At 37.8% G+C, this 58,480-nt stretch overlaps 5 protein-coding genes across 18 annotated transcripts; 1 reads left to right on the forward strand and 4 right to left on the reverse strand.

Moving 5' to 3' along the window:
* Positions 1-2,416: 2,416 nt before the first annotated feature.
* On the reverse strand, positions 2,417-12,525 carry LOC147566403 (uncharacterized). 13 transcript variants are annotated; one of them, XM_086652901.1, is made up of 9 exons: positions 11,929-12,041; positions 11,720-11,816; positions 11,025-11,320; positions 8,924-9,046; positions 8,798-8,841; positions 5,145-8,102; positions 4,844-4,948; positions 4,561-4,735; positions 2,417-2,911 (listed from the first exon to the last, which is right to left on the reverse strand). In XM_086652901.1, the coding sequence occupies exons 3-9, from the start codon at positions 11,055-11,057 to the stop codon at positions 2,696-2,698; spliced, it is 3,654 nt and encodes a 1,217-aa protein (XP_086509027.1). In that variant the 5' UTR covers positions 11,058-11,320; positions 11,720-11,816; positions 11,929-12,041; the 3' UTR covers positions 2,417-2,695. The 13 variants fall into 13 exon arrangements, with proteins under 13 accessions (XP_086509027.1, XP_086509026.1, XP_086509024.1 ...); XM_086652900.1 differs by lacking the exons at positions 11,720-11,816; positions 11,929-12,041 and adding an exon at positions 12,264-12,456; XM_086652898.1 differs by lacking the exon at positions 11,025-11,320 and having other exon boundaries at positions 11,929-12,172.
* A 3,646-nt stretch (positions 12,526-16,171) lies between these two features.
* Positions 16,172-22,411, reverse strand: LOC147566404 (uncharacterized). Its single transcript, XM_086654477.1, has 5 exons — positions 21,376-22,411; positions 20,348-20,487; positions 20,041-20,200; positions 17,844-19,953; positions 16,172-17,492 (listed from the first exon to the last, which is right to left on the reverse strand). Exons 1-5 carry the CDS (start codon positions 22,409-22,411, stop codon positions 16,172-16,174), a joined length of 4,767 nt encoding a protein of 1,588 aa, XP_086510603.1.
* A 2,741-nt stretch (positions 22,412-25,152) lies between these two features.
* Positions 25,153-28,901, forward strand: LOC147566405 (uncharacterized). 2 transcript variants are annotated; one of them, XM_086652911.1, is made up of 4 exons: positions 25,153-25,317; positions 25,725-25,860; positions 26,710-26,840; positions 27,755-28,901. In XM_086652911.1, exons 2-4 carry the CDS (start codon positions 25,738-25,740, stop codon positions 28,458-28,460), a joined length of 960 nt encoding a protein of 319 aa, XP_086509037.1. In that variant the 5' UTR covers positions 25,153-25,317; positions 25,725-25,737; the 3' UTR covers positions 28,461-28,901. The 2 variants fall into 2 exon arrangements, with proteins under 2 accessions (XP_086509037.1, XP_086509036.1); XM_086652910.1 differs by lacking the exon at positions 25,153-25,317 and having other exon boundaries at positions 25,368-25,860.
* A 2,844-nt stretch (positions 28,902-31,745) lies between these two features.
* LOC147566406 (uncharacterized) lies at positions 31,746-34,598 on the reverse strand. Its single transcript, XM_086668378.1, has 4 exons — positions 34,080-34,598; positions 32,824-33,409; positions 31,964-32,425; positions 31,746-31,794 (listed from the first exon to the last, which is right to left on the reverse strand). Exons 1-3 carry the CDS (start codon positions 34,548-34,550, stop codon positions 32,103-32,105), a joined length of 1,380 nt encoding a protein of 459 aa, XP_086524504.1. The 5' UTR covers positions 34,551-34,598; the 3' UTR covers positions 31,746-31,794; positions 31,964-32,102.
* Positions 34,599-42,632: 8,034 nt separating this feature from the next.
* Positions 42,633-44,803, reverse strand: LOC147566407 (sugar transport protein MST6-like). The gene is made up of 3 exons (XM_086652896.1): positions 44,747-44,803; positions 43,541-44,661; positions 42,633-43,422 (listed from the first exon to the last, which is right to left on the reverse strand). Exons 2-3 carry the CDS (start codon positions 44,627-44,629, stop codon positions 42,967-42,969), a joined length of 1,545 nt encoding a protein of 514 aa, XP_086509022.1. The 5' UTR covers positions 44,630-44,661; positions 44,747-44,803; the 3' UTR covers positions 42,633-42,966.
* Between the last annotated feature and the right edge of the window lie 13,677 nt (positions 44,804-58,480).

The following is a 58,480-nucleotide window of genomic DNA, read 5'->3' on the forward strand; positions in this document are numbered from 1 at the left end:
GTATCTCTATGATTTCATACAAATACATATCTTTCACCAAGTTGCTATAAATAAGAATAACTACTTCCCATACAAAACAACAACACTACTACAATATAATGTTACTAGCTAGTATTAGATTAAAACAATTCATGTATCATCAATGTTACTAGCTACTATATAATATTTCGGCGGGGGACCTGCACATGTCTTTCATGTTTCAAATATTTTTTCGATGCATATGTTAGTTTGATTATTTCTCCAGGTTTTTCAAGAGTGTTGTCTTGATTTTATACGTCAATGTATGAAGAAAGTAACTCGATTCGCCGATTTTCATGGAGAACAAATTGCGTTTTATGAATGGTTTGGTATCCAGTAGTATCCAAACCGCTTATGATGGTTTGGTTAGTAACCGAACCAAACTCTGATCGGTTGACGGTTTGAAAAATCACTAACCAAACCATGAGTGGTTTGGTAACGGATGTCACCAAAATACCGGATACCGAACCAACGAACACCCCTAAGGGCATTCACAAACTTTTGGGAGTAAGGGGAAGGCTTATTCCACTAACCCCTTTCGACATTATTGTCCGAATGGAGTGGAGAAAAGCGAGTAACTTGGAATCATACAAAAACAAAAGTAGGTCGGTTAGTAGATTACTCGAAGTTAATCTAGGAGTATATTCAGTGTACATGTAACGCCCCAAGCCTTAGCAGTTGCCGATATTGTCCCCGCTTTAATCACCTCACACAGGTACGGGGTTTTGTTCTTGGCGAAGGCACCACAAGCCTACCCAAAAGGCCTCGGTGCTTACTAAGCTTGAGCTTACACATATAGCCCAGTCTCTGGACACTCTTGTGAGCAATGTGGGACTATTACAATCCCCCACCCTCAGCGAAGAGCCGTCCTCGGCTATGATACCACTTGTAACGCCCGAAGCCTTAGCAGTTGCCGATATTGTCCCCGCTTTAACCACCTCACACAGGTACGGGGTTTTGTTCTTGGCGAAGGCACCACAAGCCTACCCAAAAGGCCTCGGTACTTACTAAGCTTGAGCTTACACATATAGCCCAGTCTCTGAACACTCTTGTGAGCAATGTGGGACTATTACAGTACAGTAGATAGTTTCGGCTATCTTTCCAAACTAGGTAATCGAACTTCTCTGATTTAAGGTTCGTAATGTACAAACCGGATCTGTTTGAACGTGAACAACGTGAATGAACAGTAGAGGAGGATGAAGACTTTATAGTTACTTTTTCCCAAGAGAACCAATGTTTTATTATTAAGAAGAGAGAAAGAGAAGAAGATTAAGTACTCGTAGCCTCTTGATTTTCTGCTAGTTAGGAACACAAGAGTTTCAGTCATATGAATGCGGACTATATTTCTTATATTGTATAAGTTCTTCCAGGCACTTTTATTAACATTTCTCAAAGAGAAAGTATTTCAACAGTTAAATTTGATATCGCCCTATCAAAGAATGATGTACAGTTGTGGGATACTATTCAAAAAATTTTGGTGGAAGATCCAAAATATGGACCTAAAATATGGACCTTAACACAATAAGTCCACTATTAACACAAAATATGTCAGAAGTCCAAAAAAAATATATAAATTTTGAAATGCACCAAACAAGTCATTTTTGCGTACATCATTTTTTGAGATTCATCAAATAAATCATTTTTACATGACATCGTTATCTTATTGCATTAAACAAAACGAAAATAATCCTATACATTTTACTGTTCAACTTCACACCAATTTGATTTGTGTTGCGTACAAAACAAACCTATTCTTACATATATCTACACATTTACTGAACGACAACACATTAGTGATACAGTTGCGTATTTGTACGAGGAAAAACAATAATTCAACAAAAATGGGTTGTATCTAAAACAATCATGATATTCTGCTACACTTTCTCTCTAAATTTTGTCCGGCCACATTACCAGATAGGGATTCAGCCAGGAGACTGACTGGGGCCGAAGGTCTTTTCCCTATCTAAAATGCATCAAATGACATGTATATATATATATATATATATCCAAACAGAAGATGTAAGAATCCAACCCATATACTGTAAGCCATAGCTCTAACGCCGTGACCGTCATTTGCCGCCAAACAGAATTATATTTGAAATTACGAGCAACAAGAGCACGGTAAAAATCCATTATGTAAATTGTGAGCAACATCAGCACTCGTGCAAGGGTTGGGCATCCAGCTCAGCCGAATATTAGGTTTCAAATTGAGAACCACATGGGCACTTGACGTAAAAACTCGAATTGCAGGCCACAACAGCACTCAGGCTGGGCAAACTGCTCAGCCAAATAGAATTGTTGTTTCAAATTGCAAGGCACAACAACACTCAAGACAGAGGTAGGGCATCAGGCACAGTCTAATAGAGTTGATGTTTCAGGAATCTAGAAACCAAAAATGTAGCAGCTAAACAATCTAAAACCATATTTTAATAGCATTTTAAGCTGTTATTCTAGAACAGGTAAAGTTCCTCTTAACAGAGAAGAATAAGGTTTTTTGTTCATCAAAAAAAAGAGAAGGATAAGGTTTTCTGTTTCTTAACCAAAATTATCTAGACGAGAAATCTACAGAGATTTTGGTAGGGTTGGTATTAAGTATTAAGTATTAACTATATAACCAGCAAGACTACTCACTAAAGAAACATCTATACACAGGCAACAACATACCCTGGAGAGAAATCTACCATCTTTGTCGAGAGAGGAAGAACTCGTAGTCTGGTTGCCGATTCACGAATTTCACATTCCCCCTGTTAACAACAGTTCTTGCCATTACTGAAGCTGCGGTCTGGAGTGTGTCTAGACGCTCTCTCAAAGTTTCAGAACGGTTCAACCAGTGCGAAGTTTCGTCTTCTGTACTAACTGTTTTCAAGTGCTTAAGTTGGAACCAGCATTCCTCCTGCGTATACAGAACAAAAAAATCACGAGCTCTAAGAAACCGCAGTGGGAATATTGATAGGATGATAAAGGGTAAGTTAGTACGAGCAAAAACAAGAAACCTTTGTATTTCCTGAGACAAAAAGACCGTCAATGAAAGCAAAGAATTTAAATAAATGTAAATAAAATTAAAATTGGAACTCGAAGATTCTAAAATCGTACAAATCGATAATCGTCAGAGATTACAGTCAAAAGCAATGCTTTTCTGCTCTAACATTTTGCTATTAATGTATAAAAAAATACAACAATGATTTCTTGATAGTTATGAAAAAGCATGTGTTATCGTGTATAAGAACACTAATTTTAAGATCGATAGAGCTGCTAAAAGCTCCCACTAAAAGGTTATAAGTGCCAGGATCAAGTTTTTGACTCGGGTCAATATTCTACCAGCACCCTTTACTAGCGCCCTGGGTTTTGTTCATCCACGTCTTCCATTCTCCCTTCCAAAAGGTAAAAGCTAAATATAGGAGCTCGTTAGGGTCACAATATCCCTAACGGTAAATACGTGGGTGAGAAAAAGAGAGTTCTTTGATGGAGCTATCACAGAGAGTTATGTCTATCTATTTACCCAAAAAAATATTGGTTCACCTAACTAAAATTCAGACGTGTTCCAGTCTGAACCTTCTTTAAGAAGTTCTGATTGACTCCACCGTTTTACCTGTCGGTGGAGCCGATCTGAACATTGTTAAGGGGTGCCGGACTGGATGATCCGCACTTTCTTCATCTCTCTCGGATCTGATCTGGTCAGAAAACATTACAGTAGCTACTTCTGTTTCTCCAAGACTGGACTTGTCTTTTGGACTCGTGCCAGTCCGAAACTCTTCATAAACTGAACAGAGTGGAACCAGTCTGTTACTTCTCGAAACGGTTCCACATTCGAAAAACCTCCCAAATAGGCTACATAAATAAAAAAATCATCCAAAAAATAGGGCTTTTGAATTTGACCTAGAATCCGAAATGGAGGTTTTCTTAAGCCCTTTTCTTCGGTTTCTTTCTTCAACAAAGTAACTACCTAACAGAGCTTGAAGAAATCTAGGGATTTTGGTGAAGATTTTGGAGCATAAAATAAAGGAAGAAGATGATGAGGTTGAGTGCTATCAGCCGTTAGTCAAGAGGCGTTTGGTTGAGTAAGCCGGACAGCTTAGAGGAAATCTGATAAATCTAGAGGGCGCAGAGATAAGAAGGTTATAGCTATTTGACCGGGCGCTTTTAGCAACACCCTAAGATCATGTATGCTAGGTTGACGGAGTTCTTGTTCACACCAATGAACACATAAAATCTCATCCAACACCCCACTATTTTTGAGATCTGGAGAGCGCATTTCCATAAAATATTTATTAACAATTAGATGACTTCTCTTATCTCAATCGTCTGACTAAATGGATCCAAAATCAGCCCAAATGAGAGATCCAAACGAGGCAGACATTTTGAGTCGGACAGAAGTGAAGATTATGAAATCTGTCTTGAGTCAATTCATACCTCGAGTAAGATTTCAGATCTGACTTTGAAAAGAAACACACACTAGCTTAGTGTCAAGTAGTGTGTCAACCTATTATGGTCCTTTTAGGATATACCCATTTAGATGCAAAGCTTGTAAGTCATAATATATACCTGAGCCTTGTAACTTTGAAGACCGATAACAGGAGAAACTACACAAGAACCTTCGCCAGTTATATCGGATGGGGTAATTCTGTTAACCAAATGCCCAAGCGAATGATAAGTCAAGAATGCAGCACGAAAATTACCATCCGGTATCCTATAAATCGGATACCATGAAACAGAATACCTGAAAATTCAACGATGTCATAAATTAATGGGTAAACATGATACGCTCCATTCAGAAGATTTTTCAAGCATTAAACACAGAAAAGACTGGTCAGGGTATTTTATTAACCAGGACGAAGGATGCAGGTCACGCAGATCCAAGGAATCCAGCTTTGTCGAATCTCCATATGCTTGATTGCTTGAAGGTCCATCACCTCTAACCAGCTCTTCTATCCTGAATTTTTTAAAATCAGTGTAAGAATCCCCTATGTTCTTATCTTAGTAGTAGCTCAGACGACATATCAGCACCAACTTAGGGGTTCTCCCTTTCAATCAAGCTCGTGCTATTTTAGTACTTGAATCCAACTCCACCTCTATTCATGACTTCATGCAGGAGCGATATATAAAAGTATAAAATGAAAAAAACTTACTTTTCAAACAATGGACGCCTTTGTTGAGGTTGTTCCGATTCAAAATACTCAAAAATGAGTTCTGCGTCCATTTTTCCAATAACAAGAGAATTATTAGATACATCATCTTGAGCCGATAATGGTGAATATTCCGAAGTCGATACGTCCTCTTTAGTCCGAGGTACAATTGCTGGAAGAAATGAAAGATATCCAATACTTGAGGAATCTTTAGAATTCACTCCCTCCCCATTACTACTGCCGCTAGTATCCACAGAATGACTACTACAATTTTTGAACAACTGAACTGCTGACAGAAACGGAACAAAGTATGCTCGAAACTCGAAACTGTCAATACCCATTCTCGTAAAACTCTGATAATCATCTGCCTTAACTTCCAAACCATAACTCCCATGTTTTTCGTACCATCTCCAAAGACTTCCCAAAGAAACATCTGGTATCTCGTGTTTGCATAAAATAGTCTGATCCCTTGAGCAAAGCTTGCACCCAATCTGATGGGATTGACACAGAACAGGAGAAGCAGAGTCTAAAAGTCTCTCGAACTCTGCAAGTGGACAACCAGTCACCCTTTGAACACCTTCAGAAGTACGCTGTACTCTATAAGCATCAATAACAGCTTTTCCTATCTTACTTGAACCAGCTTCAGATACAGAACCATAATGGGTTTGAGATTTCTGATTTAAGTGGCAGTTAACTTCACCAAGTGTGATAGAGCTGTCTCCAGATCTACTTGTGTCATTACATCTAGTACTATCCATTTGGACCTCATCTTTGGAAGGGGAGTGATTCACAATTGAACAACTTGAGCCAATGAATTCATCTGTCGAATCTATTGAAGCTATTGAACAGTGAGACTTGGAAGTAGTCTCCCTCCCTTCAGTTGTATTCACCAACCTACTTTCAAATGGTTCGTCAACAGGTAATGTCAACAAATAATCCGATCTGCTCATACCATTTACTTCAGCACCTTTTCTCAAAATAGGAACCCACTTCTTCATGACACCACCAGAAGTATGCTCTTGCTTTCCATTTTGTGGATAAGAAACTTTAGCTTCTACTTTTAAATATCGACTAGCAGGAAGGTCCTGCCAGTCCTGCTCCTCGACTACATGTTTTGGTTCCAATGAGGCGGATGACTTTGACAATCTTTTACTTTGATTTGGTGCAGTCTGAAAATTCTTCACAAATCTAGCAGAACCACTTTCAAATGGCCTGATGTCATTGAAAGAAACTCGTGAATTCTGAACTGGCACTGATGGACTGGAATCGACAGATTCAGTTTCACCTATTTTTATTCTTTGACCACCAACCGCACAATGGGCACCTGAACCATTGCTGAAGCTTTTGTGGGTACTCACCTGATATGGTGGTACCCCAGATGCTTCCTTTTGTCGCATATTGCTCTTCTTGTGGCGAACAACATTGATTTTACCAGAGTGAGGCCCCTTTCTGTGAGATATGTTATCCTTTGGCCCTGTACTAGATTTTCTTTTCAACTTTTCAGTAACCTTGCCTTCCAACTTCTTGTTTTCATCATTCGAATTTAATGATAAGTCCAAATTATTAACATCCAGAACCCCTTTATGTGTGAGAATGAGAGTTTCATTAACAGGTTCCTGGATGACTTTGTTTCCATTATCTTTCTGCACCATCTTCCAGACGGGATGACCCTTCTCCTTTCCAGTCCGACCAAGAACATTTCTACCATTGCTGAATCTGACTCCGCCAATTGATCTTCCAGCCAATTCTCCAACTTGTTGAGCTCTCTTTCCAACAATAGAAGACAACCCACCATTTTTACGAAGCCTCTCAGCATTCTTATCATCATTAACATCTCTCGAGTAATCCCCATGTAGTAGATATCTCTTTCTATTTCCAGGACCAGTAGAAGAAGTATGATGAAGGTATTCAGATGACTGAGAGAGACTATCTTCTCTATTAGAAGATAGCTCATCAGTACAATCACCAGCACTAGTGCAATCATCAGTGTTCCAACCATCAGAAAGTGAATCCAACATAAGTGATCTGTGCATGTCAGTGAAGACTTCGACCGAGCTATTTTTACAATAGCTAGGTTGTCCCAGATAGGTATCGACAACTTCCCTGTTAAAGGTAGACAACACTTGATCGGTTGGACGAAGGCTATTTGTGGAACTAACAACAATATCATCACCAGTAACATGTTCCGAAGATAATACAATGTCTGGCTCATCAATTGAAATACTGTAAGACGTGTGTGTTCCATGAATAGCAGAATGTATAGCATCATACCCATTTTCTTTTACCTCATTTGTATCAAAACAAATTGTGTGAGATGGTGCAGTAGTTTCCTTACCATTTTCAATCAAATTAGTCAGGGTAATAGGTCCGCCCCCCATAGGTGGGACATTGTTATCATTGATCTTATATACAGAATTTACATGTACATCAACCTCATCTAAAATCTCTGGCCCGGGTGAGGTGTTAGAACAAGAATTTTTTTTTAATTGTTTAACTTTCCTTTTCCCCTTCTTTCTTGAGCTTCTTTTTGCAGGATTATCTGCTTTCACTGTGTCTTTAACACAATAACCTGAGCTTGTAGCATTAGAATCATCATGGAGCAAATAAGACGAACCATTAATAATAAAGGCTTTTTGTTTGGGATTGCCAGAGCTTTTTTTAGTTTTAGTTTTAGTTTTAGTTTTAGTTTGTCCAGTGAGCAAGCTCGTAGTTTTTGATATTCTGCAAGTCCTCGAGTCCTTGCTTTTAGTTCTGAGAGACCTTGAAGAACATGAACTGTTAGGAGCATGACTCGTTTCAGTGCCAACTTGGAACGAGACAGCAGGTTGAGGAGAAAACATACATAAACCATCCATTTTTACATTTGCTCCAGATACTTGATGGCTGCTGTTATCAGATATATATGGAGTGAAAGTCTGAAATGAATCACTCTGAAGTGCTATGGAAGTGAGAGAGAAAAATCTGTAGGATGAATACCATAACAACAACAACAACAAAAGTGAGCTGACAAGTAACAGCTAAGCAGAAATCCAATATTGACAAATAAAATTTCTTGTTAACAGCTACATCCCAATATTTGCTAGTAGACTCACAAAATTACCACCGGCAGTTAAAACAAAATAAATCTTTAATTCCCCATTGATATCAATGGATGCATTTGTAAGTTGGACTTGCATATTTCTTTGGGGAGGATGGGAAGTTTGGGAGAATCACCCATGAATAGGTGTGACATGAGATGCAGAATATGCCATCAGGTGATCCTGCTTATTCACTTTATTACAGGAATACGTTCGAAATGAAAATTTTCACCCATGAGGCCATGACTGACTAACTACTTACCAAGTGAATATATGCTTGGTCTGAAAATTTTGTATGGCAGAGAAAATAAGAAATTGCACTTAAACGAGAATGATTTATCACCATATTATTTTCTTCAAACATATCGCCATGGTTGTCAAGTAGGACTCAAGATAGAATTTTTATAGATTATGCACACCTCAAAGCAATGAAGTAGAAAACTGATAGGAACTTCTAGTAAACCAAGGCAAAGAAAAAGCATAACTAGAGTATAATGAATAAGGATTCTAGAGCTAAGAGTTTAGCTTAAACAGAAGCCAGCAAGTCAAACATATTTCTGTAAGCAATTATGATGTTACCTTTGATAGGAATTCCACCACATGACAGCAGATAGTTCATGATCCTGGAGAAAGATACATACACCCATAAGTTAACAACAAAGAATTATATAGACCAACGTTTAGGAGGTTTAGCTATTACGTGACCTTCAAAGAACTCTGGTCATTCAGTGCCAAGAATTTTCTTGATGTAGAACAAGATACTCCATCTGAAGTTTTCTTTACACCACTATTGTTTCTCCCAAGGGCATAATGCATTATAGGTTGTGCCTGTCGATGCCAATACTAACAAATGAGAATCAGACATTTATATCTCAAAACAAGGGTAATTATTAAAGCAAGTTTTTTGCATCCATCAGGAGCAACAAAAGAACCCAATACAACTATGATATCTAAGGAAAAGAAGAGAAGTAATCAGAGCGGCCCGCATGACTCCTAAGTGATAACAAAATAGAAAACACCAAAGTCACCCATCAGGTAAACCAGAAGTTTAGTTAACCCATGTAGAGTCTCAACACTATTATTCTCTAATACCCAAGAAATGGCCATTCAGAAATTCATGCAGTTAGATCTGAATTATGACAAGTAGATAAGCAGACACTACTAACTCGAGTTTGATACATAAAGCGCAGATTCGACAAAACGGTTGATAAGAACCTAAAAAATGATTTTACTATTGATTTATGGTCTGTCTAGAGCTAATGACTCTCTGTACTACGTCCAATCTAAAAGTCGTTCATACAAAAGTTCACTCAGTTAGAACTTACTTGAAGTTCCTCAAACAAAGATTAGTTAACATGCAAGAAACTGTTTTCTTTGTTAAAAAAAAAAGAAACATGCAAGAAACTGAAAGTTGGATACTTGATATGTAACAGCATGACTGTACAGCAAAATCAGTACCCATACAAACCAAATGTATGCTTCTCTTGAAGCATTCACCTCAGTGGAAAGCCTAGTGTCTCTTGGGTTAGATATAAACAAAGCAGATTTTCGTGGTTTGAGGGATAATACAGATAAACTTAGATACATAATACTATAATAGAAAACAAACAATTCAGGTGGCACAACATTGGTATGCACAGATTACAAATGTAACTTAGAAATGTAACATCTAGTCAAGCATATATTTAAGGATGAAACTGTGTAAAAGAGATACCACTCTATTGCGAAATATTAAGTGATTCACCAAACACCTATTATTTAGTGTTTTGGTATAGATACAATTTTACAAGTGCAGTTAAGGGTGCACGGCGACTGAAGGCACAATATGTCAGGCATATTCAGGGTGGGTTATTTTTATGGCGCGTGCATATTCAAGGTTCAGGAGGAATTTATCCTTTGCCTTTTCCTTCCATTCACTTGGAACTCTTACGTTCTACTCTTCTTTTGAGCGCATTTTCCTATTTCTACATCAGCTTCTTCCTCTTTCCCCCTCTCCCCTTGTCCCGTTTCGGAGATTTCTTTCAGTTTCTTGGTGGCAAGTCACGACTAAGTGAAGCAACAAACAAACAATGTAAAAAACAACAAAGTGCGTAAAGAGACAGGTAGGTAGATCACATTAGACACTTCAAATGACAAATGAAATAGAGAGAAAATATGAAGATCTAAACTATAGTTTTCTACAGGCATGCACGTATGAAGAACCATTATGGTTCCACTCTCACAATCTGTATTTGATTGTTCATAATGAGCCAATAAGTAACTAAAATTTTCAAGGCAGTCACAAGCATCCATTTTCCTTTCCCTTCAATATTTTATAGCCTTGTTACATTTTTTACTTGTTGGTAGCGATCACTTAAACTTACTTCCAAGATTTACTTTAGATTTTAGAACTATTTTTCGATAGCTTTGTAGCACGGTGCGCTTGAGGGGAAGCTGAAATTTTTTTTCTACGAAATTACAGTATTTAACCATAAACAAAAAAGTTACAGTACTAAGGTATCCTTTTACAAGTATTTTATTCATTGATTCATTTTCCCCATTTGTTTGCATATAGTAAGGCGTGCCTTTTTGTGCCTTAGGCTTTGTTAAGGACCCACTTAGTGCAGACGCTATACCAAAGTTGCTTGCTCCAAATGTTTGGAGGAGCAATATCCAAGTAGGCCCAAGGCGCACCCTGGGTCTTTTGCTTCATCTAGCCTTGACTACTTTGATAGACACTTCATCAAGAATTACATATGAACGAGCAAGAGATCTATTACAAACTAAAATAGCTTCTCAAGTACAAATAAATATAGAAGTAAAATACCTCCCCACAGGTTGCTACTGCACGAGATATCATTGTGACATGCTTCTCGTCTTGAGAGTTGCACCCCGTAATTGTGCAAGTAATATATGTAACTAAAGATTATAATACAGCAATGCAGCAAAATAGCCCTAAGCAACATAAAAATTTGATTGCTCAAAAGAAAATTCTCCTCAACGTTATACTCTAACCCTTGCGTACCGTGTACCTGATTCTCCATACCCTTTTTGGAAGGGTTCGCGATCCAGTACCCTAAATTTAGCGTACCAGATTCTTCAGTCTTAATTAATCCAATTTCTCTGTAAAAACGTATAAGCTCCACTACTAAGGTAGTTAACTACAAGATTTTTTTTATTCAACTAGTTAAAATTTGAAGTTTTATGGACATAGAATGTTTGAGCATAGGTGTATCTATTAGATATGCATCACTAAAAGTTTATATTCAGGAAAATAACCAAAAAAGTCCCGAAGAGGTATACCCCTAGTGTACCCGATTCCCACATGGTAGCGTATTGCGTACCACGGTACCAGTACCACATACCAAAGCGATCTGCTTAGCAGGTAAAATTGATCGTCCTCCGACTTTTTCTTATGTTTTACAGTAAGTGATTTTGTATTTGAATCATTGAATTTCAAGGGAATCTAAATAAGAAGAGAGATATTTAAGATAATCCAATAAACCAACAAATATAAATTACCTCGAAAATTTTCAATCGAGACAGAAATTCAAGATGAGGCACCATCTAAGTCTGAACAACCAGAATCTAAATATGCAACACTCCAATCAAAAACCAACTGAAAACATGAAGAACCCAACGAAACACAAACACCTTCCGATTTCAAATAGAAAACAATAAACGAAATATGAAGATTCACAAAACCAAAAAAAGAGCTCTGACTTGCTTACATGTCTAATTTAAAGACCCCTAGAGAGACAGAGAGAGAGAGAGGAGGGGAGAGTTTTCCGGGAAAACCTAAACGCACAAAATTATTTGTTCTCAAATAGAAACGAACAAAATTGGCTAAAGTTTAACAAAACTCAGCTAAATATGAGGAAGAAATGAAAATTCTTCTATGGCTATACTACTAAAACAAATGAAACAAATCTAATAGAACCTGAAAAAAGTGATTGAATCTGAAAGAGCATACCCTAAATTTAACTGATACTGATAATAATAGAATCAAACTTGATGCTAAATTTATCAAAATAGAAGGAAAAATCAATGGAAAGTGAAAATAGACCTTTGGTTATAGGATAGAGCTTTCTCTGTTTTACTTTCTTTTGGAGTAATGATTAGGTAGCTATATTTCTTCGATTACTGATTCCATCTACTGATCTTCCTTGTTTATCAATTCAATCTCTAGAGAGAGAGAGAGAGAGAGAGCTGTCTAGTGTCTAGTGAGGGTCGAGTAGATAGAGTATGGAACGTTGCACAGAGTGTGGAGAGTTGTGCGTAAATAGTTTTCCAACCCAAAGAAATGAAGTAATTCGTTGGTGGCCCTCAATTTTTGAAAAATGTTACTACGGCCCGCATATATTCCAGTCGAAGCCGACAAAAGTATGTGTCCGGACACGATTTAGAGAAATAGTATATTTTACGTTCTCTCTCTAAGTTTTGGTCGGATCTCTTTAAATTTTAACCGCATATAACTTTTTTATTGGTCAGCGCTTTGGGGAAAGCTAAATAGTTTCCGGGGTGTGAAATTTTAAAAGGAATATGTAGAATTTTAGAAATTTTCCGGGGAAATAAATTTTAAGGGGAAATAAAAAAAACACTCCACCTCACCTCACTCTCTCTCCACCTCACCTCTCTCTCTCTTCTCCCACAAGGTCGCCGGCCGGAAAATTTTCCGGCCAGCGACCATTAAAAAAAAAAGTATTTTCACTTTATCTCCCTCCTCTCTCTCTCTAAATTTTTTTTTTCTTCTTCTTCTCTCTCTCTCTAGAACAAATCTAGAGAGAGAGAGAGGCTGTTGAAGGTCCTGTTCGGGACCTTCATCAGATCTGATGAAGGTCCCGAACGGACCTTCAACAGGTCCTCTCTCTCTCTAGATTTGTTCTAGAGAGAGAGAGAAGAAGCAAAAAAAAAAATGAAAAAGTTTTTTAGAGAGAGAGGAGGGAGAGAGTGATTTTTTTTTTTTAATGATCGCCGGCCGGAAAATTTTCCGGTCGGCGACCTGTCGGAGAAGAGAGAGTGGTGGGGAGAGAGAAGATGAGGTGGAGAGAGAGAGAGCTGAGGTGGAGAAGCTATTTTGCTTTCCCCCTAAATAAAATAGTCAAACAAAATTGACCAATTTTTGACCAAGTCTTCACACCCCGGAAACTATTTACCTTTCCCCAAAGCGCTGGCCTTTTTATTAGACTTTGGCTTTCAATAAGACATATATCTACGAAGGATTTTTATTCTCCTTATAACAAGATTCACTTTCAATAGTTTTTTGAGTTATTTTCCAAATAACCCCCAACATTGTGACCAGTTTCCTGCCTAGCCTCCTATTTTGTCAAAAATACCCAGATAACCCCCTTTTTGAGTTACCATTATAATACCGTTAACCAGTCATCAATTCTCTCTCCTCCATCTCATCATCTCTCTCTGTCACCTCATATTCTCGCCACCTCATCGTCTTCACCGGCGAAGGTCGTCGGCCTGCCAATTTTCCGGCAGACGACCTTCAAACATAAAATTCTCTTTTCTCCATCTAATCATCTCTATCTGCCACCTCATCGTCTTCACTGGCGAAGGTCGCCGGACGGTCAATTTTCCGGCCGACGACCTTCAAACATAAAAAAAAGTATTTTCTCACTCCCCTTTTTCTATAAAAATTTTTTTCACTCTTCTCTCTCTCTCTAAATGCTCCGGCGAATGGGTTTCCCTTCGTCGGAGCTAGGTCTGTTCGCCGGAAAATTAGTTGGTCGGCGACCTTCGCCAATGAAGACGATGAGGTGGTAGAGAGAGATGATGAGATATAGGAGAGAGAATTGATGGCTGGTTAACGGTGTTATAACGGTAACTCAAAAAGGGGGTCATTTGGGTATTTTTGACAAAGTAGGGGGCTAGGCAGGAATCCGGTCACAAAGTTGGGGCTATTTGGGAAATAATCCTATTTTTTTCTCACACAAAAAACTCTGAAAAAACGACAATTTTTCGTTGTTCTAGCAACCGGGTTATCAAATCTTTCAAATTTTAATTGCAGAATGTAACTTGCAAACTTGATTTGCAGATCTTGTAAATTTAATTTATAGAATGCAATCTTGGTTTAGAGATCTTTCAAATTCGATTGGCATAATGCAATTTGGTTTTCAGTGTTGGGTTTTAGTCTCACCTAGTGTTCTAGTCAGAATTTCAAACATCTCACATGTGTTTAACACTAGCTACCAAGATCACATGCAAGAACTAAAATGAGTTAGTAGATTACCTTAATCGATTTCCTATCGAGGTAAATTCGATGTCTTTATCCCAAAGATGAGAGCTTCAATTGTTGCTCCTCTACTTGAGACACCCGAGCAAGTTGACTTGATCTCCCTTCTTTAATGTAAGCTAAGACCTTATTAAAGGCTGAGAAGAAAAATTCTTCTTCTTTGACTAGATAGATAAGTTGGGAGTTTTTTCTTTAAAATTTCTCTCTCTCCACTTGACGTTGTAGAGATTGATTTTCTCTAAAGAATTCACACCTTTTCTGTTCTCTAATGAGTTCTTATATAGAAAACCCTAGAGTAGAATCATGTTCAAACTAGGATTCAATATGGACCACAAAAAAGATAAGACTCAGAAACCCTTTCTGAGCAAGACTCCAGATGGGAGTTTAGTCCCATCTGGACTCCTTTATTCTGGCCGACTCCTTTATTCTGGCCGCCCAGGGCAGCCCCTTAATGGGCTGGGCCTGGTCGACCCACTTAATGTAGGCGGCCACAACATGGCCGCCCCATTCCCTTTTGGTCAGGGCCTTCTTTCGGGCCCGGTCCTACCTATCTTTTTTCAGACTCTTCTGAACCTTTTGGGCTTATCAAACTGGATCTAACCCATATATTTGTCTAGTTCTCTCCGATCAAGCCACCACTCTTTGGTGTAACCTGTTGTAGGATCCATCCTATGTTAACCGCGAATCACCGAAGTGATCCGACGATTGTAGTTGGCTTCTAGCTAAGCATTACGATCCCTAATTCGACCGGACTATATGATCTTCTGGATAAAGTCATCATAATCCTATTTGACAAATTTAGCGCATTGTCATCTTGGTCGAATATGACACTCTTTCAAGAAGGACATCTCCTTCAGACCGAAATGACTTATTCTTTATACAGACCTTGCAAACTCAATTAGCTGAATGCAAACAAAGTTCGCAAAATCAAGCGAACTCTTTGCAAAACTCTTTCCACTCACGATTCTGCCAAATACTCTTTATCGATTTCTTCATCGATCTATCCTTTCGAATTGAAAAAGAATATTTAAAAATCCAACATATAAGAAACGAAAATGAAATCTTCAACTTCATATTCAATACTATTATGGTTCGATAACTTTTGATCGGGTTCTTATGGATTTGTTTCATATATAGCTTCAGATATGATTTAGAGCTTCATAGCAAAAATAACAGGTTCACAACCTTTTATCGTCTAGTAATAATTGGCTTTACAACGGAGACTATTCGAGTGATTATTGAATAATAATCGTCTTTGCGCAATTTTCTTTATGGAGGTGCTTCCAATCTAAATATCCTCTTTTCATATTTGACCTTTCTTTATACGATTAGCTAGGTGTTTGATCTATCTGATTTTGATGAATCTATTTTCTTAAGAAAAAAATCTTGCTTTGCAAAGCCATCTCTCATGGGTGAGAGCTAGATGAAACCCTAGAAAATAGCCATGGATATGAATCCAAACATGAAAATGACAAGTTGGAGTCAGAACTACTACTGTAGGTTACCTTGATGGAGGGGAAGATGAAGGTTGAATCATTATAGACAAAGAGAAAGTAAATGTGGAGATAGATAAATGAAAGTGAATAGGACCTAAAAAAAAAAATTGGTTCTATTATTTTAAACATCTTTGACAATTATATATATATTATGACATATTTTAGTTATTTCAAAAAGTCAAGTGTTTTTTACTTATTAGGTACAATACATTGACTTTTTTTTAACAAAAACATCTATTGATAATTAGATATGGACATGTCCGAGATGTTACATTGTGATATCGCACAAGAAGGAAAACATGATGAAACACAAGTCTTAGTTTTCCTAGAGTTCACAGCAAGATTATGAGCTTTACTGTTGAACTTTCTATTAACATAAGCAAAAGAAAGTTTATCAAAATAAGGAGCAAGATCCCTAATAGAGATTAGAGTATGCTTTGAAGTCCAATGAACTGAGTTCTTTCTTCCATTAAAAAAGTTGCACACATTCACTGAGTCTCCTTCCAAAATGATGTTTCTGAAACCATGTTCTTTCGCCCATTCGATCCCATGCAAGCAAGCTTTCCCCTCCCCTTCATCTACTGATCTGCTGCTGTTGAATCTTGATTGCTCTGCAATTTTTGATCCTGTTGAATCAGTAATAATAATAGCAACATAAGAATGAAGATATTCTTTATCCCAAGCCACATCATAGTTAATTTTCAAAGTTCCTATAGGTGGTGGAGTCCAGGTGTTAGCTTTAGAATTTTGTGAGATATGATAAGTTCTCAGTAAAGTAGTTTGGCTGTTCATCGAACTATTGATCAAAGCTATAATATTATTCAAGTTGAGTTGTTTTCCTTGAAAGACAATCTCACATCTATGCTTCCATAATTCCCAAAGAAGGATTGACACTTTTTCCATGATAGAGAGTGTGTTAGGTAGTTCTATATGTTGATCAATGAATTTCAATCTGAAAAACCAATCTTCAAAAGTGGGGGGTGGATCTAACTGCTGGTGGGATGGAATGAAATGGTCAAACAAAGCTGTAGTAACTCTGCATTCATGGATCAGATGGATGATAGATTCATTAGATTCTTGACACAAAGGACATAAAGCTCGGATGTTGTTCATGTATATTTGAAGTAAGTTATTCAGTGGAAGAACATTTTGAGCAATCTTCCATAGAAAAAGGACTCTTAACTTCCAAAGAGCTTTCCAGAGATCAGTTCTGTTGTTGGAGTGTGTGTCTGATCTGTGTATCAGATGCTTATATAAGGATGAAACTGAAAATGAACCTGAGTGGGCAAGGTTCCATTTTTTTGTATCCTTTCCAGAAGTTAGTGGGATGGTAAGAATTTTAGTGATTACTTCTGGAGGAAAGAGATTGTTCAGAAGATGTTGGTTCCAGGTTTTGTCATTGTTGATGAGTTGAGAAACTTTGCAATAACCCATGCTATTATTTGTGAAACCCAGGAACTGAATACCTGGTATCCATGAATCAGTCCAGATGTTAACCTGAGTTCCATCTCCTATATCCCATTTGATATGCTTGTCTATTTGTTCCTGATTTCTACTGATATTTTTTCAGACCCAAGAAGCATTGGAAGGACAATGTAAATTAGATTGACTAGAGAAACCATATTTAGCTTCCATGAACTTTACCCATGTACTATCTGGTTGAGTTCTGATAACCCAATTAAGCTTACTCTTGGGAGATATATTATCTATTTGTGTGTTTCTAAATCCCAATCCTCCCATAGTTTTTGGTCTGCAGATAGAGTTCTAGCCTTTCAAATAGAGTTTCCTAGTGTTAGATTGTTTCCCCCACCAAAAATCTCTCTGAAGAGATGTGATGTTATTTTTAATCTTTTTGGGGAGATTAAAAATCGCCATCTGGTATTTTGGGGCAGCTGAGAGAGAGGACCTTATCAATTCTCCTCTTCCAGACTGAGATAGAAGGTTTTTCTTCCATGTACTGAGTATTTGGTGAAGCTTATCAAGGATAGAAAGAAAAGGAACAATTTTTGATTTGCCAATGAATATATTAGTTCCTAAATATGGGTCTCTGTGTTTGATATAATGGACTTTCAGAATTCTAGAAGCCAACTTACCATGCTTATGATGAACATTTGAGCTGAAGAAAATGCCACTTTTATGAAAATTGATAAGTTGTCCTGAGATGAGACCAAATTGGTTTAGAAGATCTAGGAGATGATGAACTGAGGGGATGCCCATCTTTATGAAGAGAAGACAATCATCAGCAAAAAGAAGGTGAGATATACTATTAGAGGTTTGAGTGACTTTAAAACCCTGCAGATAGCCTCTAGATTCAGCTTCAAGAAGCATTCTGCTTAAAGCTTCCATGCATATTATAAACAAATAAGGGGAAAGTGGATCTCCCTGCCTAAGACCTCTGGAAGGAGAAAATGAGGGACCTGGGATGCCATTGAGAAGAACAGAGGAAGTTGCAGTAGAGATGCATTGAGATATCATTTGACAGAAATCCTCTGAGAATCTCAGTCTTCTCAAGATATTTAGAAGAAAAGACCATTCTACTCTGTCAAAAGCTTTACTCATATCAAGTTTTAGACCTAGGTATTTCTGTTTCCCTTTTTGTATTTTCATGGAATGAGCTATTTCAGTAGCTAGGAGTATATTATCTGTACCATGTCTACCTGGGATAAAAGCACTCTGACAGGGATTGATAAATAAATTGAGATGAAGTTTCAGCCTATTTGCCAGGATTTTTGAGATGATCTTATAAGTAGTATTGCATAAGCTGATAGGTCTGAATTCAGTGGGAGATGTTGGATTTTTAGACTTGGGTATAAGAGCTATATGTGTTTGATTGATCTGAGGAGCTATGATTTTATGAGTGAAAAACTCTTGCACCATTTTGATAGTGTCCCTAGAGACCAAATCCCAGTTTTGATGGAAGAAAGAAGGGGAGAATCCATCTGGACCAGGGGATTTATCTGCTTTGAGCCTATGCACTACTATTTCAATCTCTTCTGAAGTTGGTATAGATGTGAGAAAAGAGTTTGTTTCTGAACTTATGGTTGGTTTGAATAATTCATCTATATGATGAGTAGAAGGAGCTGAATTGGTTGAAAGAAGTTTGTTGAAATGATGGTGTAATATATCTTCTAATTCATTGTTCTTGACTATCCATTCTCCAGATTCATTCTTTAATCCCTTAATTCTATTGTTTCTGGCTCTGGCAGAAGCTAAGGCATGGAAGAATTTTGTGTTTCTGTCTCCTAAAGATACAATATTATCCCTAGATTTCAGTTTCCAGAACTTTTCTTGTTGATCTAGCAATGAGTTTAGCTGAGTAATTAGGACAGAATACTGAGTATTATCTTTACAATTCTCCACTCTTTTAGCTAAGCTGTTAATTTGAGTCAGTAGACTATTGTAATTTTTCCTATCCCATTCTTGAAGTACAGATTGAAGACCAATCAATTTGTTGTGGACTCTAACTGAAGGGTGATCAGATCTATAAGAGACCCAGTGATTGTTAATCAGAGTAGAGCATTCTTTATCCTCAAACCAGTTGGGATTATATCTGAATGGCTTTTTGCCTTGACTAGATTGAGTTACTGTGTTGAGGAGGATAGGGTTATGGTCTGATCTTAGCCTTGGGAGATGAGTTACTATAGAATGAGGATAAAGATCTAACCAATCTTGAGTAACCATTGCTCTGTCTAAGTGTTGTTGAACCAAAGAGGTACCCGATTTATTATTGGTCAAGGTAAATGAATTCCCCGTGAAAGGAATGTTCATAAATCCTAAATCCAATATGAATGAAGTTATAGAGGTGATTTGAAGATTTGAAATATTGTTTCCCCCTTCTTTATCTGTTGGGTAAAATATGATATCAAGATCACCTATGATTAGCTGAGGTTTATTATCCCCTCCAACTTGTTGAACATAGTTATGAAATCCTACCCAAAATTCTTTTCTTTTAGTGCTGTTAGGTTCACCATATATAAACATAATGGACTGTTGAATGTTATCACTAGGATTTAAAACTGAGACATGAATTCAGTTGGTACAAGTATGAATAACTTTGACTTGAAAAGAATTCTTGAAAGCCACTACTAATCCTCCACTCAAACCAATAGGAGGTTCTGTAATGATATTCTCGTAATTTGATTTGTTGATGAAGTTTGTGACAAAGTTATTATTCTGCTTAGTTTCTGATAAGAAAAGGAAATCTGGTTGGTGAAGTCTAATAAGCTTACTAAGTTGAAATCTAGTGGTTTTTCCACCAAGGCCCTGGCAATTCCAACTCATAATAGAAAGAGGAAAATTTGTATGCATTTTGAAATTAAGAATTGGAGGGATTAAGTAATTACCTAGGAGAAAGAAATTAATATATAGGAAAACATATATAGCAGTACTAAGTGGGAGTGAATTAGTTACCTGAGTGTTAGGGGCAGGTGTAGTGCTAGCTGATTCGTTTGTAGCCTTCTGACTTTGAATCACAGTTGAGTTCTGGATCTGAGAAGCATTATTGTTATTTCCCTGAGCCGGTGATGACCTATTGGTATTACCTTCTTTAACTGAAGTTAAATTGTTGGTAACTTTGACTGACATTTTGGGTTTATAGCTTCTTGGCTTTCTCGGCTTAGTAAGTGGTTCTTTGGGTGAGGGACCAAACAGATGATCGAAATTAATGTCTTCAAAGGTGGTGGGGATAGAAGGAATTTCTTTAGCAGAGAAAGGTGCACAGACAAAAGGCCTATCTATGGGTATAGAGTTAATGGCAGAGGTGACATTAGAGTTCCAAACTTAATCAAGATGATTGATAGAGGTATGATCTTTATGTTTCTTCCATAATTGCTCTAATCCCACTAAGAAAGATTCAGTGTCATCAAAAATGGTACCTTTCACGAGATTTTCATCACTCAGATACTTCCTTTTCTCACTATATGCTTCTGTCGACAGATCCTGCTGAAATAAGGGTTCCTTGCCTTTACTCTTCTGTGTCTGGGTATCCAAAATGGGAGCAGTTGGTTGGGTTGTGGGTTCTTGGATCCGAATACCCGACCCTCTAGGAACCAGTCCCCCTTTATCCTGGTTTTCTTTGAGAAAAAACTATGTCCAGCTGGAAGTGCTAGCCAGATCTGAAGTCTGACTCCTAGTAGTGTGGATGATGGGTGGAGTATCTGTGTTCACAACAGGGGATGAATTCTCTCTGACTCGGTTAGAGTTGTTAGGAATGATGGAATGGATCATGGAGGGGTTAGAATAAACTAAAGATTCTAACGTAATGGGAAGAGGAGAATTGATTGTAGTTGCAGAGGTGTGGTTAGGGTTTTGATCTAAAGGATTCTGACAAGGGTAAGATGAGTGATCAATGATACGACAATAGAGACATGTAGATTTAGGAAAAGGAAAGAAACGATAATCTATCATGATCTTGTCATCTTCTAGTTGAACGATCGTACCAGTGGGATAGGGTTGAGACACATCCCAAACAACATCAACTTTTATTTTGTTTCCAGAAATGAAAGCTCTTTGAGAAGGGTGGAATCTAAGGATATGACCCAAAGGACTAGCAATAACCCTAATATCTTCTTCAAACTGTAAACAGGTAGGGATAGGTGAAAGTTGAACAGTAAAGACATCAAACTTGAGAGGTATAGTTTCAGGGTTAGTTTCTGTTGTCATTGCATGAAGGATGAGAAGGTAATCTAAAATAATGTAAGGCTTGTTGATAAGCACTCTATCTCTGTCTTTCTCAACTTGGAAAGTGAAGATGAAATATTTCTGCCTATTTGGGATGGGTTCTATAGAGTAAGTAAATGATACTTCCCATTTTCGTTTGAGTTGATTTTGAATTTTATAGATGGGAATAAAGTGATGACTGCATAATCTACCTATGAGCTTCTTGTTCAAGTTTAGAGAGTCCATGCTTCTGCTCATTCTCTTAGGAAGATAGACAACCGAATCACTTTCTTTAGGTATATTAAGTTGCTTTTCCATGATCGATGTAAGCTTAGTAACTTCTAATATTGATGGTATTGGATTTACAGGGTTAGAGGTGGATGAGGATACAGGGGTAGCAGAGTTGGAATTTGATGAAGATGGGTTGTGGGGAGTAGTTGTGGAAGATGAAACGTTAGGTTCCATAGCTGGGTTAGCGTGAGGGTTAATTGGTGTAGCTTGGCTAGTTAAGGCAGAGTTGCATGCAATCCACATTTCAAAAGCAACGTGTCCATCTTTGAGTTTTGTGCAGGGGTTGGTGAGGAATATTTGTGGGTAGTTTGGGTTCTCGATGAAACCACCATTTAAAACCCCCAGTTTCGAAAATATGATCTGCCTGATTCGAAAGCTCTGATCTTCGAGGATCAAATTGTGATGAAGCCCTATTCCCCAAGAAGTATTACATAAGGATGACGTAATGTGGGTGGAGTGAAGATTTTTAACCACGTGTCGTCTTCCTTCCTTCTTAATGTTATGCCACTTGTCCCTGTGATTCATTGTCATTGGACTACAGCCGGAGCTAGCACTCACCTGTAATTATCCGAGAGAAGCTATGTTAATAGTAGGAAATAACAAGAAGAAATGGATAAATCCAGGAAGGCTAAGGATTTATAAAACACAATATAGAATTAAAGAGAAATAAGTAAAGTGAAGAAGAGTAACAACAGAGTTAAGATCTAAAAGAGGATAGCATAGTATTCGAGATCCCTAAATAATTTAGATTTGGATCTGGGTAGATTATGAGCTTCAATAACTATTCAATGTATACTCGTTCCTTGTAATCTTCACGTAAGATTGATTGATCTCTTCCCTGCAATTGGGCCAGGGTTCCCTTACCTCCGATTATCGGCTGAAGTTGATGATCAAGGTTTCAGCACCACTATTTATGGGTTAATCAATTTTTACTATTTTCTCATCTTCTCTCTGACTTTTTCCTTGTTGGGTTAATCACTCTCTCCTCTCATTGATCTATCTCTCCTCTGAAATTGATAACACAATACATTGACTCAAATACTCATTTTCTATGCCCAATGTTTTGGGGAAAAAAAGATCATAGTAAAAAAATTCCCCTGAACATTCATCCATCTTCTGACGACGTCGACCGACTCTTGGCCGATGACTAATCGTCGGATTTTTTTTGTCTTCTACCTTTTCTCACCTTCATTTGTTTCTTTCTCCCTCACTCTCTTTTTTCCTTTTTTTTATTTCTCCACCTCTTTCGCTCTCTCACTCTCCTTTTTTTCTCTGCCTTCCCACACATTCTCTAAGGAGAGGAACTCATTGGCGAAACCATTTGGTTGGATCCGGGGGTTCCAGATTCAAAGACGCTTCTGGCGAAAAGGCCCTCCCCTTCTCTAGAACATATAGGTAAAAAAAGAAAAGAAAAACAAAATAGAGAGAAAGAGAAAAACGAGATATATATATATATATATATATATATATATATATATATATATATATATATATATAGAGAGAGAGAGAGAGAGAGAGAGGAAGGGTTTGGAACCAAGAAAGGAGATATCATCTCTAATAATGAACCCTAATGGAAGAAGAGACTCATTTACATCTATTTGGTACTTGCCCTAAATTTCGTAGTTTATTGTTATTAACTAATGATGATAAGTTGTTGCAGCTTGGTCAGGATCCGATTTTAAATATACAAGATCTACTGTATAAAGGAGATGAAGAAAATGAAACTTGGTTTAAATACACTTATCTCATGTGGTTTTGGTGGAAGCAAAGGAACGATCTTCATTTTTGTAAGAGAAACACCGATTGAAGCGTCTCTGGAGGCAAACGATGGACGAAATCAAGAGAAACCCTAACCTATCACTTACTTTGTTTTCGAATGTTGATTCACAGGAAAAAGCATGGCAACCCCCAACATCTGGTCGATTAAAGATAAATGTTCATGGAGCTTTTCGTCAACAAGGAGCTTTAGCGGCTGCTATTTTTATGGACAGTAGGGGAGAGATTCTTGATTCAATTTCAGAGATATTCTCGTCTGTTTCAGCTCTTCATAGTGAGACCAAGGGCTTCTTGCTAGGGTTTCAATTAGCTGCAATTCACAACTTATATGAGTTCGAGCTAGAGGGAGATTCGAGGGTTCTCTTTACCTTACTAACGGACGGTCAGATTTCACCACCCTGATGATTAAGGAATGAAATAAAATTATTGCGTGGCAAAGTGTTTGATCTTAAAGTAACAGTCGTGCACTGTGGGATGAATGCGAATACGGCGCCCCATAATTTAGCTTCTGATGCTTTGGCCCCTATGGGTTAACAAAGTTTATTGTATTTGTTGGTATTTCACTTTAGTCCTTTGTTTTTCCATGTATTGGACTTGGTGCTTTGATTTATGGAATCACTCATTAAAAAAAAAAGAGATATCATCTCTAATGCAATACTCAATCTTAGAGCATCTCCAATGCAAAACTAAAAATTTTTTCTATTTATCCTATGTGTCAAGTTCCAATTGAGATTCTCACTCCTAAGTGGCGAAAAGAGATCCTAAATTTTTTTGTGTCTCCAATGCAAAATCTAACTTATCTTAATTACTTATGTGGCATAGTTATTTTTGTAAATAAATAATTAGTTATTTAGAAAATATAGAAGACTCAATTTCTATTGGTTAAAAATCAAATATTGATGAGTTGGACAATTAGAGATATCTCAAGATGACACTCTAGAAAGGCCCCTCTAGAAATAGAGTGTCCTCTTTAGATAGACATTTCACCCTTGACACGTCATCTTAGAGACCCAAATAGAGTGTTGCATTGGAGAGAATTTTAAGAAAAAACTTTAAAAATCATATGTGGCACTCACGGATTCTAAGATTGAGTGTTGCATTGGAGATGCTCTTAGAAATAAATGCCACGAAAGAATTTCAGAATTTTTTCTTAAAACTTTCTTCAATGAAAAACTCAATTTATTTTATATATCTAAAATGATGTGACAATAGTTAAATAGAATTATCTCAAATGATATCTCCAATTATCTAACTCACCATCTTTAAAACTCGAATCAATAAAAATCAAATCTTAAAATATTTTCAAAATAACAAAACATTTCTTTACAAAAATTATATACTACATAAATAAAGAAAACAACTTTAGAGATTTGCATCAGAGATTTCACAAAAAAAATGAAAGACCTCTATTTTACTACATATATGTGAAAATCTCAATAAAAACTTGACTCATTAGACTAATAAAGTAGCATCTATTAAGCTTTGCATTGAAGATACTCTTAAAATAGGGTCTAGGGCGCCTTTTAGGCCTTCCCAAGTGCGAGATACAGGCATAGGAAGAAGAATAAAGAAGTGCAAGTCCACTATAATCTTCCCCGTACAAGCGCACCTACCTACTTACCAAGTCGTCGTCGGCTTCTTTTTTTCTTTTTAATGTAAAATAATAGGGGCATCTCTTTCTCTCTCTCTATCTATCTATATGTTCGACTAATTCTGTTTTAATTAGGTACTGAATTTCAGACCGAATTCCAATAGTCCACCGACACTACGGCACCAAGAAATTTCAACTCTCAACTTCTATTACTAGTACTTCACATTCATCCAAAATATAGGGTTTCCGGAGTCTTTGATTACCAAGTTTGATCGGTTCATATTAGTTAGGGTTTCCTTTAATTTCGACATTCGGAATCCGTAGATCTCTGAAACTAACTGAATACTAGCAATTTTCCTAGGACTTTTCTTTGAGTGTTAATTGATATGATGTAGGTTGAGAGAAGTATAGGGTTGGTTGACTGAAACCTGGTTTTTCTGGTTCAATATTCTTGTTTATGTTCTCGTGTAGAGAGAGAAAGAGGATGCCGCCATATTCGTCTTCGTCTTCCAACTTTACTTCAAGTAATGGCACCGTTAATTACATAGAACATCATGTATCTAACATGGATACTCTTGCTGGTGTTGCAATCAAATATGGTGTTGAGGTATGATTTCTATCATCTCTGTGAGTTGTGGTGTTTGGTTTGATTTTTATATTATTATATTGTCATCCCCATTCTGACATTAGGGTCCACTTCCATTTTCTGGTATCTCATTTACAATTACTTAAAAAGTTCTGATTTTGATTCATAAATACAGATTTTTTTTAGAGGAGAGTTCTCTCTTCAGAAAGTTATATATAATAGGGATTTGTGCTCAGGGTAATCAACTTAGAAAAGGGGGAAGTTTTATTTGTACAAAGAAAGAAAGAAATGATTCTTGTGAACATTTACTTTTTCCCTTTTTCGATTTCTCATTGGTTTGACTTCTAGTTGTGGGATTAGGTAAACTCAGTGAAATTCAGTCTTATCTCCTGCTATTTTTTAAAATTTTATGCCTGATTTCATGAACTCTGATTCTTTTGACTGATATGCTAGTCCTTAAAAGGGAAATTTACATATCGATCGCTCTACGATTGATGACAATGATTGAACTTGTGTAAGACCTGCTGCTAAGAGCCTAAGAGTTCTTTGCTGCAATGCGAAAGATCAGAGGAAAACCCTTCTCTATTTTCCTCTGTCATTGATCTGGGAATCTAAATTAACCAACTTGAATAATACATTTGACTGATTTAGTTCTGTGTTTTTGAAGCCTTTATGGTTTTCTAGTTTCATATTACGTTTTCCCTCAAATCTTGTTACTCTAATTAGTATCTTGATAGTTTTGTAGAGAAAAAAAAGGTTTACACAATATTGTGTGTATGTTGGCAGAATCATTCATTTCCTTTTGGTTGTAAAACATGGAAATGGTTGATGTTCTTACTTGGCATGTATTTCTTTTTTATCATTCGTTAGGTTGCAGACATTAAAAGGATGAATGGGTTGGTCAGCGATCTTCAGATGTTCGCTCTCAAGTCACTACGGATACCTTTACCAGGAAGGCATCCTCCATCTTCCAATCTCTCAAATGGTACAGCTACTCCTAAGTAAGTAATACTCATGCTTTTTTTTTTATTCAAAAGGGTCTCTGTGATAGTATTGTTCTTATTCATTTCTGAAATCAATGATAGGTAGTCAGGACTTCCCTTGACCTCCCTGAACACTTGTACCTTCCAAACCTTTTTACGTTGTGAAGTACTTTATTGTAATCCAACAGTGTGATCAAAACAGCATTCTCTCAGATTGCTAGAGCGTAATCAATTAGTCAAACCCCTGTTCTATGTGATAGCATAATCACATAATGACCTTATTTAGCAACTTATCCTAATGAGCTTGATCTCTTCTAATTGTCTGTTCATGTTACATGTGCTTATAAATGTAGTATCTTAGACCCTACTATAAGCTTGACTAGTCAAAAGTCTAAACTTTCATCTAAATGTTACCCCCCTCTCCATCTGATCAGGGTATCAGATTGTCGTATTGATGAGTTATGAGTCATATCCCTACTCCTGTTCTTTACTGTTTTGCTCTAGAAGCCCCTAAGGACCATGGATTGGAATTAGTAACTATTAGTATCATAAAAACGGAGCTCCAATTTTATATCTAATATTCTATTTGATCAGTTCTGGTTTCTTTACCCTTCTTTATTAACTTGGTTTTTTATATTGTTGGCCTTGTTTCTCTTTGAGAGTTCTTCAGTAATCATTTAGCAGATTACCAAGTTTCCATTACTACGTCCATTTTCAAGAATTCTATGTTAATTAGTAATGGTGTAACAAGTATGATGGACTTACCAAAGCATCTTACGCAACTAAAATATCAAGATCTATCCTCATTTTCTGCCTTAACAATTAAACATCCTTAAATTTGACTATATAACACTCCTTCTGGGTGAATCCTAGTCTGAATAGGCATCTTTTCTGGGTCCACAATGTCTTATCATGCTGAAACTTGTTGGCAGAAAAAGAACTGTTGAACGGGCTTCACCCAGGCGAATTCACAGTGAGGTATTAGAATCTCTCCAGTCTCTCGGGCTAAAAGCTGAGCAGCGTAGAGTTACTCCTGCCATGAACAGTTTAAGGGGCTACTATGGGTTGGAAACTCCAAAAGGGAAAAGTCCGGAAGAAGGCAACGAGATGACGGTCTATAAGACAGGCAGATATAGCAACTTCAAAGATGAGATAATACCAAAATCCTTGCGAGAAAATGGTGAACTAGCTACAATTGTGTCGGTTGCAGATTCTATCAGTGGTGAGGTTGAAAAATCAGAGGAAAAGTCTGTACGAAGGCGTCAGAAAGTGGATACTGAAGTGGGTTCTCGCTCTCCTGGGGAAAACAGCGATGGCAGCGAATCAGCTAAAGGTTGGTCTTTGAGGCCCAAATCAGTGGGCCGAAGTTTCGCTGACATTAGTTGGTTGAACCCTATCCCTCTGGGGCTGGGAGAATCTCTTATGGCAAATGGGTTTGTGGGGATGGTCAGGAAATCATCAAGCACGTCTAGCTTACAGGATCAGGAAAGTAATGGCTCGACTTCGATATGGCCAACTTCAAGGTGGAGTTTAAAACCAGACTTGCAGGCTTTTTCAGCTACATCCATTGCTAGACCAATCTTTGATGGATTGCCAAAACCTGTAAATGGTAGGAGGAACAAAGCAGCTCTTGATTAGTAGCAGGTTCCTTGTCAATCTTGTTGCAGTGATATCCATTTTTCCATTCAATACCCGATTAGGCGATTACAGTTACAGAAGAAAATTCTTCTACCGTACTTGGAGTAAGCAAGACTTGGAAGTCATACTGCTTCTCGAGGGAAGCAAGTAAATAAAACAAATAGAAAAAGTGAATTAAGAAAAAACAGAAAAACTAAAATGGGACAATCATTGAAGGCAGTAACTAAAACGGGAGTAAATGAAACTTGATGTTGGTACATGTATTTACATATATAGATGGTGCAGTAAGTCTGAGTACCCATTTCTTGGTTGTGCAGATAGAAGATGCAAAATTGTCAATATCTATAGTATTGTATACAAATTGAGATGTTGGTGAATCTTTTCTAGAGAATTTAAACATTATTCATCTGGTGGGGTGATATATTGCTCAGTTATTATTTATTGTGATCGAACTTTCTTAAAATTTCACGTTTCAGCTTTGTGCAGCCGGGGTTTTGGTCATGAACCCTTGTGTCTGAGAAATGAATGCAGTTACTAGAAATAGAAGTAGTAAATCTGTAATGTGATCCCAGTAATCCCTACACCTTGCATTGGTTTGGGTAAAAATATGATTAGTTGAGATTTATTTCAATCGCAAACTATTTGAAGGACCCAAAGGAGAAAAGATTTTGATAGCTGGGTTGGCTAACGATTTCAGGAGAAAGAGATCGTTGTTGTTTGAAAATACAACAACCGTTTCTTGAGAGAGAAAGTAGATCGGAGTTTTGTTCTCCGGCGAAGGGTCTCCCTTCGCTGGTTGTTCCTCTTTTTTCCTCCCCTCTTCTCTGTTTTATTTGAACTCACATATAAGTATTATGTTAGTCTTACCCTAGTTCCTCTTAGAAGATCAATAGATAAGGCTGAGATTGTAAACCATCCAAACAGTTTCAAGAGATCAAGAGGCATCTGGTTTGTACTAATACTTTTCTACTACTAGTATCTAATAAACCTAGAAGGAGTTCTTTATGCCCTAACCCACAACGGATCTGATTCAATTACACCCAAAGAAAACACATCCAAATTAGACTCTTATTTCTGTATAAATCATTAAATTATACCTTCTGATGTTCTTCCATTTTATTGTTTCAATCATTAAATGGGCTTTTCAATTGTTAATTTAATGGTGATTAGAGAAGGTTACTCCCACTTCTCAAAGGTCTTCTAGTCCTTCCTGACTATTCCATTGATCTGAAGAAGTGTAAGGAACAAACTACAATGGATGGTAATGGAGGCGGCTATCCGGTGAAGAAGATGGTTCGACGGTCTCGGCGACGGTGTTTCGGGTACAACTTTGGTGTTTCCGGCAACATCGGTAGATTTCCGGTGACTTTGGTGGATTTTCAGCGAAAGCGACGGGTTGATAGCGATCCATGGAGTCAAACATTTTCTCAATACTTAATTACTCCGATCTAATGGGTGCAGGCGGTTCTCCGATGATGAAGGCGGTTTTCCGACGACAAAAGCGGTTTTCCGACAACAAAGGTGGTTTTCCGGCGAATGTGATGGGAATGTAAATTAGCTTTCTTCTATGGTATTTTCAGTTATTTTGTTGACCTTTAGGGTCTTTTCATCCGTGATCTTTAGGATCTTTTCATCCTTTTTCTATCTTTTTTCGTCAGTGTCTAGTCCCATTTCTGTCTTATTCATGAGGTACTTTGCATTTAAAGGTATGCAACTCTCATGAAGTTTGAAGAGAGAAATAACAATTATATCCATGTAAACATTGTGATTTTATCACTTATGAATGGAAATCGATTCCCATGGCTTCAAAAAATAGAAAATACAAAAATAAGTTGTTTTTCTTAGGGAATTTAGCGATAGTCCGTCACCACAAATGTCCAATTGGCGATACTTCGCTTTTTAATTAGATATTAGTGATTTTTTTTTTAGTTAATTCCTATATGGCCCCCTACTTTGTGACCAGCTTCCTTTATGGCCCCCTTTTTTTCGTAAATTCAAATATGACCCCCTATTTTCAGGTAAATGTCATTACTACCCTTCCTAATTCTAAATTTAAAACATTAAAACAAAATTATTTCCACCTCACCCCTCTCTCCCTCCACCTCATCTCACCCTACACCTCACCCTTCTCTCTCTCTCTCCAATTCACCTCTCTCTCTCCAACTCACCTCTCTCTCTCTCTCTCCAACTCCCCCTTTCTTCTCCGGTGAGGTGGCCGGCCGAAAAATTTTCCGGCCGGCCACCTTCAAATTTAAAAAAAAAAATCTCTCTCCTCTCTCTCTTTAATTTTTTTTTATTTTTTTTAATCTCTCACCTCTCTCTCTCTAAAACTCCGGCGAAGGGGGTTTCCCTTCGCCGGAGGATCTGTTCACGAACAGATCTGTTCGTGAACAGATCTGCTGTTCACGAACAGCTCTGTTCGTGAACAGAGAGTTGTTCTCTGTTCACGAACAGAGCTGTTCGTGAACAGATCCTCTGGCGAAGGGAAACCCCCTTCGCCGGAGTTTTAGAGAGAGAGAGGTGAGAGATTAAAAAAAAAAATTTAGAGAGAGAGAGGAGAGAGAATTTTTTTTTTTTTTTTAAATTTGAAGGTAGCCGGCCGGAAAATTTTCCGGCCGGCCACCTCACCGGAGAAGAAAGGGGTGAGTTGGAGAGAGAGAGAGGTGAGTTGGAGAGAGAGAGGTGAAGTGGAGAGAGAGAGAGAAGGGTGAGGTGTAGGGTGAGATGAGGTGGAGGGAGAGAGGGGTGAGGTGGAAATAATTTTGTTTTAATGTTTTAAATTTAGAATTAGGAAGGGTAGTAATGACATTTACCTGAAATATGAGGTCATATTTGAATTTACGAAAAAAAGGGGGCCATAAAGGAAGCTGGTCACAAAGTAGGGGGCCATATAGGAATTAACTCTTTTTTTTTTTGCAAATTAAAAGTATGAAAATACCCTTATCTTTATTGTCGTTGGATGCTAGGAGACATACATCCAATTGTCGGTACTATTACAGAGGCGTGAAATATCTTAAGAAAAGATAGTCTATTATCGTTTCAACTTAACTTTACGTCTATATCGGTTATGTCTGAATGACCGTTTTCTGTTTTGCACGTTCGTCTCTGATAACTAATTAGAGAAGGGGCTATTCTGATTTTGAGTAGAACCAGAACTCTGTTCGACGAAACAAATAGAGTGACAATCTAAAATATTGTCAAACTATTTCAAAAAAAGTGCAGAAACTCGGTTTTAGTGAGAAAGTCAGAGAGAGTGAAAACTCGAATAGAACCAGAACAACAATATTTTGTGAATGGCAGGAAAGAAATACTATTCACCATATCACGGGAGATGCTAGAGTGCCCAGTTTTTTGGACATTTTAATGCCCAGCTGATGTGGAATCACTAAAAGACGAGGTATTTTCAAAGTTTGACTACGGTGGAGACCGCTTTTGTTTCTAAATGAGGAAATATGTCACCCTCTAAGTACCAATTTCTAAGTCACTCTATCATTTCCCATCACGCTAGAGTCATTTACAAACATGACAAATAATAATCTAGTAAATATAAAATTACTCCTATATATAGCAGTAAAACAACAGAGCATATATATAAATAAAAACTGTACCTATCGTTTGTGTATTTGATAGAATTAGGGCACTTTAGGTAAGGAGGAGGTTACGAGAAGAGGAACACCATTGATCATATGATCTTTGAAGATTAGGCCAGTCTGAGTTTGTAACAGTGAAGTTCTGAAACCAGTTGGTTAATATTACTTCCTGATCTGATGCTGGTAAGCTTAATATTACTTCATCAATGGCTCTCTCTGTTTCTATTTTCTCAATTCCTGAGAGTACTGGATAAGACACACCATTGTTGGCATATATCAGGAGTGGCAGCCACAGCAGAAGCAATCTGTATCTCACTTCTCTTGGTGTCTTCTCTAACTGATATTTTCCCCTTGCTAGCTCTCCCAACAACACAGCTGCATCACATTATAAAATTTATATCAAACTCAAAACTTTCAAGAAATCTTTTGAGGTTAAAATACATATCCCTACGGAATTACGATATATAAATAATGAAGTGATATAGTAAGTCAACTTGGGTTCAGTGTGGGAGATTACGTACGACTGTAATAACTTACATGCCCGTAATCAAATATTTGAGCCAAAGTTAGATAGTGAAATAAGTCTTTGTATCTAATGCTCGTATCTTCGAACATGTTTAAAATTTGATAAAAGATTGCTTTCAAATCTGAATTTACTAGAAAAGTAAATAAGAAGTCGAATTATATAAGTACAGTAGGCACAAGTTTTAGTCATATTTTAGGCCTTACAAAACAAACAATCGGTATCCGAATCATGGCATACATATACTGACCTGTTATCTTGACAATGAAGCCTTGGACCCTTGGTATCAAAGTGAGAGACATAGGAGCCAGACCAGTAGCAAAACTCCACTGCACTAAAGCTTCATCCGCGGCCGAGCAAACCAGAAGTTTATTTGTTATCCACAACAACTCCTGCGCTAGCTTCTCTGCCACCACCCACTCATCACCATCGCCAAAACCACCATTTCCACCATTGGTCGCTACTATTCGTCTTGCCTTCTTTGACTCATTCGCCCCCGTATCCAGCAAAAAACCACCGATGTTTCCAAAAGAAGGCAATAAGAATCTCTTTAAGCAGAATTTTAATCCTTTTCCTATAAATGAGCCAAGTGGGAAAACATTCATTACTGAAGATGTCCAGTTACTGGTTTCCTCTACCGGCTGGCTGCTGCTCTGGAGTGACTGGTATAACAAGGTCAACGTACGTTCGAAGGCGGATGAAAGTGATGTGCGGTTGATCTGATGAAGTTCATCATTTCCTCCTCTTAAATTTTCGTCTACTATCTTCTCTGCCATTGTTAGTGCAAACTGATACTTCCTTGATGTTGCTGGTATCTCATTTAAGAGTGTGAAAATCTGATCATTAAAATTAAAATATTGATAAGAAATGTTGGGGTAAAAGTCATTTGCATCTCCTCTTATATGATACTAGTCATGAATTCGAGTACTCGTGGAAGTGGTTTATTTCTAAATTTTATCCATGTAACTGTATATACTAATGACAGGAAATTGGACCGAATATCCAATTTTAAACTTTTTTTTAGTTTAAAAGACCACTTATCGTTAAAAACCCAAATTTGTATTTATTTTTGTTACAACCCAAATATTTATACTTTGGTTGGTTAAAAACCAAATATTTTTTACAAAGGCGTTACAAGCTGTTGCAAAGATGTTATTATATTTTCACAACTGACATAAAAACGAAAATATTGTGCCCTCCGTCACGTTGGGGCCGGGGCCCAGGCCGCCCAGGATCCTCACCCACGTTATGAGTGGCATAGGAAAACAAGGGATCCAGGTAAACAATTAAGTGTCAGGTGAAAGATGACACGTGACATTCATGCAAGGCCCCAACTTCAGCTAGGTTAAGAGGCAAAATTCTAATGATTCTAAACATTCCTGATCGAAGTCAAACATTAAATACCCTTTTAGTGATGCGAGTCAGCATATCATAAATTAAATTAAAATCTTTTGTGCAGGTAACACTAATGAATAGTAATTAACTAGAGGTAAATAGTTATCTTACAGAAGAGAGTGCTCTTGTAATGGCTTTGTCTGGTGTTGATCCATCATCACATGAATTCCCATGACCAGATCCTTCATATAATATCATATCCAGTGATGATGATGATGATGGTCCAACAGATGATGATGATGATGAGGATGAGAATCCATGGTTATCAAGAATATATTTAACAGGTGAAGAATTCTTAAGAAGAAGAGAAGTAGGAAAGTAATCCATAAGAACTCTAAGTACCCAAATAGTGAACCATATAATCATCATCTTCATGTATCTGAAATGATCCATTAAACTCCATCTCTGATATTCTCCAGCTCCAGATGATGATAATAAACCAGGAGTATTATTATCATTATTTGCAGATACAACTGAGTAAAGGGATTTAGCAGCTGAGTTAACTGTGGACTTGAATATGTAATTCAATAAAGATGATACTGATATTGAGGATGCCTTACTTAGGTAGTAGTTTTGGTCCATCCTTTCTTCTTCTTTTTGTCTAGGTAATTGGGAGTTTAGGTTTCTCTCTTCTTCAAAGAATGAAAATGAAATACTTTTTGGGGGGTTTTATATTGTAGTAGGAAGTTGGTGGTGTTCTTGGATTTTAGATAGATTTCCATCTTTGCCCTTAGACTCTTTTTAGTTCTATATGTTATTTTAAATTTATTTACAAATAATTTATTGTTTTCATTTTGTAGAGTTATACAGTTTATAAAATATCAATGAACCATGTCACTTATCTGCAGAAGTAAAATGAGATACGTGAATAACGCGACATATCAAGAATACGAAAGTTCGACGATCAACAAAAATTGAAGATACTCCCTTGTCCATACCCTAAGATCAAACTATAGCATGCCAAGACGCAAAAGATCCTCGACTGTGATTATTATCAAAGTGATTTTCACTCTTCCGCTTCTTGATTTTTTTTTTTGTTGAAGAGAAAAACAAGAAAACTAAGAACAACATAAAATTAACTCTTGCAGATTGTGACATGTTCTTTTTTGCCCGTGTTTCCTGCTCCATTTGGCTAGAGAGTCAACCAACTTATTATTTTACCTCGAAGTGTAGGAGAAGATGATGTTGGTGAATTTTTCTTTGAGCTGCAGTATGTCATCAATAATCTTGATTGATTGTCATTGAACCGAGATACTTGAGTCGTGAAGGTGCCTAATCACATTAAGGTTGTCACTTTCTAAGTGGAGGTGCTCGATCTTTAATTCGTTTGCTCAGAGCATCACACCGGGTATGGCAAAGCATTCACATTCTTCTGGATTTTGCCCTCTGACTGATTCTGATAAGGTCATAACGAAGTGTGCTGATTCATCGTGCATAACACAACCGATGCCAGCCATTTCTGTCACTTCCGTGAATGACGTATGAACATTAATTTTGAGGAAGGTAGACATTGGTGGAGGCCACTTCGATTGATTCTTCTGCTTGTCCAAATTGGTTGAACATGTCGTAAGCTTAGTTAGAGCTGCTTTGATTCTATTAATAACTTGCATTGGGGTTTGAGATTGCCCCGAAATGTTTAGTTGGAGTTGCTTCTGAATTTGAGATACAAGTTCATATTCCTTAAAGTATATTGAATATACTTAAAAATAACATGAAATTTGGATGGTCGGTTAAACATTTTGCTTCTTGGTGAAGTTTAACGTAAAGGGTATTATCGTGAATATAGTTTCCACCATTCATTTTATTGATGTCATCATTTACATTTTTGGCATATCTGTTCATCTTTTTCGTGTCGGTCTGCTAAAAAGCAGAATGTGGTGCGGCTTTCTTCTTTAACCGCCACAAAGGAATGAAGGATATGGGGGCATCTGGTCTGGTGTGCAGATACTTCACACAATGAGTCCTGGTCAATTTATATGGAGGCTGTCCAGCCAGGCTTGAAGAGCAGCCCAGATCCGGGAAACAACTCGGGCCAACGTTACCCTTTGTCTGTACAGACCATGTCAGGCCGCCTTAAACGGCCCGAGGTTGGATTGATCCGGCCCGATAAACGGCCATATACCAATCTATCCTCTCGAGTTACCCTATGATCTTGTCACCTTCTTAGGTGGTTTAGTAAGGGTAATTCTATAGGTGAGGAGATTATTAATCCTCGCACTCCTTTTGACACTTGTAAAATTTGGCTCAGAGAGAGCGCTTAGACTAATATTATGTGGCACATGTAGAACTACCCTATTGTTATAGTTTTTTTTTTTCTGAAACGCTATTGTTAAAAGTGTCCCCGGACGGTGTTGTTAGTGCCCCCACTAATTCGACAATATAAAATCAATAAATTCGGGTCAAATTTTATAAAAATATTGAGTTGATGGTCTACAGAATTCAACTTGTGAGTTGAAATCGGTGGACTAAAGCCGATTATTTATTAATAAATTCGATTCAAGGTCCACCAAGTTCAGCTTTAATAATCCGGAAGTGATGAAATTGATGGACTAGAGGTGAAATCTATAACAAAGTTCAAACGAAGTCAACTGATTTTAGTTGTATTTGTAACACAAATTTTGCCAATGACAATCACGATTCGCAAGTTCTCCAACTCCTTATAATCTGTTTTCTGCTAAGAAGTGAGGCGGAACTCGTGCTGAGTCAGATATTAGGCAGCCTTGACCAATAAAGAAGTCAACTGATTGACTTGTGCAACACGTGCAAGAAAACTGAATACACACGAGCGAGATTTTAATAGGACCTACAAAGCTCTGTCACCTGAGACTTGGAGAAGGAGTTGGACACGAGTCACCTGGGCACCTTGAACTCTGTCACAACTTGAAGGGAAACAAAAGGGTGGACCCAACTTAGCTCTACTACCTAAGCCTAGAACAGGAGGTCTACAAAATGAAGCTCAAAACCTTGAGCTTTACTATGGCCGAGACATATAATGGTTATGTGAAAAGATTATAGTGTCGGATATCCACATCTCATATCTGAAGATACCATTATACGACCATGATTAGAAAGATTTTATTACTGGCCTTACCACGTGCCCTTTAGTAAGCCTGTGCCTTACCACCAACATGCAAATCTATTTAAACATCACATGTTTGCCTTAAAAAAGATCTGTTCTTTAACCTTTGATTTCTCATTGACACTCAGGGTGCAACACTAAACCGACTTAAGTGTTGGAGAGTCTTTTGCAGGCAGTGGCGTATCCAAAATTTACTTTGAGGGGGGGTCTAAAAAATTCTCTGTCAAAAATTGCAGTCACAGAAATTTAAACAAATAATAATATTTTATTGATAAAATTAATAACCACAAATAATTGATATCAAGAGGTTGAAAAACTTAATATTTTAGACATGTTTCATACTTCTATAATCCATACATTCATAATTCACCTTTACGAGTTTTAAATGCTTGGAGATTCTTCGTAATTATCTTGTTATCAATCTTGATAGATATATCATTTTCAATGTGTTCGAGCATGCTATTACTCAACCATTCATCACTCATCCAATTGCGTAGTTGACTTTTAATGATGTTCATTGCTGAAAATGATCTATCAACTGTAGCGGTTGTCACAGGTAACACCAGTGTCAAAGTCAAAAGCAAATAGACTAATTTATATACTTCATGCCTTCTCGTCTCAACCATTTTCTTTAGCAAGGTCACTGATTCCATCTAACTGGGAGAAGTCGTTATTCAAATGCACATCGACAATGTAATTTTCAAGTTGATCACCAAGTCGCATGACGTCAAATGAATTGAAATCATTTGGATAAATTTCAGCAAGACACATCAATTTGTTCTTGTCAAAAAGAGAGAATGAATTCGATAGACTTAAAGAAGCAATGCACAAAAGCAACTCTCTGTTGGATTCAGTGAAACGTGCATTCAGCTCCTGAAGTTGCATATCTATAATAATGCAAAATACCTCAACTCGATAATGATGAAGAATTGTTATTTTTTGTAATAAACGTCTTTTCCGCCCTCGAGTTATAAAGTTAGCATCCATATCATTATATATCTATGACATACTCTTTCTAAAATCAGAAAATCCTAAAATCGGCTAGGAAAATTCGGTCAATTTTAGAAACCTTAAAAACCCAAACTAATTCACCACAAAAAAAAATTCTGAGAATTGAACCACCGACCCCAAGTATATACCCCCCCCCCCTGATTTTGCCTTAAGATCTTACCAATTTGCCAAGAATCAAGTGATGTTTAAGTATACACGGAATTATCTTCTTTACTGCTTCCTCCTTCCAACAAAAGGAAGATAAAAATATTTATGCTTGAACTCAAACCCACGAAAACTAGAGTGGTAACATCATTCTTCATCCGTTGAGCCACCAACGATTTTGATTATTATTGGCAACCTACATCGACTTAGACAATTACAATATATATTTTTTTAATCAAGTGTCGTATATTAAATCATACAAATTGAGGGGGGTCTATAGACCCCCCTAGACCCATGATGAATCCGTGATGCAGCGGAAAACTAATAAAAAGCCTTAGAACTCCGTCTAAAGACTATAGAACCGAAACTATAAGAAGAATACTAAAATATTGAATTTTATAGATTGAATTGAATGAATAAAACAACTCCTAGATCCCCCTATATAGACTTAGGGTTCCCTTAACCTAATCAAACTCAAATAACAATTTCTAATAAATAAAATACTACTTTCTTAAACCTAATTAAATTCTAATAACAACTTCTAAATAAATAAAATAGTAAATCTAAAACTTAGGTTTCCTGAAAATATAAAACTGCTAAAAATAATAATTCTCTACGAACAAAAATATTATACTACTAAAATAACTAGATTTTAAGATATCCAAGATACTTGGAATATCTAATGAAAATCTCCCTGCATCAGTCTCCTCCACTTCAAAGAAACTCGCCCCGAGTTTACTAATTGTTTGGAAGGTTATCTTGAATGGTACACCCTTGAGATAACTTTTTCGTGAATTGTGCATGGGAATCACCAAACTTTTAGATTGGACCGAAGACTTCATCAAGTCACAAAAAATTTTCTGACTATAATTGTGATGTGATTCAAACTCCCTTTTCTCCCGAAAAACAAACTTGTGAAGGTCATGAATACGGAGATTGAAAATTACTAACTTTGATGAAGAACTTCCGATAAAATTCCAAACCACTCCATGTGAAACAACTTGAGATTCACAAAATACTGAAAATGGATCTTCGTATGGAGGAACTTTAATTGGACTAATGTCTAACTTGTTAAGTTTCTCACCTTTTGATTCAACTTCCTTTGAATCAATTTTCTGAACCACTTCAATTTCTTGAACAACTTCTTTAGAAACAAATCCCTCATCGTGTAAATTGATATTATGAGATTTTTCCGTGAACACAATAACGTCGGATTTTGCTTCATGAATAATATTATTTAAATTTTCTATAGTCACAATTTGTGGTGGTTATTCTCTAAGGGAGTTGTTTTTATCTTTTTTATGTTTAAGCGAGGTTGTTCTTCCCTTCGAAATCCAAAGTTCCTACATTCCCACTCCCGAGCTTCAATTTTTAGGGCTAAGTTGTACGCAGCTTGAATAGTCCATACTGTAACTATCCCCACCTTTTCTCGCAGACTAAATTTTATTCCGCTTAGAAACCGATTTGCAACAACATCTTCATATTCTGCAATGTTTTCTATATTGTTTCTTTGAACCAATCTTGAAAACTCCTCATAGTACTCACTCACTGAATGCAACCCTTGCCTGTAGTTTTGGTATATCTTGAACAAGTGTTGTTGATAATTAGGAGGTAAGAACCTCTCTCAGGTTCTCTTTCATAGATGGCCAACTCTAGATGGGTGCCTTTCGTTGTCTCGTTCTTAGATGTTGTAATTGATCCCACCAATCTGCAACACTCCCTTTAAATCTACAAGCAATAATTGTAACTATCTTCTCATTGAGAATCGTAGTAGACATATTGACTTGTCGCTCGACCTCGTGTAGCCAATCAAGGAACTCTTCGATCGACAAATAGCCATTGAAGAATGGTATCGCTGTCTTGATTCTGTATTCATCATAATCTCTACGCCGGTATATGTGATTAGGATAATATTTACCTGTGTTTTCTTGGTTGACAACATATTGTTGAAGTGGTTGTGTTCTGCCTTCGTTTCCATTAACAACTTGGTTGTGGGTGAATCCCTCAACACGTTGTTAATAAGTTGCCTAGGGTTTGTGTTCTAATGTCTTTGTTAATAGGTTGCCTAGGGTTTGTATTGACATTCAGGTTGTTAATCATCTCTCCCACTTGGACTAGTTGATGACTCAAACCGTCAATTTTTGCCCATATAGCATTATTACCTCGTTCACCGTCGAGGGTTGTATTTCTAGCCTTGTCTTCTGTCATAAAGCCAGGAGAAACCTCGCTTTGATACCAACTGACGCATTAGAAAACTAATAAAAAGCTTTAGAACTCCGTCTAAAGACATTAGAACCGAAACTATAAGAAGAATACTAAAATACTGAATTTTATTGATTGAACTGAATGAATAAAACAACTCCTAGATCCACCCTTATATAAACTTAGGCTTAACCTAATCAAATTCTAATAACAACTTCTAAATAAATAAAATACTAAATCTAAAACTTAAAAGGTTTCTTAAAAATATAAAACTGCTAAAAATAATAATTCTCTAGTAACAAAAATATTATACTACTAAAATAACTAGATTTTAAGATATCCAAGATACTTGGAATATCCCATGAAAATCTCCCTGCATCAATCCTCCACTGTTTGTAGGTATACCTCCCCATAGGGATAACGATAGCGAAAAGGTAGGCAATCGAATCAGAAGTAGCAAGAATGATAAATCCAGAGATATTCGGGAAAAATTCGAGAAATCAGAAACCGTCTTCATAACGTCCAATTCAGTCAAACTAAAAGACAGTTGAACTCACATGCAGACAAGTTAGCAAAATGGGCTCGAAAGGAAAATAAAACCAAGATGTGGAAGAATGTATCTTATCTTTTTGTAGACAAGTATTGTAATAATGTTTTAGTTAATTAATGTTATGAATAGTTTCAACAAAAAAAAAGTATATGGATATACCACTTGGCTGTAAAAGATACACGTATCCTTGTTAATAGTTTCTTAAAGAGGTGTTAATTCTACATGGGTTTTCACATTAAGTTAGAGTATTGAACCAAACATGCAAAGGATTCTCTGCTCCACCTCATGCGAAATCAGGTATCATTCTCACCGATTTATTACAGATCGAGCAACCTCATCCTCTGAGCTACATCAAGAGACTTGGACACCACCACCAACGGGATGAATAAAGATAAACGTAGATGGGGGTTTTACTAATGAAAGGGGATCGGCGGCAGCAGTAGCTCGATCTTCTAATGGTGATATTATCAACTCTTTAACGAGGATTTTTCCTCCCGTCTCAGCTCTACATAGTGAGATTCAAGCGGTGGTATTAGGTTTAGAATTAGGGCATCAAATTGGAGAATTTGGCTTTATAATCGAAAGTGACTCTGCCTTAACCGTTGGATTCCTATCAACAGATCTTGACCATTGTCCATGGCGTCTGCTGAGAACTATTGAAGATACAAGTGCTCGGATAAGAGAAATGGAGGTTACAATTACCCACGTTTCAAGAGGCGCAAATCAACTAGCGCATAATCTTGCTACTCAATACTAATACTGACTTGGTCAGTCTGTCCTTTGTAGTTAATTTTAAAATATTTTACCAGCTTTCTTACCTTGGTTGTAATTGACTGGTTTATATTATCTCGTGGACTGTTCTCAAAAAAAAAAAGAGTATCTGCAATGCATAGGATTTTAAGAATTTCTTTTAAGAAATTATTTTCAGTACAAAATTCGATTTTTATCTCAAAAAATGAGGTGGCACTATTTTAAATCGAGATGTATCAAGATATCTCCAACTCATCACCATTTTACATTTTTCAAGTTATATTTTGTATGGTTAAAAATCAAATATTTGTGAGTATTATTTTTAGTTAAATACCTAACTATTTGCATTTTGTTTGATTGAAAATTCAATACTTTTTGCAACTCCCAAACAGTTTCACTTATTTTGCAAGCAGTGACAAATCTTTTACAAACAGTTGGATACCTCTTGCAAATTACGAAAATACTTCGAGAACTGAAGACTAGAAACCATTGAATAATCTTTTTTTTCACCAAAACAAAAAATGTATATAGAGTTTTGACCAAATTTACCCACAAATAAGCAAAACAATTTCAGAGATTTGCGTTGGAGACATGCACAAATTTAAAGATCTCTATTTTGCTACCTAAAAATGAGAATCTCAATTGAGATGTGACACATAAATCTAATGGGGAATTTCTTTTTTTAATTTTGCATTAGAGATTGCTCTTAGATTTTATCTTTTTAATCATTACTTACAATTAAAATGTTAGAAAATAGAGAAGTTTCTACATATGATCTCTCATTTGCTTAATAAGATAAAGCCAATGAAAAAACAAATCACTTTATTTAGTTTTACAACAAACAATTATTCTTAGTGACATGTTTTAAAATTTTAAGGCTTTGAAGTGGTTACACTAGTCTTATTTTTTCAGGGTGATAACACAATCATTAGTGAAGGAAAGCAAACTATTTTTCTTTTTCATTGATTACAACAAGTAAGAAAGACAATCTAAAGATTGAGTTCTCAATTAACATAAACTAACTCATCAAAAGAATGAAACAACGAGGAATTGAACTACAATTTTCTTTCCTTTTCCCTTCTCTGAGTACTTATTTTTTTTCCGCGTTCTTCGAGTGTGAGGTGCAACAGTTATTATCAAATCCTTAATTAGTACCTTAAAGATTTGTAATGAATCAGTTGAGTTTACCAAAACAAGTACAACATAATCATGAAGAATTTCTTGCAGGTTTATTTTTTCATAACTGATGAGTATTCCAATGCTTATGCTTTTGATGAGCTGGGGCGGTGACCGATACAGGCGTCTTCTGGGATGTACTTACCCCAGAACCAATGTTTCTTCCACACATTGTTCATCTCTTCGATTGGTACGTTCTTAGTCTCAGGCAAGAAGAAGTAGATAAAGATTGTCATCAGGAAAACGAACCCGCCGAAGAAGAAGAAGAGACCAAACTTCATGTGGCAAAGCATGGCAAGGAAAAGTTGGGCAATGATGAAAGTGAAAAACATGTTCACTGATACATTAATGGACTGTCCTGCTGATCTGATCTCAAGAGGGAAAATCTCACTTGGTACTAACCAACCCAATGGCCCCCATGACCAGGCGAATGCCGCTACATAGGTACAGATCAAGAACAAGAGTAAATAGGAGGATGATTTTGATATGGATCCCACACCCGCTACTCCAAATTTTTGGCCGAGAATGACTCCAACAAGAATCTGTAGTATAAAACCACAATGTTCTTAGTATATATATATATATATATATATATATATATATATATATTGGAAGAGTTACTACATATTTAATTCCGTAGATATGTTAAAGAATATTTACCTGACAGATGAACATCTGGGTGCCACCTTCAAGGAACAAGGCTCTTCGGCCAAGCTTATCAACCGAGGCAATAGAAATTAAAGTGGCAAACATGTTAACGACACCGGTAATAACAGCTGACATGAGCGCAGCGTCATCCCCAAACCCAATAGTCTTAAATAGGACTGGAGCATAGAACATAATGACATTGATACCAGTGAGCTGCTGGAAGAATGGAATTGCAATTGACATAACAAGCTGAGGCCTGTATTTTGGCTGCAAAATGTTCCTCCATGGATGTTGCACCTGCTTCGATGTCTCACTCGCCTCTATAAGGTCTTGAAATTCTGCCTCGACATCGTCTTCGCCACGAATCTTCTGCAACATAACCCTAGCCTTCTCTTGGTGCCCTCTCTCAATGAGGGAGTTGGGTGTATCAGGAAGGAAGATGGCACCGACAGTCATGATGATAGCAGGTACGGCTGCCAGACCCAGTGAAACTCTCCAACCATTTCCTCCCTCCATTTTGTTGGTCCCATAGTTCACGAGATTTGCTACCAATATACCAATAGTAATGGCCAATTGGAAGCCCATGTTGAGTGCTCCCCTTAGCTTTGCAGGTGCCATTTCCGACAGATAGACAGGGACAGACTGATTCGCATATCCAATGCCGACACCAAGTAGTATACGACCGAGGATTAACATTGCTACATTGACCGCAAACCCGTTCAGAGCAGCACCTGCCAAGAAAATGATTCCTCCTACCAACATAGAAATTTTCCTGCCAAAAACTCTTGTTGTGGCAGATGCAAAAAATGAAGCAACCAAAGCTGCAATATACAAAGAAGAAGTGAAACTTGTTAACAACTCGCTATCGAATTTGCAATACTGATTTTCATGACCAGTTGCATCGTGCATCTTTTTGTAGACTGATGGGAAGAACTTGACCAAGAAGACATCCATGGATGTTACTCCTCCTGAAACTCCAAGATCATAACCAAAAATTAGACCACCAGTGGCAGCTACCAGACATGTCATGAGCACAAACAAGGTGACTTTTCCACCGTAATCCTTGGTCGGTCCATGAGAAACAACGCCGCCTCCTGCCATTTTCTCTCAGTCTGAAGAAGAAAATAAAAAAACTTAGGATCGACAAAGAGCGAAACCCTCCTTTCAAATCCCAAGTAATTGTTTTTTTTTTTTTGCTTGTGGATCTTGAAATTATACTTTTATTTCTGATACAGAGAAGTGAGGATGAGTTTAACATTTAATTACTAGGTTCTTAAATAACAAAAAGTTTTGATGTTAAAAATAGTAGTAATTTGATCTGTTCCTTCATGTTTGGATCACGAAACTATTTTTGGATGATTCGGTTTTGATCATCTTAATCACATTTTAAATTCCAGCTGTTGGATTAGTAGATTTTGAAATCATTCTTAATCTAACTTCTTTAATTAGTTTAGTTGTTAAATGCTATGTTTCTATTTTTGGTATTATTGACTAATGGGTAAAAGGGGGTCTGGGTAAGGTGGGGGCCGGTACGACTACTGGATACACCCCTCTATCCACGCCCCTGAAGTGATCCCATTAGATTAGTTGAATCTATATCTTAGTGGTGATATTCATGCAATAACTGCAACAATTAGTCTCTTAGCTGCAGCCATTGATACTCGAATGTTTCGTCAGTCGTCCGCCTCTCCATTGGTTTGATTAGAATGTGCGTGAAACCCGGTTATTCTTCTTGTAACTTGAATAGTATTCTTGCAGTTCTGTTTACCAGGGCTGCTTCTTCAGGGTTGTTTCTCCAATCTTGCTTTTGGCGAGCTTAATTTTTGCGAGTTTGATTTTTCCGAGTTCGTCCGCCTTTCCATTCGCGCGCAGTGAACATTAATTCCTTTGCTTCCGAAGGACAGGTTTCATATTCCTTAATTCTTTGATTTTCTGATCAGACGTCTGATCTTCTGATCATGTGCTTTCTGAGTTTATGTTTTGTGTAACTGACCAACGTGGGACATGCGTCTTCTTTCTCTTGGCGCATGGTCTTAGTCATTTCTTGTCACATTAATGTTATGTCTGACTCGGTCATAGATCAACTGTGGTTCATTGCATCGTGATTACGACTTAGTCAATTTTCAAGACGTTTGATTCTTTATTCTTTAATGTTTCCACTTGCCGAGGCCTTTGCTCTTCACCCCCCCCCCCCCCCCATAAAAATAGCTTGTTTGGTGTTTGTTTTGCTCCATGGACAACCTTTCCAAAGTTGTTGTTTTTTTTTAAAAATAGTTTTCTACAAGTCTTCTGACTTCTCTGAGTTTGAAGAATGAGGCCCTTGTTTGAATTTCGTCTTGAGATGGTTGGTTCTTCATACTTTTCATAGTGGTGTTGAAAGGGCGTGCTTCTCATAGTGGGGGTGTTGACCCCTTGGGTCTTCATCGTCCAAAGCGACGTTGGTTGACGTGTGGCTGGTTTTCTATCGTTACCCTTTCTCGAGTTCTGAAATGAAGTAAGGATAGTAGGATATTGATGTAGAACGCAGGGGAATTAAAGAACATGAATAAACTAAATAAGAACGGTAAAATAAAGGCTTAAATAACTCTAAAATACTCAACTTTATTAAAACTTCAAAGGGGTTTCTCTTCAATCTGAGAATAATGGACAAACTAGATATCCTTTTATAGGATTCTCGACTTTCCTAGATAGACTTGAATTAGACTTTCCTAAATAATTAAAATACTGCAACTTCTTAAATAACTAGACTCAAATCTGGACCTTTCCAATTATTGGAAATACTAAAATAACATAATTTCCTAAACCTAAATTCTCTAATAATCATACTAAAATTGGGACTTCCTAAAACTACTCTCCATGGCCGGTTGGCCCATGGCCCGGTTTGGTCATGGAAAAAGCCTCCACGACGGGTGCCCCCGCATCAGCATCCCCTTCTCCCAAGAGGTTCGTAACGAACCGTTTTTGAAGAGAATGTAGTTCCTCTGATCCATCTTCAATTGGAAACAACGTCACAATCTTCTTCTTCCATGGAAATTCATAAACATTCAAACGACCACGGTAAGTGGCATCAACATCAGATTGCCATGGTCGTCCCAATATGATGTGGCATAAATCCATATCTGTGACATCACAAGTAACTGTAGACAAATAAGAAGAACCAATAGAAAGATTAATAGTACACATTTGATCAACCCGTGTAGTAGTACCCGACTGAATCCAAGCGGTTTTATACGGGTTTGACTTAATCATTGTAGTAATACCCAAGGAGTTGACAAGCTTTGTAGAAATTAAATTCTCTACACAACCATTGTCAATCACAATAGTACATACTTTATTCAGTACTGTTCCCCGTGTAACGAACAAATTCTTTCGTTGAGATAAATTCCTGTCGAAAGGTGTAAAAAGAACTCTCCGAGTGAGTAACATAACTCGATCACCGTTGTCTGGAATAGTGTTAATACGTTCCAATTGATCTTCCTATGAATCTGAATCTGATTTCTTTTCTATAATATTTGCTTTACCGCGAGAGGGGCAATCATTAGAATAGTGTCCCGTTTCAAAACAACGATAACACTTTACTGGTGGGGGTTTTTTATAAGGATTATCGGCTACCGATTTAGTACCCTCTTCCGATTGTTTTGATTGATCTAATTCATCCGGTAGAGTTCGAACTGCTTGACTTCTAGTACTGTGTCCCCGGAAGATGGAACGTGAATCTGATTCAAAAGACCGAGCTACACTGATACATTCAGAGACCGAATTAAAAGACCTTAAATTAACCAAATCTTTAATATCATTCCGAAGTCCGTCTTTGAATTTTTCTACTTTCATTGATTCTGAATCTAGGAGATTAAGCCTTGTAATTAGTCGTTGGTATTCCGAAGCATATTCCTCAACTAAACGTCTTCCTTGACGGCAACGTAAATAATCAACACATAATTGGTTCTCATAATCTGGAGGGAGGAATCATGAGAACATTAATGGTTTCAATTCTAACCAAGAAGAAATAGGAGGTAGGTGTAATAAACGACGATTTTCGGATTCCTGTTTCCACCAAGTAAGAGCAGTTTTAGATAAGTAACCAGTAACACAACGTACCTGTTCAGGACCTTCCACTTGCATAACATCAAAGAAGATCTCGAGTCGTGAGACGTAATCCAAGAAATCTTCAATATTTATCGAACCATCATATGATGGTACTTCCGTTCAAATACGGTACGATGAACTAGGGTTTGGACATTCGGTTTCGATTGGAGGAATGTGGTGTTCACGTTCGGTTTGAGTAGGTTGGAAAACCAAGGGTGGTCGTTGGGGTAGGTTGATTGGGCGGTTGGTAGATGTGGTAGGTTCTTGGGTTTGGGTGTGGGTGAAGTTGGGTTCTCGGTTTTGGGTTGATGGATGGAGTTATTCTCGGTGACATGGGTGTGTGATGTGGTCGGGTTGTTGAGGAAGGATGATGGTCGTCTCGGTTTCATGTGGATGGCGGTGGTGTGACCGGATCATGAACCGTGGGGGTGTATCGTGGTTCGGTTTGGAGGTTGTGGTGGGTGCGATGAGGTTGATATTATGAGTGATTTTCGGTTTGGTTGATAGGGTTTGGAGTGTATCGGGTGTACGGGTAAAGAAGACGGGGGTCTTGGTAGGTTGTAATGGTTCCTAAAGGGGCGATTGGTTGGGGTTGGTTGGCACTGTTTTGGTTGTTGGTTTGGGAGTTGGTGAGGAGATGGTGGTCGGCTGAGAGGTGGGGTCCGTGTGGTGGTCGATGTGGTGTTGTAGTTGGCTCGGGGAAGGAGAACGATGGTGGTATTGACGTGTGGGTATAGGAGGGGTACGTGGGTGTTTGAAAAGGTATGTTTTGTGAATAAGATGTGATGAAGGGTGGTGTAATAACCGGAGGGGGGTTGCTAATGGTCTGACCGAAGAGTGGTGTCGTGGGCTCGGGAGGAAAACCGAGAGATGGAAATCGGGTGGTGTTGGTGGTAGTCGGTAGTTGTGTGGGTTGTTGAGTTGTGATAGTGGTGGGAGGTGGAGTTTGGTTTTTACACATACCTTCGAGTTGTTTGGAGATGATGTTGATGGAGTCATTGAGTTGATCGAATCGTTGATCGATTTTATCGAATTTTTCTGTTGTTTCCTTTTTGTACTCATTGAAACCTACTTCCAACTTTTTACTTGCAGATAGTCCTTCCTTAATGTTGTCCCATTCAGATGCAAAGGTTGGTGTTTTCTCCCTAGCTGGTGTAGCGGTGATAGTAGTATTAACCATTGTGATAAAAGTGAAGAAGAGGGAAAAAAAAATTATGGCTTTGAATACCACTTCATGTAGAACGCAGCGGAATTAAAGAAGATGAATAAACTAAATAAGAACGGTAAAATAAAGGCTTAAATAACTCTAAAATACTCAACTTTATTAAAAGGGTTAATTCCGTTTTAGCCCCCGATTTGTGACCAGCTGGCCGTTTTGGCCCCTAATTGTGTCCGGCAGTTCGTTTTGGCCCCAAAAAATTCCTAAATGGCCCCAAATTTTTTCAACCTCCCAATTCTACCCCCATGGCATTTCTGTAATTATTTTTTTCTTTTTCTTTGTCCACCTCATCTAACAATTGACACATCACTCTGTCCACCTCACCCTTCTTCTCCGGCGAAAGGTTGCCGGCCGGAATAAAAAATTCCGGCCGGCCACCTTTACCAAAATATTTTTTTTTTCATTTCTCTCTCTTCTTCATCTCCTTCTTTCTCTCTCTTCTTCTTCTTTCTTTACCTCTCTCTCTCTAACCCTTCTCTCTCTCTAACCCTTCTCTCTCTCTAACCCTTCTCTCTCTCTAACCCTTCTCTCTCTCTAACCCTTCTCTCTCTCTAACCCTTCTCTCTCTCTCTATAATCCGGCGAAGGGGCTCCGCCCCTTCGCCGGAAACCAGACCTTGAAGGTCTGGTCAGAAACCAGACCTTCAAGGTCTGGTCGGAAACCAGACCTTGAAGGTCTGGTCGGAAACCAGACTCGGTCTGGTCGGAAACCAGACTCGGTCTGGTCGGAAACCAGACTCGGTCTGGTCGGAAACCAGACTCGGTCTGGTCGGAAACCAGACTCGGTCTGGTCGGAAACCAGACTCGGTCTGGTCGGAAACCAGACTCGGTCTGGTCGGAAACCAGACTCGGTCTGGTCGGAAACCAGACTCGGTCTGGTCGGAAACCAGACTCGGTCTGGTCGGAAACCAGACCGAGTCTGGTTTCCGACCAGACCTTGAAGGCTGGTTTCTGACCAGACCTTGAAGGTCTGGTTTCTGACCAGACCTTGAAGGTCTGGTTTCCGGCGAAGGGGCTCCGCCCCTTCGCCGGATTATCGAGAGAGAGAGAAGGGTTAGAGAGAGAGAGGTAAAGAGAAATGAAGAAGAGAGAGAAAGAAGGAGATGAAGAAGAGAGAGAAATGAAAAAAAAAATATTTTGGTAAAGGTGGCCGGCCGGAATTTTTTATTCCGGCCGGCAACCTTTCGCCGGAGAAGAAGGGTGAGGTGGACAGAGTGATGTGTCAATTGTTAGATGAGGTGGACAAAGAAAAAGAAAAAAAATAATTACAGAAATGCCATGGGGGTAGAATTGGGAGGTTGAAAAAATTTGGGGCCATTTAGGAATTTTTTTGGGCCAAAACGAACTGCCGGACACAATTAGGGGCCAAAACGGCCAGTTGGTCACAAATCGGGGGCTAAAACGGAATTAACCCTTATTAAAACTTCAAAGGGGTTTCTCTTCAATCTGAGAATAATGGACAAACTAGGTATCCTTTTATAGGATTCTGGACTTTCCTAGATAGACTTGAATTAGACTTTCCTAAATAATTAAAATACTGCAACTTCCTAAATAACTAGACTCAAATCTGGACCTTTCCAATTATTGGAAATACTAAAATAACATAATGTCCTAAACCTAAATTCTCTAATAATCATACTAAAGTTGGGACTTCCTAAAACTACTCTCCATTGCCGGTTGGCCCATGACCCGGTTTGGTCATGGAAAAAGCCTCCACGCCGGGTGCCCCTGCATTAGATATCCTTGGGCTGCGTCTCCTTCTCCACATTGTTGGTGAGGCCGACTGTGGGATTGGGGATTTAGTGTCTATATAAACTAAAATCTTAGGAGATATCTTTGTGGAATTCTCACGAATCTCTTGTGTAACTTGTTTGCTTATCTAGTGGAAATCATCGCGCCATTGTCGCCGTGGAGTAGGTCTCACCAACCGAACCACTTAAATCTCTTGTGTTCTGTGTGACTGTTCTTTATTTCCTAATACTTTTCTTGTATTACTTGCTTTCGTTATAAAAATTACCCTGTAATTTTTCATAATAGTATCTACCATAGCAGGCTTGATTTTCGATTGTTTTGTCTTCATGTCTGGTCATAGCTTGGGCTACCAAGGGTTTTACTTATTTCAGGCCTGTGAGACAGAGCTTCTATGTTGCTTAGCTTGCCAGGCCTTTTGCTTTTAAGAGGCGTGTTTCCTTAGGCTTGGGATGTCGCCTGTTTTCAAGGCTTACTACGGTAATTTTGTTTGTTGCTTGTTTAAGTCAGATCTGTCAAGTTTCGAATAAGACTTCTTGATTTATTCCGGGTTTCGAATAAGACTTTCCTTGATTTATTTCAAGTTTCGAATAAGACTCCTTGATCTTAATTTGATTTTCAAATAGGACTCCTCCTTAATTTACTTCGAGGTTCGAATAGATTTCCTCCTTAAGTTACTTTTAAGCTTGCAATAACACTTCTCCTTAATTTACATTGAGTTTCAACTGGGGTTCCTCCTTAATTTGATATGAGTTTCGACTAGGATTCCTCCTTAATTTACTTCAAGGTTCGAATAAGACTCCTTCTTTATTTACTTTTGACTTTAGAAAATACTCCCCCTGAAATTATTTTGAATTTCGACTAACACTCCTTAATTTGATCTAAGTTTCAACGAGGAATCCACCTTAATTTATTTTGAGTTTAGATTAGGAGTCCTCCTTAATTTAATTTGAGTTTTAACTACAACCCCTCCTTAATTTAATCCGAGTTTCGACTACGACTCCTCCTTAATCTGAATTTCGAGTGAGACTCCTCCTTAATTAAATCCGAGTTTTGACTTGGACTCCTCCTTAGTTTTATCTAAGTTTCGAATAGGACTCGTCTTTAATTTAACCCGAGTTTCGACTAGGACTCCTCCTTAATTTAATTTGAGTTTCGACGAGGACTCTTCCTTAATTTACTTTGAGATTCGAATAGGACTCCTCCTTATGCCTGGTCGTAGCTTGGGCTACCAGGGTTGATGCTTGCAGAGTAGGGGTTAATTTGGTTGACCTATTTGTCCAGGACTTATTTTCGGGTACTTGTGTTGCCAAAAACCACAAGGGCTTTTTGAGTTAGGGGGGTTTCTTTTGCAAAGTTTGCTTGGTCGTGTTATACTAACGGAGTGTCTGCAACGTGGGGCTTATACTGAGGGTTGTGCCTGGCGCTTATACTGAGGGTTGTGCCTGGCTAGTAGGGCTTGCTTCAGGATTTTGCAGGGCTTGCCACGCTGTTTATCTTTCATGCATATTTCCAAGTACGACAAGATAGTCTTTTAAAATTGAAAAAAATACTTAAACATGTGTATAAGCATATGCTATTTCTACCTTTTTAATTTGAAAAGATATCGAAGTAGTATGGGTTACCTAGTTCGTTTTCGTCATCCCTTCTGGTGAACGCTCGCTGAGGTGTTCAGCGTTCCACGACCAGGGTAAGACATACTTCAACGCGTCCTGTAGGATGAACGTTCCCAGGCACAGTACTTTAATTATTTTATAGGGGGCAGCTGAGGGGCTTCTTAATGAATTTGGAGTTTCTCCGTACCACATCTCTTAATCTGAATATCCTTTCCTTCATGTGGGTCTTGTTTTGTTTTACCTCCAGGTATTTGAAAACGAGGTTTCTTACCTCAACCCGGTCTGGTATCTCTACAACAAGGTCTACATGTTCCCTATGAGTTCTAAACTCCTTTCCGGCTTGAAGTATTTTATCCGTAGGCTAGGTTTTCCTATTTTTACCGGTAGCACTACGTCCATGCCATATACCAGTTTATACGGAGTTTTGCCTGTGGCCTTTCGCGGGGTAATACGATATGCCCATAGTACATCGTGAGCTTGTCTACCCCGTTTTTTTCATTTCCGTAGCATTTTGTTTTAATATAATTGATAAGCCCAAAAGGGTTTATACCCGGAAGTAAATGGGGTCAAGTAATAATAAATCTGGTAAGACCAGAATCGTTCGTCAAGGATAAGTGTAACGCCCCAAATCCAGATTTCCACGTCGGCCTCCATGAAAACCTAAACTTAAAGTATTTCTCCGCAGAACAGTGAACATAGACGATATATTCATCAAAGAGACAAATTTCATCAAACATGAAGCTCAAAAGTAACAATAAATCAACTAACAAAAAATTTACCAAGTTTCTCAAAAAAAACTCGCAATTTAGAGACATCATGTTCGATGACATTTGTCTCTTTGATGAATATATCGTCTATGTTGACTGTTATGCGGAGAAATGCTTTAAGTTTACGTTTTCATGGCGGCCGACGTGGAAATATGGATTTGGGGCGTTACAATAAGTAACTTTGCTTTAAATCTAGAGTTTAACCCCTTTCGTAAAATTGATTTTGTTTTGAAATGATTCTAATAACAGAACTATAATAGACTAAAGAAGAAGGAAATCAAGATGAGAAAAGATCTAGGATATACATAAATTCACTTCCTAAAGCATGCAATTAATTGACTAAACGTTTATTAATAACTCGAAATTTACTATAATGAACTATTTAAATTCCGGAAGATATTCTTCGTAAAACCATTTTATCATCATGTAAAAGACAATGAATAAAAATTAAAGCCTTTAATTAATCAATAACATGTCTCAAAATGATCAAATAAAGGTTTCATCTACAATCCTAGATGAAGAAATATCTGTACACAAAATCAGATGAAATATTAACAAAAATTAGAAAACAAATAAAATTACAAAAGAGAAAAGGAAAGAAATCACCAAAGTGAATCAAATTCCATAGCTCTAAGTGCCTCCATATTGTCCGATGCGTGCTCCAAATATGGTCAAGAATACTTCGAAATCCAAGTAATTTCCTCTTTGAGAGGATGAGAGATTTAGAAAATAAGTGGGAGAAGAACAGGTATTAAATAAGAAATTTGATAGAAATTAGATAGATGAGATGTTTAGATGAAGAAATCAGGAACAAGATACGACAGTGGCGAGAAGAGGATGAAAGAAATGAGTTTTAGAGTTATAAGAGAAAGGTAAGAAATAAGAAGAGATAGGTAAGAAGAATATTAGAAGTAAGAGAAATGAGAGAGATTTTTGTCTAAGATAGAAAATAAAAATAAAACGTTTATTTATATTAGTTGGTTAGGATTTTAGAAATTGGGAGAAAATGGGAGAAGGGCTAAATTGAGATTGTTGGTTGGAAATCAAGTGGGGACCAAATGTGTGCGTGTTTGAGGGTGGGGGGACGGAAACTAATTTCTGAAACTTAATACCCTTTTTCTATAGTTCTGGCGGGCAGGGTTTGCTTGTGGGAAATTCGGATGCTAGGGTGGATCAAGAAGCAACGAAGCTAAGTTTTGGAAGCATTAGGGACCGTTGGATGAAGCAATGCTCGAATCTGAACACGTCTTGCACGCAGGACTACCCTAGCTATAATGCTACTGAATATCTAGATCGTGCAGTCCTGAGGCACACTTTGCTATAGTGCGGATGTGAGAAATAAGGTGCGACAACAGTCGTTGGCGTGGGATTTAGGACACCTCTCCGTGGAAGATTTCACTAGCTATGATGTCTCCCGGAGCACGAGGTTAAGTTACGACGACATTTCTGGTTGCGCCAAGTTGTACCACTTGCCCGAACTCTTCTCGAACGTTTACATAATTTCTTAAACCTTCTTCTTTCTATAACTTTATCGTCTAGACTCCGATTTCACTTCTATTATCACCTACAGGTTTGTCTTTGACTTTACTTTTAACCGATTTACTGATCTTAGCCAAATTTTCCGGAATACCCTTGGCTCCAAATGACTTAAATGCCTTTCGAGTATCTTTCTTCCGTTTTTAGTCGTTTTTCACACATAACTCCATAAAAAACACTTAATCAAGAAAACCAATCATTTTATTATAATAAAGCCTCGAAATGTACTAATTCACCTAAGTCATGTGACAATTTCACGACCCATCAAACAATAAAAGAAAACCTAACTCACTTTCGGAGGAATCCCAGTTGAACTAAGCATATGCAACAAGCTGTTAAACCCCTAGTGGACGAGTTTTGTCTCGTGAGAGTTTGCAGAGAATATACCCACAAAATAAAATTTCAAAAATGCAAGAGCTAGGGTCCAAAAATACTCAATGTCAACTAAGATGGACCAGAAAATGTTAATCTCCTAGAACATTTTAGCAAACTAATAAAAATCAGCCAAAGTTAACAACACTATATAAACGGTAAAAATCTCCTCATCAGTAATCTAGACTCGAAGTGCATGTAACTAGCCACAATAAGAATCACTTCAGTTTCGAACAAACAGAACCTTGATCCCCATCTTAATACATTTCACCTCGACTTTGACCTCACAAACATACGCTTTAAAGATGAAATCACTCAAGAATGGGTCGCTCTTATGTGTGAGTGTGATCACTAACCTGGGCTCAACACATGAACTTTTACACAAACTTTGCTTTTCAATTTTTTTTTGAATTTTATCACTACAAATACTAGTATTCTCAACAATCAACTTTTCCTTCTTTCACACTTTACTTTCACATTCTTTTTTCTTTACTTTTTATGCCTTCATTCTCGGGAGTAGTATGATAAATGGATGGTGGAGTATCTGTCTTTCTCAAGTCGATACTATTAACGATTTTTATGGACTACAAGAGTAAGGTTTATACGCTATCCTGATGTCACTCCTAGTGGTTATGGAAGTTGAGCACACGAGATCAAATGAGTTTTTTTTTTTAAATCTTGAGGTTGAGTAGTTCTTCATTTTACTCAGAGTTAGCGCAGAAAAGTACACTCAAAGACAATAGAAAGGCTCAGATATCTCACAAGGGTAAGTCTTCACTAATGATTAATCTGGTTCACTAAGAACCCTCTACCCTTTGCGAGGGGCCGAAATTGCAGGTCAAGAAGTCAAGAGGACCGGATCGTTGACCAGAAGTCGGACCTTCACCTGTTAATATTTTTATGGGCACCGACGACGTCTTTGGGCTTATACCTGTGACAAGAGACAAAGCATACGTGACCATAAGATCCCTTGGACACCGGGATGGTGCCGGCCTAAGGGGGCTCCGACGGTCAAGTCAGTAAGCTTGCAAAAGAAGTAATAGATACGTGAATGATATCTTTGGAACGTTACCGTTGGTTGGATAATGTTCGGACTTTAGATGCGGCTCGTAGAGTGGTCGGAGCCTGATCTCTACGGATAGACTGACTTGTTTGGAGAGAGATTATGACAACCTATGAGGTATGTCCTTGGCTAAGGCAGCCCTGGTGAGGTTAACCTCATTCAGGGATATGTATCGTAAATAAGGTGGCCCTGGTGAGGCTTGCCTTGCTCGGGGGTATGTATCGTACATAAAGTGGAAAGCTTTTAGGGTCTGACTTTGTAGATAATCACGTGGGTGATGTTTTAAGGGTCTGACCTTGTAAATAATCACGTGGGTGATGTGGAAAGGGTCTGACCTCTTGGATAATCACGTGGTGATGTAGGAAGAGTCTGACCTCTCTAAAGTAAGAAAACCCTTGACAAAGTAGGCGAACCCTTGATAAAGTGGTTGTAGGAGAGAGAGAGAATAGACAGACCCTTGATAAGTCTTGTACTTGTACTTTCTCAGGAAAGTATATATTTGTTTCCTCAAAGGTCATGTACTTGATAAGGTTTTGTACCTTGGCGAACACTTAATAAGGTCTTGCTCCCTCTATAAACAATACTTGATAAGGTCCTGCACCTTCTATGAACGGTACCTGATTCTATCAAAGAGCAAGACTACTAGAGAGAAAAAGTAAGTTGTGAGTTGGTATTGTAATGCTTGACAGTGATGTCAGATGAATATTGGGTGTATTGGACGATAACCAGATGTATTTGCTGATGATCAGATGCTCAGGTGTTTTTTGTTCGAAAGCTGGATGCTAATGTTAAGCCAGTACTCGATGTATTTGCCGATTACCAGATGTTCTTCTCCATAATTCGATGCCCTACATCCTTCTTGGTTCAACCATTTTATAGTGTGTTGGGTTGATCGTTACCCAATGATGAGTTGTCTCTTTAATGGTGGTAACGCATGGGCTGTCACCATAAATACGTATATCGTAACTCCTTAACGGGTATATCGGGGATATTGTAATGTTTCCACAACGGGTATACGGAGGGAGGTCCGCTGAGGAGGTGAGGACTGACCTCTTTATCCAGGGTTGGATGTGCTTGCATGTTTTATCGTTGCTCCGGAGTGCCCGAAGATGAATGGGTAGACCCATTAGCCATTAATTCATGAGCTTGGTCACCGTGGGAGCCCATTAATCGTGGATTTCTGGGGGCGCTCCTGGTGACGTATTTTGGCCTATACACCCTTTACTTCCATAATACTCACATGCACAAATGACCTCAAGACTCGAAATTCATGAGGAAACTTTTAACAAATGGATAGTACGATTAACTCGACTCTATAACTATTAACAAGCCAAAGCAACTATTAGACTCACATTTTCAGTCCAAAATATTTCTGAACCCTTTTGAATTTATGAAATGAAGAAGTCATCAAAAGTTCTCGCCTATCCCCAAACTTAGACCGAAAATCATCCTCAATGTTCTGAAGACTGCCAAAATAAAAAGATGAGAGGAAAGATATTATCACACTCCACTTTCCTATACTAGTTGCATAGGTTGCCTCCCAAGAAGCGCTAAATTTATGGTCTTCAGCCAGACGATGATTATTAAGAAAAAGAAAGACAAATTACTGTAAACCTAATCGATTAAGGCTTGATGACTCCCCATACAATAGTAATCGGAAAAATTTGAGGGTCAACCTGAAATATGAAGTATCCGAAAAGGTTCAGTCTCATGTCCATGGAATGATATAACAGTTTAAGTCAAACTTTCAGTTTGAATAAGTTATCCCCAAACTTAGGTGACCCTGAAATCACTAAGTTTGGGACTACACACGAAAGATTGTAGACCTGATCAAAAGCGTTTATGTATGAATGAAAAACTGGGTGTTGAACTGCAAAAACATCTGGACCTATTCCCAGGGAACCATATGCACAATAACCTAGAGGACTCTCAGGGGCAGATGAATTTATTCCCTTTTGGTCTGTTATAGACCACTGTATTGGATTCTCCATAGATGGAGGCGACTCTGGGTTAGGCTGTCTAGAGTCCTCTTCTGATGATGGATGAGGTCTCTCAAAAGTTGACACCATAATTGGCTCTGAGATTATGAGGAGATTAGTTTTCGCTTCCCACTTTGCAGTATCCAGCAATGGGGATGAATCCAGTAAAACATTCACCTCATTGATACTGCTCACCTCATCAAAATCCAAGCAAATATGGGATAATAATGCTTCCAACGAGTCATCTTCTAGAGTTTTTGGTAGCAAGGAAACCATTTTTTTAAAACGAAAAGAGTAAGGAATCTACGAAGAATCTAAGGAAAATAATGAAACAAGCAAGCTGACTCCACCAAGAAACCTAGATACAATCTAGATGACAGGGTAGTCTTTTCACCTAAAAATCGATCTAGACAGTTTCTACTTCTTTCCAAAGCTCGAACTATGATTCTTATTAACAGATACTCCGTCAAAGTGCAACGTTCAAGCAATTCTCCAGGAGACAACCAACTATGAAAGTTGTGATAACCTACCTTTGGCGACTTTCCTCTTCTCGAGGTGGTCGTAGA

This window comes from Eschscholzia californica, unplaced genomic scaffold (assembly GCF_041429995.1).
Source record: "Eschscholzia californica isolate CP2 unplaced genomic scaffold, dmEscCali1.0.p SCAF_1, whole genome shotgun sequence".
NCBI classification, from domain to species: Eukaryota; Viridiplantae; Streptophyta; class Magnoliopsida; order Ranunculales; family Papaveraceae; genus Eschscholzia; species Eschscholzia californica.

What these genes read in the sequence shown, in the direction of transcription:
- LOC147566403 (XM_086652898.1), bottom strand. Translation starts at nt 11,764, where the DNA reads ATGGTGCCTCATCTTGAATTTCTGTCTCGATTGAAAATTTTCGAG. An exon ending in CTCGATTGAAAATTTTCGAG is followed by an intron (nt 9,047 to 11,719) that starts GTAATTTATATT and finishes TGGCATCGACAG; the next exon opens with GCACAACCTATAATGCATTA. An exon ending in ATGACCAGAGTTCTTTGAAG is followed by an intron (nt 8,842 to 8,923) that starts GTCACGTAATAG and finishes ATCTTTCTCCAG; the next exon opens with GATCATGAACTATCTGCTGT.
- LOC147566404 (XM_086654477.1), bottom strand. Translation starts at nt 22,411, where the DNA reads ATGAATCACAGGGACAAGTGGCATAACATTAAGAAGGAAGGAAGACGA. An exon ending in GTCTCAACCCTATCCCACTG is followed by an intron (nt 20,488 to 21,375) that starts GTACGATCGTTC and finishes ATTTAACTTCAG; the next exon opens with TTAAAGAAGGTAATACCAAT. An exon ending in GGAAGAGGAGAATTGATAAG is followed by an intron (nt 17,493 to 17,843) that starts GTCCTCTCTCTC and finishes AAAAAATATCAG; the next exon opens with TAGAAATCAGGAACAAATAG.
- LOC147566405 (XM_086652910.1), top strand. Translation starts at nt 25,711, where the DNA reads ATGTTCTCGTGTAGAGAGAGAAAGAGGATGCCGCCATATTCGTCTTCG. An exon ending in CAATCAAATATGGTGTTGAG is followed by an intron (nt 25,861 to 26,709) that starts GTATGATTTCTA and finishes ATCATTCGTTAG; the next exon opens with GTTGCAGACATTAAAAGGAT. An exon ending in AATGGTACAGCTACTCCTAA is followed by an intron (nt 26,841 to 27,754) that starts GTAAGTAATACT and finishes ACTTGTTGGCAG; the next exon opens with AAAAAGAACTGTTGAACGGG.
- LOC147566406 (XM_086668378.1), bottom strand. Translation starts at nt 34,550, where the DNA reads ATGGACCAAAACTACTACCTAAGTAAGGCATCCTCAATATCAGTATCA. An exon ending in TTACAAGAGCACTCTCTTCT is followed by an intron (nt 33,410 to 34,079) that starts GTAAGATAACTA and finishes TTTAATGATCAG; the next exon opens with ATTTTCACACTCTTAAATGA. An exon ending in CTTCATTGTCAAGATAACAG is followed by an intron (nt 32,426 to 32,823) that starts GTCAGTATATGT and finishes AATGTGATGCAG; the next exon opens with CTGTGTTGTTGGGAGAGCTA.
- LOC147566407 (XM_086652896.1), bottom strand. Translation starts at nt 44,629, where the DNA reads ATGGCAGGAGGCGGCGTTGTTTCTCATGGACCGACCAAGGATTACGGT. An exon ending in CCCAGATGTTCATCTGTCAG is followed by an intron (nt 43,423 to 43,540) that starts GTAAATATTCTT and finishes TTTATACTACAG; the next exon opens with ATTCTTGTTGGAGTCATTCT.